General features: G+C 43.1%; 1 pseudogene; it reads right to left on the reverse strand.

Annotated features, from left to right (window-relative positions):
• Positions 1 to 7,222: 7,222 nt before the first annotated feature.
• LOC110526929 lies at positions 7,223 to 23,797 on the reverse strand (annotated as a pseudogene).
• Between the last annotated feature and the right edge of the window lie 48,292 nt (positions 23,798 to 72,089).

Below are 72,089 nucleotides of genomic sequence, written 5' to 3' on the forward strand. Positions count from 1 at the left end.
CCTCTGTCAGCCATGGTTACCTGCAAGGAAACATGTACCGTCATCATTGATTTGCACAAAAAGGGCTTCACATGCAAGGATATTGCTGGCAGTATGATTGCACCTAGATCAACCATTTATCTGATCATCAAGAACTTCAAGGAGAGTGGTTCAATTGTTGTGGGCGCCCAAGAAAGTCCAGTAAGCACCAGGACCGTCTCCTAAAGTTGATTCAGCTGCGGGATCGGGGCACCACCAGTACAGAGTTAGCTCGGGTAGGTGTATCTTAGCTCGGGTAGGTGTATCTGCACACACAGTGAGGGGAAGACTTTTGGAGGATGGTCTGGTGTCAAGAAGGGCAGAAAAGAAGCCACTTCTCTCCAGGAAAAACATCAGGGACAGACTGATATTCTGCAAAAGGAACTGGGATTGGACTGCTGAGGACTGGGGTAAAGTCATTTTCTTTGATAAATCCCCTTTCTGATTGTTTGGGCATCTGAAAAAAAAGCTTGTCAAGGTGAGCGCTACCATCAGTCCTGTGTCATGCCAACAATAAAGCACCCTGAGACCATTCATGTGTGGGGTTGCTTCTCAGCCAAGGGAGTGGGCTCACTCACAATTTTGCCTAAGAACACAGCCATGAATAAAGAATGGTACCAACACATCCTCCGAGAGCAACTTCTCTCAACCATCCAGGGACAGTTTGGTGACGAACAATGCCTTTTCCAGCATGATGGAGCACCTTGCCATAAGGAAAAATGTATGACTTAGTGGCTCGGGGAACAAAAAAAATGATATTTTGGGTCCATGGCCAGGAAACTCCCCAGATGTTAATCCCATTGAGAACTTGTGGTCAATCCTCAAGAGGCGGGTGGACAAACAAAAACCCACAAATTCTGACAAACTCCAAGCATTGATTATGCAAGAATGGGCTGCCATCAGTCAGGATGTGGCCCAGAAGTTAATTGACAGCATGCCAGGGCGGATTGCAGAGGTCTTGAAAAAGAAGGGTCAACACTGCAAATTTTGACTCTTTGCATCAACTTCATGTAATTGTCAATAAAAGCCTTTGATACTTATGAAATGCTTGTAATTATACTTCAGTATTTGATAGTAACATCTGACAAAAATATCTAAAGACACTGAAGCAGCAAACGTTGTGGAAATTAATATTTGTATCATTCTCAAAACATTTGGCCACGGCTGTATGTAAAGCATGAGGTTGTAAGTAACAAGAATTTTCACAGGACATAGAAATGTCTGATATGGGCAGAAAGTTTAAATTCTTGTTAATCTAACTGCACTCTCCAATTTACAGTAGCTATTAGAGTGAAAGAATACCATGCTATTGTTTGAGGAGAGTGCAAAGTTATGACTTGATGTATTAATAAACCAATTAGGCACATTTGGGCAGACTTGATACAACATTTTGAACAGAAATGCAATTGTTCATCGAGTCAGTCTAAAACCTTGCAGATACACTGCTGCCATCTAGTGGCAAAAAACTAAAATGTGCCTAAGCTGGAATAATACATTGTGGCCTTTCTTGCATTTCAAAATGAAAAAAATGTATACATTTTTTAAGTTAAATATTTATATTACTGTATTTTGAATTTCGCGCTCTGCAATTTCATCGGCTGTTGGCCTGGTGGGATGCTACCATCCCACCTGCCCATAAGAAGATAAACTCCTTGGCCTGAATTCCAAGCATCACATCAGGAGGAGACCTGGCACCATTCCTACGGTGAAGCACAGTGGTGGCAGCATCATGTTGTCTGGATGTTTTCAGCGGCAGGGACTGGGAAACTAGTCAGGATTGAGGGAAAGATTAACGGAGCAAAGTACAGAGAGATCCTTGATGAAAACCTGCTCCAGAGCGCTCAGGGCCTCAAACTGGGTCAAAAGTTCATCTTCCAACTTGACAATGACCCTAAGCACACTGCCAAAACTACGCAGGAGAGGGCTTTGGGACAAGTGTCTGAATCTCATTGAGTAGCCCAGCCAGCTGTATCACAATTCCAGTGGGTCAGAAGTTTACATACACTATGTTGACTGTGCCTTTAAACAGCTTGGAAAATTCCAGATAATGATGTCATGGCTTTAGAAGCTTCAGATAGGCAAATTGACATCATTTGAGACAATTGGAGGTGTGGCTGTGGATGTATGTCAAGGCCTACCTTCAAATGCATTGCCTCTTTGCTTGACATCATGGGAAAATCAAAACAAATCAGCTAAGAATTGTAGACCTCCACAAGTCTGGTTCATCCTTGGGAGCAATTTCCAAACGGCTGAAGGTACCACGTTCATCTGTACAAACAATAGTAAGCAAGTATAAACACCATGGGACAACGCAGCCGTCATACCTCTCAGGAAGGAGACACGTTCTGTCTCCTAGAGATGATCGTACTTTGGTGCGAAAAGTGCAAATCGATCTCAGAACAGCAAAGGAATATGTTGTGAATATGCTGGAGGAAACCAGTACAACAGTATCCACAGTAAACGAGTCCTATTTCGACATTAGCAAGGAAGAAGACACTGCTTCAAAGCTGCCATAAAAAAAGACAGACTACGGGGGATGAAAATGGCGCCGTAGAGAGAACACGGTGTTTCAGCGAGCTCTCGTGGCATTCGTAAATTAATATTTTTACATTAATCTCCTAGCTTGAAAAAGTGGTAGAATTGGCTAAATAAGTTACCATATAATGAGTCTTGACGGCTTTTTTGCAAAAATCTCCGACAACATGCCCAACAGAACTACTAAGAAGTCGACCAAAACCACCACCCCTGTGGATGTGCATGAGGAGCTAGCTAACGTTAGCGAGGCTAGCACCATTGCGGATACAGGCACAATGGACCTGGTGATTCAAAAGATGACTGATAACATTACTAAAGTGATCGATGCTAAGATAAGAACGGTCTTGGAAGCAATAGCAGGCCATTCAGCTGAACTACAGAGGGTTGTGGAACGTGTTGTTGAGGCGGAAGGAAGAATTGATGCAGTGGAAACTTCAACTACATCTATGGACGCTAAGATAAAAGCACTTGAGAAACAGGCACGCGAAATGGCGGAGCACATTGACGACTTGGATAATCGAGGACGCAGATGCAATATTCGTGTTGTGGGACTCCCGGAAAATTCTGAAGGGACACGTTCAGTAAAATTCTTTGAGGAATGTATCCCTGGCTACCTACAAATGGACACTAAGGCTGGCCGTGTGAAGCTGGACAGAGCCCATCGCTCTCAAGCACCGATACCCGGTCCCAATCAGCGCCCACGGCCGGTGGTTATAAAGTTCCACAACTTCACCGACAAGCAGCGCGTCATGGATGCGGCTAGAAACATCAGCTCTGATGGTAGTCAACATAAAAGTCCTAAGGTCTCATTCTTCATTGATTATTCCACTGCGGTTGTACGAAGACGCAAAGCGTTTGATGAGGCAAAGGCTCGACTCAGGAGAATGAAGATGGACTACGCACTGTTGTACCCGGCCACATTGAAGATTATGGTCAACGGATCACCTAAAAAGCTCTACACACCTGAAGAGGCTGCTGCGTTTATTGACTCTCTCGGGTAAATAACTTTTAAGCTGCACCTCAGCAGCATTGGATAACTTTGTTTATTTTTGGTTGAATCTGATCATGAAACAGTGACGTGAGTCCTCACGTACTCCGGCTCAGTAATATTCGTATCTTTATTATTTTTCTTGCTAAAGTAATAGCCACTATAGCTCAGGCTGAGATATGTGTGAATCCATATTGGTGCCCAGGCTTGGTTTTAGGTGGAAGAGCCTCAATATTCTCCTATTGATTTTCTTTTCCATACATATAAAGGATGAGGCTATGGAGCGGCGATGCAGACTTAAGAGTCTACATTGGAGAGTTGAAATCCCCTGCATGTTAGCTAGTGGGAAAACCCCCTTTTGGATCTTTACATGTTTAATTTTTGGGTTTAGTATAGTTCGAGTTCAGGGTTCATATCGTTTGTTTATGCTCGGTGAGATAGAGGAGAGTTCAACACATGGAAAAAGGTACCACCCCACTTTTACAGTGGGATCCAGCCTGGATATTGAATGGTCAAGATACAATGGCAGGTAACGGACTGCGTGTATGTACATGGAACATTAGAGGGAGCCATAACCCTATTAAGAGGAAGAAGGTACTATCTTTTTTGAAAAAAGAAAATATTGATATTGCCCTGTTGCAAGAAACTCATTTGGATGATAAGGAGCACCTGAAATTACAACAAGGGGGGTTTGGTCAAGTGTTTTTCTCATCATTTACATCCAGAAGTAGAGGGGTAGCAATTCTGGTGAAAAAGAACTTACCACTTAAGGTCTGGAATTGTGTGAAAGATAAATCTGGTCGCTTTGTTATAATTAATGGTACTTTACAAGGGCAGAACATTTCTATAATGAATATTTACTTCCCCCCTGCTCACCCCCCTGATTTCCTCACTAAGGTTTTTCTAGACTTTTCAGAATTAAACTCGGACACTGCAGTGGTTGGAGGAGATTTGAACTGCTTGTTGAACCCCCTTATTGATAGGTTCCCCAGCGGTATAGCTTCACTCTTTCCTCAAGCTAAGTCACTTAAAGCTATTTGTGATGATCTGGGGTATGTGGATGTCTGGAGAGCTTTTCATCCCTCCAACAGAGAGTTCACTTTTTTCTCTGCACCTCATGGATGTCCGACTAGAATATAATATTTTTTTGTGCCCAGGACGTCTCTGCAGTCTGTTCTATCCGCTAGGATAGGAAGCATAGTCATATCTGACCATGCTGAGGTGATCCTGGACATAAAACTCAACGGGGTGTTCAATCGGTCAAGACATTGGAGGTTGAACACAACCATTCTTAAAGACCATACATTCACATCATATTTCATTACAAAGTTTAAAGCATTTTTCTCTATTAACTCTCAATCAACAGATAACCCCTCGCTCCTTTGGGAGACCTGTAAAGCGTATGCCAGGGGTCTGATTATGTCATACACAGCTACTAAGAGACGGAAAAAGCGTGAAAACAAAAAATGTTAGAGGGTGAATTAGGAACTAAAGAGAAGGACTACATTAAAACGCCCACTCCTGCCCCATTAAAGGAAATATCAGTCATTAGATCAACGTTAGACTCTCTCCTAACACAGGACGCTGAAAAGAAAATGAGATTTGTCAGGCAAAAGCTATATGAACATGGCGATAAGCCAGGAAAGTACTTGGCATACCTAGCTAAAAAGAGAGCTGACTCTCAGTCAATTTCTACTATTACTGACTCTGATTGTAATCATTTATATGAAAATAAATTGATAAGTGACTCATTTAAGAAATTTTATACAAATCTTTATGCCTCAGAACTGCCAAATGATGCACCCAAATTAATGGAGAACTTATTTTGTAAGATTGAGCTCCCTACTATCTCTGAAGAGCAGCGGTCCCTCCTTAATGCCCCTATTACCAAGGAAGAGATAATGTTCGCAATTAAGAATCTGCAAAATGGTAAGGCCCCAGGACCAGACGGGTTTTGTAGTGAGTTCTATAAAGAGTTCCATTGCCTGATCCTTGAGCCATTGCGTGATATGTTTAATCACTCATTTTCAAATGACCAACTCCCTCAAACGCTGAGAGAAGCCAACATTTTACTTATTCTCAAAAAGGGAAAATGTCCAGAGTCTTGTTCCTCGTACAGACCAATTTCCCTTCTGAATGTGGATAGAAAATTGCTTTCTAAAATTCTAGCCACAAGATTAAAGGACTCACTGCCACTAATTGTGAAAGGAGGCCAAACTGGCTTCATTAAGGGCCGTAAGTCATGCAACAATGTCAGGCGGCTTCTTAATGTAATTCAAGCTTACCAACAAAGTTCTGTGGATGGTCTTGTGCTCTCCCTAGATGCTGAGAAAGCATTTGATCGTGTGGAGTGGTCTTACCTATTATTTGCTCTAAATAAATTTGGTCTGGGCGACAACTTTATAAAATGGGTGAAAGTTTTATATGATGATCCTCAGGCTGCTGTCCTTACTAATGGGCTAAGGTCAAATAGCTTCTCTATACACAGAGGTACCAGACAGGGCTGTCCTTTATCCCCCCTCCTCTTTGCACTCATTATGGAACCACTGGCCGAGGCCATCAGGGTAACGCCTGCTATACAGGGGCTGCTCATTGGTGATGTTCACCATAAAATAAGCTTGTATGCTGATGATGTCCTGATATTCATCTCTAGTCCCGAGACTTCAATTACAGCTCTTATTAATATTATTGAATTATTCAGCGAATTCTCAGGCTACAAGATTAACCTAACTAAGTCAGAGGCTATGCCACTTGGTAGCCTGCACTCTGTACCTAATACTTCTCCCCCCTTCCCATTTAAATGGTCTCCCTCAGGTTTCATGTATCTGGGTATATTTGTAACTCCTAAATTCCAGCAAATGTACAAAGCCAATTTTGTTCCCATGTTTGATACAATAAGACAGGATCTGGAGCGCTGGAACTCTCTCCCGATTTCTTGGTTGGGTAGAATATCCCTCTTGAAAATGAACATTTTACCTAGACTACTTTACCCAATCCAAATGATCCCAGTATTACTCTCCAATAAGTTAAGAAAGGATGTAAATGGATGGCTAAATTCCTTTTATATGGAGTAAACGCAAACCAAGACTTAAGATGGCAATATTGCAGCTGCCAAGTTCTATGGGCGGCTTGGACCTGCCCAATATCAGGTTCTATCAATGGTGTGCCCACCTTTGTTATATTTCTGACTGGATCACAAATGATGACTCCTCTATTTGGTTAGACATTGAGACTTCTCTTTCAAAATACCCCTTACAGGATCTTTTATTTTTCAGAAGTTTCAAGTCTGTAGAAGATCACTGCAATAATCCCGTTACACTTAACACACTCAAAGTATGGAGGTCAGTTCAACGCTTCCTGGGAAGGTCCAAACTAACCTCTGCTCTTACCCCAATTCTTAACAATCCAGATTTCAGTCCAGGATTGCTGGATGCCGGCTTTAACTTTTGGCTTAAGGGCATACGCAGGCTAAATGACTTATTTGTTGATAAGATTTTGTTGTCATTTGAGCAGATGGTCGAGAAATATCGACTCCCAAAGCAGGACTTTTTCCGCTTCCTACAAGTAAGACATTATATCCTGAAGAGCACCACCTTAATTGGTAACCCTGATGTGTCTGTCATTGAAAGAATGCTTTTTTTCCCACAAAGGAAAATGTCTGTAAGTCTGTTTTATGATACTTTAAGGTCCCTTTCTGCTGTCAACACACAGAGGGTGAAACAAGTGTGGGAGAAAGAATTGTCTGTTACTATTGACGAAGAGATGTGGGAGGACATTTGGAGATATGCAAAAACAATATCTATATGTAATCGTACTAGAGCAATCCAATTAAGAATAATACACAGATTGCATATATCCCCAAATCGCAGACATGCTTTTAGCCCCACTTCCTCTTCCCCTCAGTGTCTTAAATGCAAAACTGATACAGGCACCCTAACACATTGTTTATGGTCATGTACCAAAATACAAAGATACTGGTCTGGTGTTCTGAAAGAAATTGAAAAGATCCTATGGGTTGATCTAGAATTGGACCCAGTTTCTTTACTGTTAGGTCTCCCTAGTAGGCATGTTACTTCTGTGGGTAAAAGGAGGATTTACAACATCCTTACCTTCGCAGCGAGGAAAAACATCCTTTTACAGTGGATTAGTGATAAGGTTCCTTCTATTAAAGATTGGCATAAGATACTATTTGAATTGGTGCCTCTGGAATATCTGACATGTACATTGCATTCTAAAACAGACCAGTTCTACAAAGTATGGGAACCTTATCTAAATTACCTAGAACCTGAGGTATCAGCTATTATGCTGCAAGGATTCTCGTAGAATGGCGGGGATCTATGTATTTCAGAACTACACTGTACGTTCCATGTGTGGAACCTAACCTCTTGGTTTAAACTGAGCTTTTTTGTTTAATTTCTGTTTCTAAGTTTGTTTAAAATGTATGTATTAAAATAAAATAAAATATTAATAAATGTTTTTTTTTTTTAAAGACAGACTACAGTTTGCAACTGGACAAAGATTGTACATTTTGGAGAAATGTCCTCTGGTCTGATGAAACAGAAAATATAACTGTTTGCAAGCCGAAGAACACCATCCCAAACGTTCAAGCACGGGGGTGGCAGCATCATGTTGTGGGTGTGCTTTGCTACAGGAGGGACTGGTGCACTTCACAAAATAGATGGCTTCATGAGGAATAAAAATGTCTTGATGTTGCTTCAATATATTCACAACATCAGTCAGGAAGTTAAAGCTTGGTCGCAAATGGTTCTTCCAAATGGACAATGACCCCCAAGCATACTTCCAAAGTTGTGGCAAAATGGCTTAAGGACAACAAAGTCAAGGCATTGGAATGGCAATCACAAAGCCCTTACTTCAATCCTATAGAACATTTATGGGCAGATCTGAAAAAGCATGAGTGAGCATGGAGGCCTATAAACCTGATTCAGTTACACCAGCTCTGTCAGGAGGAATGGGCCTGTGGGAAGCTTGTGGAAGACTGCCCAAAACATTTGACCCAAGTTAAGCAATTTAAAGGCAATGCTACCAAATACTAATTGAGTGTATGTAAACTTCTGACCCACTGGGAATGTGATGAAAGAAATAAAAGCTGAAATAAATCATTTTCTTTACTATTATTTGGACATTTCACATTCTTAAAATAAAGTGGTGATCCTAACTGACCTAAGACAGGGATTTACTTAAATGTCAGGAATTGTGAAAAACTGAGTTGAAATGTGTTTGGCAAAGGTGTATGTAAACTTCCGACTTCAACTGTATATATGGGTCATAGAACAATCTCTGCTCTGTAGATTTCCCTGCAACGAGACAGATTCACTAGATTATGTATTCTGGTATTGCCCTATGTAGCTTGTTTCCGGTCACAGGTTCAGGAATGGTTCAAATAGCAGTGTTGAGCAATTTGAAAAGCCATAGTGAGTCAATAAATAATATATCAATCATTGGAGGAACAGTGGATACTATACGGTTAGAAAGATTCAAGTTGTATGTAAAACATTACTGCAAAACCAAATGAGGGTGGTCTATGGTGATAGGTTGATTGAGGTGAAAGGTGGTAAGAGGTCAGATTAATAGCTTATGTTTGTTAATTTATAATTGATACTGTATGCAAAATGTGTACGTAAAATACACTGCTCAAAAAAATAAAGGGAACACTTAAACAACACAATGTAACTCCAAGTCAATCACACTTCTGTGAAATCAAATTGTCCACTTAGGAAGCAACACTGATTGACAATAAATGTCACATGCTGTTGTGCAAATGGAATAGACAACAGGTGGAAATTATAGGCAATTAGCAAGACACCCTCAAAAAGGAGTGGATCTGCAGGTGGGGACCACAGACCACTTCTCAGTTCCTATGCTTCCTGGCTGATGTTTTGGTCACTTTTGAATGCTGGCGGTGCTTTCACTCTAGTGGTAAATTAAGACGGAGTCTACAACCCACACAAGTGGCTCAGGTAGTGCAGCTCATCCAGGATGGCACATCAATGCGAGCTGGGGCAAGATGGTTTGCTGTGTCTGTCAGCGTAGTGTCCAGAGCATGGAGGTGCTACCAGGAGACAGGCCAGTACATCAGGAGACGTGGAGGAGGCCGTAGGAGGGCAACAATCCAGCAGCAGGACCGCTGCCTCCGCCTTTGTGCAAGGAGGAGCACTGCCAGAGCCCTGCAAAATGACCTTCAGCAGGCCACAAATGTACATGTGTCTGCTCAAACGGTCAGAAACAGACTCCATGAGGGTGGTATGAGGGCCTGACGTCCAACGGTGGGGGTTGTGCTTACAGCCCAACACCGTGCAGGACGTTTGGCATTTGCCAGAGAACACCAAGATTAGCAAATTCGCCACTGGTGCCCTGTGCTCTTCACAGATGAAAGCAGGTTCACACTGAGCACGTGACAGGCGTGGAGAACGTTCTGCTGCCTGCAACATCCTCCAGCATGACCGGTTTGCCGGTGGGTTAGTCATGGTGTGAGGTGGCATTTCTTTGGGGTGCCGTACAGCCCTCCATGTGCTCGCCAGAGGTAGCCTGGCTGCTATTAGGTACCGAGATGAGATCCTCAGACCCCTTGTGAGACCATATGCTGGTGCGGTTGGCCCTGGGTTCCTCCTAATGCAAGACAATGCTAGACCTCATGTGGCTGGAGTGTGTCAGCAGTTCCTGCAAGAGGAAGGCATTGATGCTATGGACTGGCCCGCCCGTTCCCCAGACCTGAATCCAATTGAGCACATCTGGGACATCATGTCTCGCTCCAGCCACCAACGCCACGTTGCACCACAGACTGTCCAGGAGTTGGCGGATGCTTTAGTCCAGGTCTGTGAGGAGATCCCTCAGGAGACCATCCGCCTCCTGATCAGGAGCATGCCCAGGCATTGTAGGGAGGTCATACAGGCACGTGGAGGCCACACACACTACTGAGCCTCATTTTGACTTGTTTTAAGGACATTACATCAAAGTTGGATCAGCCTGTAGTGTGGTTTTCCACTTATTTTTGAATGTGACTCCAAATCCAGACCTCCATGGGTTGATACATTTGATTTCCATTGATAATTTTTGTGTGATTTTGTTGTCAGCACATTCAACTATGTAATGAAAAAAGTATTCAATAAGAATATTTCATTCATTCAGATATAGGATGTGTTATTTTAGTGTTCCCTTTATTTTTTTGAGCAGTGTATATCAACTCAGCAAAAAAGAAACGTCCCTTTTTCAGGACCCTGTCTATCAAAGGTAATTAGTAAAAAATCATAACTTCACAGATCTTGATTGTAAAGGCTTTAAACACTGTTTCCCATGCTTGTTCAATGAACCATAAACAATTCATGAACATGCACCTGTGGAATGGTCATTAACTTTTTAAGGCTAGGGGGCAGTATCCTGAATTCCGGATGACTGACATACCCAAAGTAAACTGCCCGTTACCCAGGCCCAGAAGCTAGGATGTGCATAAAATTGGCAGCATTTGATAGAAAATACTCTGAAAACTGTTAAAATAATGTCTGTGAGTATAACACAACTGATATGGCAGGCGAAAACCCGAGGAGGATCCATCCGGACTTCTTTTGTTGTTGAGGTCAAGGGCCATTTCAATGCAATCCTATGGGATAGAATTCCTCCCAGATTGCAGTTCCTATGGCTTCCACTAGATGTCAACAGTCGTTAGAAAGGGTTTCAGGCTTGTTTTTTGAAAAACAAACGAGTAGTTGTTGTTTTTCCATGGTGTCTCTCATTAGAAAAGTATTCTTGTTGCACCTGTGAATGAGGTGAACGCTCTTCGTTATTTATCTTCCCTATTGAACATACTATTCTCTGTCTTAACTTTTATTGTTTATTTAGATATTAGAGTACCTGAGGATTAATTAGAAACATCGTTTGACTTGTTTGGACGGACCTTACTTGTAACTTTTTGGATTCGTTTGTATGCATGTTGAACGAGTGGATTACTGAATCAAGCGCGCAGACTAGCAGACATTTATGGGATATAAAGAAGGACGTTATCGAACAAAATGACCATTTGTTGTGCAGCTGAGACCCTTGGAATTTCAATCAGAGGAAGCTCTTCAAAGGTAAGTGATTTATTTTATCGCAATTTGGGATTTTGTGACGCCCGTGCTGGTTTGGAAAATAATTTTGGTGTGGGGCGCTGTCCTCAGATAATCGCATGGTATGCTTTCGCCGTAAAGCCTTTTTGAAATCTGCCAACGCGGTTGGATTAACAAGAGGATAAGCTTTTAAACAATGTAGGACACTTGTATTTTTATGAATGTTTAATATTACGATTGTTGTATTTTGAATTTCGTGCTCTGCAATTTCTTCTGCATGTTGTCAAGGAGGTGCCCAAAGAGGTTTTAAGACATGACCAGCTTACAGACGGTAGGCAAATAAGGTCACTGTTATGAAAACTTAGCACATTAAAGAGACCTTTCTACTGACTCTGAAAAACACCAAAAGAAAAATGCCCAGGGTCCATCTGCGTGAATGTGCCTTAGGCATGCTGCAGGGAGGCATGAGGACTGCAGATGTGGCCAGGGCAATAAATTGCATTCTCTGTACTTTGAGACGCCTAAGACAGCGCTACAGGGAGACAGGATGGACAGCTGATCATCCTCGCAGTGGCAGACCAGGTGTAACAACACCTGCACAGGATCGGTACATCTGAACATCACTCCTGCGGGACAGGTACAGGATGACAACAACAACTAGCTAGTTAGTGTATTACAGCCAAGTGTGTGTGTGTGTGTGTGTGTGTGTGGTATGGGAGAGAGCGAGAAGTGGGGGATGTGTAGCCCATTAACATTTGCAGTAACTTATGAGACCTGTGCGTGCGTGCGTGTGTGTGTGTTCACGCATGCATTTTAATGAGTTCAGGTTATGTGTGAGTATTGAAAGTTTGTTAATATTACTTGAAAATGTATAGTGCATGTATATAACGAGGAACACCAGGAATGCACAATCCCTCCATCAGTGCTCAGACTATCCGCAATAGGCTGAGAGAGGCTGGACTGAGGGTTTGTAGACTTGTTGTAAGGCAGGTCCTCACCAGACATCACCGGCAACAACAGGCACAAAGTGCTCTTCACTGACTAGTCGCGTTTTTGTCGGGTAATGGTCAGATTCGCGTTTATCGTCGAAGGAATGAGCATTACACCGAGGCCTGTACTCTGGAGCTGATCGATTTTTGAGATGGAGTGTCCGTCATGATCTGGAGCGGTGTGTCACCGAGTCATCAGACTGCGGTTGTTGTCATTGCAGGCAATCTCAACTCTGTGCGTTACAAGGAAGACATCCTACTCCCTCATAGGGTACCCTTCCTGCAGGCTCATCCTGACATGAACCTCCAGCAATTCCACCTGTTACGGTGCGTGAATGAGGACCCAAAAGCGAATTAACGTAAACAGAGCTTCTTTAATAACAAAACAAAACGTAGGCTCAGATGGACCGGCAGGTTCCGACAGGACTGGACAAGGTTGCAGCAAACATGACGATAGTCTGGTTCAGGCATGAACAACACAAACAAGAATCCGACAAAGACAGGAGCAGAAACAGAGAGAGATATAGAGGACTAATCAGAGGGAAAAAGGGAACAGGTGGGAAAAGGGGTGACGAGGTAGTTAGGAGGAGACAAGGCACAGCTGGGGGAAAGAGGGGGAGAAAAGGTAACCTAACAACGACCAGCAGAGGGAGACAGGGTGAAGGGAAAGGACAGAAACAAGACACAACATGTCAGGACATGACATGACCTCCTGGCGCACTCGAGGAGGAAACCTGGCGGCAACGGAGGAAATCATCGATCAGCGCACGGTCCAGCACGTCCCGAGAGGGAACCCAACTCCTCTCCTCAGGACCGTACCCCTCCCAATCTACTAGGTACTGATGACCACGGCCCCGAGGACGCATGTCCAAAATCCTACGGACCCTGTAGATGGGTGCGCCCTCGACAAGGATGGGGGGGGGGGGGGGAAGACGAGCGGGGGCGCGAAGAACGGGCTTGACACAGGAGACATGGAAGACCGGGTGGACGCGACGAAGATATCGCGGAAGAAGAAGTCGAACTGCGACAGGATTAATGATCCGAGAAATACGGAACGGACCAATGAACCGCGGGGTCAACTTGCGAGAAGTGGTCTTAAGGGGAAGGTTCTGAGTGGAGAGCCAAACTCTCTGACCGCGACAATATCTAGGACTCTTAGTTCTACGCTTATTAGCAGCCCTCACAGTCTGCGCCCTATAACGGCAAAGTGCAGACCTGACCCTCTTCCAGGTGCGCTCGCAACGTTGGACAAAAGCCTGAGCGGAGGGGACGCTGGACTCGGCGAACTGAGATGAGAACAGCGGAGGCTGGTACCCGAGGCTACTCTGAAAAGGAGATAGCCCGGTCGCAGACGAAGGAAGCGAGTTGTGGGCGTATTCTGCCCAGGGGAGCTGTTCTGACCAAGACGCAGGGTTGCGAAAAGAAAGACTGCGTAAGATGCGACCAATAGTCTGATTGGCCCGTTCTGCTTGACCGTTAGACTGGGGGTGAAAGCCGGAAGAGAGACTGACGGAAGCCCCAATCAAACGGCAAAACTCCCTCCAAAATTGAGACGTGAATTGCGGACCTCTGTCCGAAACGACGTCTGACGGAAGGCCATGAATTCTGAAAACATTCTCGATGATGATTTGTGCCGTCTCTTTAGCAGAAGGAAGCTTAGCAAGGGGAATAAAATGAGCCGCCTTAGAGAACCTGTCGACAACCGTAAGAATAACAGTCTTCCCCGCTGACGAAGGCAGTCCGGTGACAAAATCTAAGGCGATGTGAGACCACGGTCGAGAGGGAATGGGAAGCGGCCTGAGACGGCCGGCAGGAGGAGAGTTACCGGACTTAGTCTGCGCGCAGACCGAACAAGCAGCCACGAAGCGACGCGTGTCATGCTCCCGGGTGGGCCACCAAAAGCGCTGGCGAATGGAAGCAAGCGTACCCCGAACGCCAGGGTGGCCGGCTAACTTGGCAGAGTGAGCCCACTGAAGAACGGCCAGACGAGTAGGAACGGGAACGAAAAGAAGGTTCCTGGGACAAGCGCGCGGTGACGGAGTTTGAGTGAGTGCTTGCTTTACCTGCCTCTCAATTCCCCAGACAGTCAACCCGACAACACGCCCCTCAGGGAGAATCCCCTCGGGGTCAGTGGAGGCTACTGAAGAACTGAAGAGACGAGATAAAGCATCAGGCTTGGTGTTCTTAGAGCCCGGACGATAAGAAATCACGAACTCGAAACGAGCGAAAAACAGCGCCCAGCGCGCCTGACGCGCATTAAGTCGTTTGGCAGAACGGATGTACTCAAGGTTCCTATGGTCAGTCCAAACGACAAAAGGAACGGTCGCCCCCTCCAACCACTGTCGCCATTCGCCTAGGGCTAAGCGGATGGCGAGCAGTTCGCGGTTTCCCACATCATAGTTACGTTCCGACGGCGACAGGCGATGAGAAAAATACGCGCAAGGGTGGACCTTGTCGTCAGAGAAGGAGCGCTGAGAAAGAATGGCTCCCACGCCCACCTCTGACGCGTCAACCTCGACAATGAACTGTCTAGAGACGTCAGGTGTAACAAGGATAGGTGCGGATGTAAAACGATTCTTGAGGAGATCAAAAGCTCCCTGGGCGGAAACGGACCACTTAAAGCACGTCTTGACAGAAGTAAGGGCTGTGAGAGGGGCTGCCACCTGACCGAAATTACGGATGAAACGACGATAGAAGTTCGCGAAGCCGAGAAAGCGCTGCAACTCGACGCGTGACTTAGGGACGGGCCAATCAATGACAGCTTGGACCTTAGCGGGATCCATCTTAATGCCTTCAGCGGAAATAACAGAACCGAGAAATGTGACGGAGGAGGCATGAAAAGAGCACTTCTCAGCCTTCACAAAAAGACAATTCTCTAAAAGGCGCTGGAGGACACGTCGAACGTGCTGAACATGAATCTGGAGTGACGGTGAAAAAATCAGGATATCATCAAGGTAAACGAAAACAAAGATGTTCAGCATGTCTCTCAGGACATCATTGACTAATGCCTGAAAGACAGCTGGAGCGTTAGCGAGGCCGAAAGGAAGAACCTGGTATTCAAAGTGCCCTAACGGAGTGTTAAACGCCGTCTTCCACTCGTCCCCCTCCCTGATGCGCACGAGATGGTAAGCGTTACGAAGGTCCAACTTAGTGAAAAACCTGGCTCCCTGCAGGATCTCGAAGGCTGAAGACATAAGAGGAAGCGGATAACGATTCTTCACTGTTATGTCATTCAGCCCTCGATAATCTATGCAGGGGCGCAGGGACCCGTCCTTCTTCTTAACAAAAAAAAACCCCGCTCCGGCGGGAGAGGAGGAGGGGACTATGGTACCGGCGGCAAGAGCTACAGACAAATAATCTTCGAGAGCCTTACGTTCGGGAGCCGACAGAGAGTATAGTCTACCCCGGGGGGAAGTGGTTCCCGGAAGGAGATCAATACTACAATCATACGACCGGTGTGGAGGAAGAGAGGTGGCCCTGGACCGACTGAACACCGTGCGCAGATCGTGATATTCCTCCGGCACCCCTGTCAAATCACCAGGCTCCTCCTGTGAAGAAGAGACAGAGGAAACAGGAGGGATAGCAGACATTAAACATTTCACATGACAAGAGACGTTCCAGGAGAGGATAGAATTACTAGACCAATTAATGGAAGGATTATGACAAACTAGCCAGGGATGGCCCAAAACAACAGGTGTAAAAGGTGAACGAAAAATTAAAAAAGAAATGGTTTCGCTATGATTACCAGAAACAGTGAGGGTTAAAGGTAGCGTCTCACGCTGAATCCTGGGGAGAGGACTACCATCCAGGGCGAACAAGGCCGTGGACTCCCTTAACTGTCTGAGAGGAATGTCATGTTCCCGAGCCCAGGTCTCGTCCATAAAACAGCCCTCCGCCCCAGAGTCTATTAAGGCACTGCAGGAAGCTGACGAACCGGTCCAGCGTAGATGGACCGACAAGGTAGTGCAGGATCTTGAAGGAGAGACAGGAGTAGTAGCGCTCACCAGTAGCCCTCCGCTTACTGATGAGCTCTGGCTTTTACTGGACATGAAGTGACAAAATGACCAGCAGAACCGCAATAGAGACAGAGGCGGTTGGTGATTCTCCGTTCCCTCTCCTTAGTCGAGATGCGGATACCTCCCAGCTGCCTAGGCTCAGCACCCGAGCCGGCAGAGGAAGATGGTAGTGATGCGGAGAGGGGGGCAACGGAGAACGCGAGCTCCTTTCCACGAGCTCGGTGACGAAGATCAACCCGTCGCTCAATGCGAATAGCGAGTTCAATCAAGGAATCCACGCTGGAAGGAACCTCCCGGGAGAGAATCTCATCCTTTACCTCTGCGCGGAGACCCTCCAGAAAACGAGCGAGCAAAGCCGGCTCGTTCCAGCCACTGGAGGCAGCAAGAGTGCGAAACTCAATAGAGTAGTCTGTTATGGATCGATTACCCTGACATAGGGAAGACAGGGCCCTGGAAGCCTCCTCCCCAAAAACAGATCGATCAAAAACCCGTATCATCTCCTCCTTAAAGTCCTGATACTGGTTAGTACACTCAGCCCTTGCCTCCCAGATTGCCGTGCCCCACTCACGAGCCCGTCCAGTAAGGAGAGATATGACGTAGGCGACACGAGCAGTGCTCCTGGAGTAAGTGTTGGGCTGGAGAGAAAACACAATATCACACTGGGTGAGGAACGAGCGGCATTCAGTGGGCTCCCCAGAGTAACACGGCGGGTTATTGATTCTGGGCTCCGGAGATTCGAAAGCCCTGGAAGTGGCCGGTGGATCGAGGCGGAGATGGTGAACCTGTTCTGTGAGGTTGGAGACTTGGGTGGCCAGGGTCTCAACGGCATGTCGAGCAGCAGACAATTCCTGCTTGTGTCTGCCTAGCATCGCTCCCTGGATCTCGATGGCTGAGTGGAGAGGATCCGAAGTCGCTGGGTCCATTCTTGGTCGGATTCTTCTGTTACGGTGCGTGAATGAGGACCCAAAAGCGAATTAACGTAAACAGAGCTTCTTTAATAACAAAACAAAACGTAGGCTCAGATGGACCGGCAGGTTCCGACAGGACAGGACAAGGTTGCAGCAAACATGACGATAGTCTGGTTCAGGCATGAACAACACAAACAAGAATCCGACAAAGACAGGAGCAGAAACAGAGAGAGATATAGAGGACTAATCAGAGGGAAAAAGGGAACAGGTGGGAAAAGGGGATACGAGGTAGTTAGGAGGAGACAAGGCACAGCTGGGGGAAAGAGGGGGAGAAAAGGTAACCTAACAACGACCAGCAGAGGGAGACAGGGTGAAGGGAAAGGACAGAAACAAGACACAACATGACAGTACATGACACCACCAGCCATATTGCTCGTTCTGTGCGTGATTTCCTGCAAGACAGGAATGTCAGTGTTCTGCCATGGCCAGCGAAGAGCCCAGATCTCAATCCCATTGAGCACATCTGGGACCTGTTGGATCGGAGGGTGAAGGCTAGGGCAATTCCCCCCCAGAAATGTCCAGTAAATTTCAGGTGCCTTGGTGGAAGAGTGGGGTAACATCTCACAGCAAGAATTGGCAAATCTGGTGTAGTCCACGAGGAGGAGATGCACTGCAGTACTTAATGCAGCTGGTGGCCACACCAGATACTGACTGTTACTTTGATTTTGACCCACCCTTTGTTCAGGGACACATTTTTCAATATCTGTTAGTCACATGTCTGTGGAACTTGTTCAGTGTATATCTCAGTTGTTGAATCTTGTTATTTTCATATAAATATTTACACATGTTAAGTTTGCTGAAAATAAATGCTGCTAACAGTGAAAGGACGTTTCATTTTTGCTGAATTTATATGAAGCAGAAAAGCTGTAAAAACTTTTAAAAAATAAGTGTCCTCCGAAGAGAGGGGTTAGGTTAATAAAAAAATAAACAGTGCATGGCTTTTTTCCCCTACCTTTTTAATTCCTAGTCGCACACCTCATGTAGCCTAGCCCATAGGCCTATATGATTTGCTAAGATTTGTATCCAAGTGGCCAAATAGATTGTTAAAATTAAGCACATGAACTGCTTTACAACGGGTGTAGATTATATCTGGCATACAGTTTCAATTTTGGTGAAGATCATTTTCACCAAAAAATGCACCTTTATAATAAATAATTACATGCCTAATTGCATTTGCACTTACTTTTGAGAATGGTGTTTCCCGTTAATTGATTGTATTTTGGAACATTTGTGCTTATAGCCTTCTGCCGCGTGTACTTATGTGAAGAAATAGCCTAATAGTTTATAAAACATTTAAGCTAAACAGACTGATCTGTTATGTCAGCCTCATTGCTTAAAACATATTTTTAATGCTTTGGTTGTATTCATTTGGGATTTATCGCATCCCACAACTGTCCCAGACTAGGTTTGTAATATGTACTTCTCTCACAACATAGAATAGGTAAACTTGTGTACTATGTGGGATAGTAGATTTACATATGCAGCCTATGTAAATCTTTTATCACCGATAGTACAAAGTTGATAGGCTAGTGCTTTTGCTGTTCATTTGGCTTACTTATCTTGTTGGCTGACAAAGTAAATGTGGACAGTTCTTCCAATATCTTCAATATGCACCTTGGAATTGGATAAGGACACTCGTGTCTGTCTTCACTTGTAGTCTGTGAGAAAGACCTGATCACATGACAGGTCTGGCATTGGCAAATCAGAATTGAGCGATCTCAGAGAGCCAAGTGAGTGAGAGGCGCTGCTGAGCACGCAGCTGGGAGGCGGGAATTATAATTATTATATTTAGCCCAAGGGCACAACGGACACTGGCCGCAAAAGGCATGGATTTTTTTCGGGGGCATTACAGCCACACTAGGGGCATGCCGCCGGGAAATTTGAAGCATCATCAAGTGCTTGTTAAATTGTGAACAAGAGACTGAGGAAGTGTGTACAGCCTGTGCAAAAATACCAAACGGAGCACATGCCTTTCAAGTGACTTTTTTCAAATCAACATTAGTCGCATCATGCAGCCTTAAAACGTTAAAAAAAATCGAATCATATAACCCAACGTTTGTATTGCATCCAAATTTGCATAAATAACTCTAAATTAAGCATATTTGAGGACCTGTTTATTTGTTAACCTCAACATAGAATAGCTGCATGTGCTCACTCCCTCAAATCATTTGGAGAAATATCCGTTCAATTGTATTCTTCATTCCATAAAATAATGCCATGGAATTCTAAGCAAATCTTGTCTACTAAATTAACTTGTGTAGCCCACAGCCATATGGCATAGCCAGATCAGGGCCTGATATAAGGACAATTCAGAGTATGCCATTCTGTTCTTCTGAAATAGACCACATTTTCTTCATATCATGTTTCTTCAGACCTCCTCTTTCATCTTAAAGAGGACACCAGCTCCTCTTTCATTTAAAATGAATCATGGATTTACTGTGATGGTGTAGGCTATATTTCAGGCTATATTTCAATGATTTATTAGACTTTTAAAATGTACAGTAGATATTCCAAAGGTCTGCATCAGTGGCTTCAGAAGCCAGGTTATGCTAAATGTGTTTATGTTAACATTTTCATACGTGAGTTCCTGATATCTCTAACGGTCGCCCCAGCGTGAGTTTTTTATGCACTTGATGTCAGAATGAGCAGTTGGGCAGTTAATAGGTTGTTTCAACTTTCAACATTTTTTAACAAGTTTTTGTTTTCTAACAACAGTTTGAATTGAAGTGTGTTCCGACCCCTCATTAGTTCACATAAAATTAGGCCATTTCACTTTTGCGGACAATTTATTTTTTAAGCATTACTGACCGGGACCAACTTCCCCAAGCATTGTGTCTGCAATTGTGTCTGTAAATCAAGTATGCAGAAATATGCACATCTCTAGTTAAAACAGGACCTGCACACACGTGTTCACATTTTCCATCTGGTGCCCGCATCGCATTCATTGTTGTTTTCATTACTATTTAAATTTTTTAAAATTTAAACCGGACGACACTGGGCCAATTGTGGGCCACCCTATGGGACTCCCAATCACGGCCGGATGTGATATAGCCTGTATAATAATACTACATGATAATAACTTTGGTAATGTGTGCGTTTATATCAAAGTGCCTTGTTATGTTATAATAGTTTCTGTAAGTCGCGTTGTCGTTTCTACTGTAGCTCACTGTATATATGGAGTACAATATATTTGTGTGTATTCCTTATAACCGGGGACACGTGAGGTAACGTTACTGATTTCATATAACCTTTGGGGTGTTATATTCAATCGTGCTCATATAGCTAGCTACATTTCTATTAGCTCTGTAAACCAATGCTAACTGAGTCAGAAGTATTAGCTTGTATTTTCATTTGGCCTATTTAGCATAGCTCTGTTCTGCCTGCCCTTGTGGCGCTCAACAGTTACTGTTTCTTACTGTTATAACTCATTTGTGATTTTGTCAATTCAATACATTATTTTTATGGCAGTGTTATTATGTTACTTCTTTGTAATTTTGTTTTATTGCTATATCCTGATATTGTTTTCTAATTACTAATAATTCCTCTTTACTCTTTACTTTCAGAAACCACAAAGAAGATTGAGGCCAGCTTTTGTATGCTAACATACACTCCTTAACAGTTTTACTGGATGAAAACACAGCAAGAAAACACCAGGGCCAATATGTAATAGTCGTCTATTTTATTAAAGTATGGGTGATGGTTGAACAACAACATCAAAAACTTGTTTTATTAGAGGAAAAAAATAACCCATATTTCATATTCATGCAGTGATTGAACAACAACTGCAATCCCACCCCCCACCTCTAAAGGCATGGTATCATGGCAGGTCACCTGTCAAGTCACCTATCAGGACAGTCAGTCAGTAATTGCTGCAGATGTGCTCAATAGTGCTTGAGCATATGATACTCCTCAAAACATGGTGAAACACATAGAGGTGTGTCACAAGCCAAACACATGTACTTTGTCAACTTCCTCTGCTTCCTTCTTTTGGTGCCAGACAGGCAGACTTTGCAGTGCTTCCATGTACAACTACCTTGAGTAGCAGTTTGAGGGACTTTGCAGGGGAAATGATGTGCAGTGACGCGTCGGGGATTGTCTGCAGCAGGACGGCCCAAAGTGGATGGGCGCAGAGGGGTGTGGTGCTCCTCCAGCAGCTCTCTCATGAGGTTTTCTCTGTAATTTTGGTAGGTAATTACTTTCCCTATGGGGAGAGGGAGTGAGGAGGATGAGGGAAGGGAGAGGATGATGAGGCAGTGGGTAGGTGGGTGAGATATTTCAACTATAATTGCATAATGTAACTCTATGTGAACTGTATGTCCAATTACAATAATTGTAATCAGTAATCATCTCACCTGTTAGTTGGCAGTGAACTATGTGGCCATTGAGGGCAGTAGTCAAATCAAATCACATTTATTTATATAGCCCTTCGTACATCAGCTGATATCTCAAAGTGCTGTACAGAAACCCAGCCTAAAACCCCAAATAGCAAGCAATGCAGGTGTAGAAGCACGGTGGCTAGGAAAAACTCCCTAGAAAGGCCAAAACCTAGGAAGAAACCTAGAGAGGAACCAGGCTATGTGGGGTGGCCAGTCCTCTTCTGGCTGTGCCGGGTGGAGATTATAACAGAACATGGCCAAGATGTTCAAATGTTCATAAATGACCAGCATGGTCGAATAATAATAAGGCAGAACATTTGAAACTGGAGCAGCAGCACGGTCAGGTGGACTGGGGACAGCAAGGAGTCATCATGTCAGGTATTCCTGGGGCATGGTCCTAGGGCTCAGGTCCTCCGAGAGAGAGAAAGAAAGAGAGACTTAGAGAGAGCATATGTGGGATGGCCAGTCCTCTTCTGGCTGTGCCGGGTGGAGATTATAACAGAACATGGCCAAGATGTTCAAATGTTCATAAATGACCAGCATGGTCGAATAATAATAAGGCAGAACAGTTTAAACTGGAGCAGTGTAGTAGTAGTGTAGTAGAGTAGAGTAGTGTCGATCAGATGGAAAAACATTTTCTTATACCACTTGGTAGTTTTCCGAGGGCATTCCACACAGCTGTTTATCATGTCTGCCTTATCCACTGCCCCCCATTTTGAGGTTATAGTCGAGCACACAGTCTGGTTTGATCTTTCTCTCTCTTGTCAGGTGGTCCACCTTCCCTGTGGCCGACATGGTTGCTGTGGAGAGGACATGGACATCTCGTTTGTCATGCAACTTTACTGCCAGCTGTTGACCATTCTCCTTAAACTTCACCTCCCCTCTCTGCATCTTCCTGCATCCGATTTCCAGGCATTACCTTCCTGTTCGACCTGACTGTCACACAGGCCCCTGTGCTGTTGGAGAGCAGATGCTTGAAGAGTGTTGGACTGCTGTACCAATTGTCTACATACAAAGTGTGTCCCTTGCCGAGATGAGGAGCCAGCATGGTCATCACTGTGGACCCGGACATCCCAAGCCCCTCATAATGTTGGATGTCAGTGTAAACTATAATGTCCTGGACAAATTGACGGAACGCCAGCCTACCCTTCCATAACATCAGGGACTCATCAATGCATAGGTCCTTGTATGGCACAAAGACCAGATCTAATGATATTGTCAGGCTGATGAGAACATTTCTTATTTTGTGTAATGGGTCATTTAGGTTGGCAGTAGCATTGTTGACAAAGTGCAGGCAACGCAGCAGAACTAGGAAGCAGTCTTGGGGAAAGAGGGTGGCAAAGAAGGGAGTTGCAAACATAGGATCTGTGCTCTAGTATTCTCTTAGGGAGTTCTTCTTTACTATTCCCATGAGAAGGACTGTAAGGTCTACTTTTCGCTAATTGCGGTTGTCACCCATTTTTCAAGTAACCCCCTCACTCCTGGCTCTCTCTTCTCCTGTAGCTCAAAGGCATAACAATTGGTCTCCCACCAGCTCCTCTTTCAGAAACGGCTTGAAGCACTCTGCCTCAGAGGGAAATGGCAAGAAGCTTTGCACTCCAGATTTGCTCATCAAAGCAAACAGCAAGGCCAGGAGGGGTGAAATGGCTGGTGGTCTTCCAACTACCACAGAACTCCTGTACTGTATCGACTGTTGGTCTGCCTCCATCACCACCAGCATCTTCAAAGGGAAGTGGGACTTTGTCAGTGGACAAAGGATCCTCAGATTCATGGTTCTCAATGGCTACAAGATTGGGGGGCAGCTCCTTCCTCACTGTCACTGTGATAATCTGATTCCTGACTTTCATACTCAGACTCCCTGTCAGAAGTTATAAAAATCTCCAGAATTTCCACATTTGTGAGTTGTCTCCTTTTGAAAGACATTGCTAATGCTACAGCTTAGCTCACTAGCTATATACAACAACACTGAATCGTTCAGAGTGGGAGTGAGAGGTCACGTGATTGACTGCCAGCGTGTATCAATAAATCACTATCAGAAAATGTTTTGTGTGGTAATTATTTATTTATTTACTGTTTTATTGACATGTTTTCAAGTACAGGGGCCTGTTGCACAAAAGTAGAATTAAGACATCCGGGATAAATGACTCAGCTGAGCTCAATGAAGCCAAAACATGTGCGTCCAGGCTTAATTGGTTGCACAAAGACCAAGCCAGGATGAGCAGACACGGATTCATTAAGCCAGGTGAAACCAATCCTGGATAGGTGCGCGCTCACGGCTCACTCAAATAGACCCCGCCACAGATCACAGATTAACTGATTTACCATGGCAACTAGAGCCGCGTACTTTTCCCCGTCGGAAGCACAAATCCTCATGGAGGCATACGAGGAGGTAAAAGATATAATTAAGAAGAAAGGCAACACCGCCACAGTGATAAAGCAAAGAGAAAAAGCGTGGCAAAGTATTGCAGACCGCCTGAATGCGTAAGTAGTGCACAATTACACACTCACCGCTCCGCTGAAACATCACAATTACAATTCAAATATTTAATTCACATCTCCAAAAATGCAGTTGTACTGTAATTATGAAACGGTTAATTTTTTTTATTGAAATGCACTGCAGATATGAGTGAAATTGTGTAAAGTAACTCCATCACACTGTATAAAGCTATGATAAAATTTTTGATATTTTTACTGAAAACAAGACAAAAATACCAAGTAATTTTTTGCAGTGTGACTCCATTAAGTGTGTGTGTGTGTGTGTGTGTGTGTGTGTAGATTAAACATGAACGGGCCAAAACGGACATGGCAGCAGGTCAAAATCAAATACAAGAACATTCTGCAGAATGGTATGGTCCCTGACTAATATTTAACAAAGCACAAGCATATATTGTACCCAGAAGGTGCCTGCTCACACATTGTCTGTACTGTTTTAGCAGTGAAAAAGAATACCCACAGACAAGGCACGGGTGGTGGGTCACCAAAGGCTGACCTTACCCCAGCAGAGGACATGGCCTTGGAGCTAAATAAAGGCAGGCCCGTCTTAGAGGGGATCCCTGGGGGGAAAGAGACGAGCATAGGTTCCTCCCAAGATGCCACCCGCTTCATTCAAGGTATGTCCTTCCATCTCTACATGGGATACAACCACATTCATATTGAATCAATTTGGACTGTCTGACTTTGGTTTACCTATTGCCTTGCAGTGTCTGGCAGCACTGTGTTCCTGTTAGAGCCACCAGCACAAGCACCAGACGATGCTGATCCAGTGAGTACTCCATCAAAGGCATACTGTAGGCCTGGCATGTCTTGTCTACTAGCTTCAATATGAATCCGATTAAATGTGATAGGGTGAAGGCCCCAGTGCAGCAGCAACAGCACATGATGGAGACGATGATGAGGAGGAGACCATCTCTCTGGATTCCAGAAGGCATGAGGTATCATGTTAAGACTGTGAAAGTACTATTTACTCTACAATGGTGAGGAGTCCTCATCAAAATCAAAAAATCTAATTTCTTTTACAGGACCCAGATGCTATACAGTGGGAAAACCAGCCTGGCAACATAGTGCGTATTAATAAAAGGACACCACATCCTGCCAAATTCCAGCTGCGCTAATTGTATTGTGTTCACAGAGCTCACAAGCTATCAGAAAGTTGTATGGCAACCACCTCCGGTGCCAAATAGAACTGGCAGACATAGACATTCAGTACAAGAAGAAAAAGATGGAAAATCTTGCACAAAAAGAGGACAATTAGGAAACTGGACCTTGAAATAAAAAAACTTGAGAGGGAGGTGAGATATGCCTTCAATGTACACTGTATGCTAACTGTAACACAAATGTATTAATCATTATTTTTCTTTCCTCCCCCAGCTCCAAGAAGATGACACAGCTCAAAATAAAAATTAGGTATATTCTCGTAAAGTCAAGTGAGCCATGACATATGAGCTCTTATTGTGAGCACACAGGACGGTGGCATCTTTCTAAGGTTTTTTTTATTTTCCCAGCAATCAGTACAACCAAGTCATCGTTATAAGGCATCGCCCTCTTTTGCCCACCCCCCCCAGCACCAGGTGTGGCCACTAGCCTATATGAAGGCCCAAAATTGTGTGTTCCTTTCTGCTCTGACAATGGCATGCCCATTCGTGCGAGATGTGGTGGATGAAGAAGCACTTGTGCTGAGGAGAGCCTTCAGGTGAGAAAGGGTCTTCAGGGACCGGTTGGACCCACTGGCCTTCCCTGATGACCATCTATATGAAAGATACAGGTTTTCTGCAGATGGCATCAGGTATCTATGCAGACTACTGGGTCCCAGGATTAAGCACCGCACTGCACGGAGCCATGCACTGAGTGTGGAGCAAATGGTTTGTGTGGCCTTGCGCTTTTTTGCTAGTGGAGCCTTCCTGTACTCAGTGGGGGATGCAGAACAGCTGAACAAGGCCACAATTTGCCGCACAATAAGGAGTGTGTGTCTGGCTATCAAAGCATTAGCAGATGTCTTCATCTCCTTCCCTGGCCACAGAAGACTCTGTGACATCAAAGAGGAGTTCTATAGGATTGCAGGTAAGAGGATCTACAAATTACAGGACAACTGTTAACACATAGTAGGATACTCATTACTTTGTGTGACAGGTTTCCCCAATGTCATTGGTGCAGTGGACTGCACACACATAAGGATAAAAGCCCCCTCAGGTGCCCATGAGGCCGATTTTGTGAATAGGAAATCCTTTCACAGCATTAATGTTCAGGTGAACATAACTTTTTGATATTGTCCATTGACGAACACTCTGCATTGCCAGTGATGTGCATTGATTGGTGTAATATTCCTCATCTTATGATTTCAGATGGTCTGCAATGCTGACTGTGTGATCAGCAATGTTGTGGCAAAATGGCCTGGCTCAGTCCATGACTCCAGAATCTTTCGGGCCTCTGAAATCTATCAGTGCCTATCACAAGGTAAGCCACACAACCCCTATTTATAACCATCATGGCTGTGTCAAGAATATCACTGTGTTTATGAGGTAGTAATGATGAGATTTTGTGTTGACAGGTGAATTCTCTGGTGTGTTGCTGGGAGACAGGGGGTATGGCTGCCAGCCTTTTCTCCTGACACCTTTCACAGACCCCCAGGAAGCACAGCAGGCCTACAACCATGCCCATGCCAGGACCAGGGCCAGAGTTGAAATGACCTTTGGCCTCCTGAAGGCACGCTTTCACTGCCTTCACAAATTAAGGGTCAGCCCTGTTAGGGCATGTGATATTACTGTGGCTTGTGCTGTCCTCCACAATGTGGCCTGCCTGAGGAAGGAGAGGGCCCCCAGAGTGCCACCAGCCATGGACTGGGACAATCCGGCAATCTTCCCTGATGACGACAGTGGTCGGCTGCTGAGGGACCAATATGTGTTGAATTATTTTAGTTAGTATGTGTGCTTTCAATTTTGGTTAAATATGTCCTGCGGTGGCAGAGGAATTTGGGTTTTTTTGGGTTCGTTTTTTGACGAATTTGGCCTCTTATGATGTTTGTGCGGTATACTGTGTGTAATACAAGGCTGCAGGGAGGCTACTGCATCCATTCATTTGTCTGTTCAGTTGATGTGTATGGATTTGTCCTGCATTTATTTTAGTGTGCAGACATGCAGGGTGTGTTATACACATTCAAAGGTCTGTATATGTATCATTTTGTATAATATGCTTAGATTCTGTGCTTTCCATCTTGTAGAGTCACTGTGACTTCAGTTTTGAAAGGAGCTGATGGTTTACCTGCTTTGTTTTGTCCTTATTCAATAAAGGAACATAATGTTACACATTGTGTTTTTATATTCATATGGAATGTGTATTTGTTTATATGACAGAGTACTAGGGCCACACTGAAGAAAAAGGATAAAGTCATAAATTTATGAGGCTGGTTCTTTCTGCAGAAAAGCTACATACTGTTTTTACAGTTTTGATACTTATGACAATGTGATACTTAATATTCTGGCACATCAGCATGTCTTTGTTTATGAAACCATACTGAAGTACAATTTCACGAAATGCCCCACATCTGTCATTTTAACAACTGTCCTCCTTTAAAACAACTGGTTACAATATTATGACTTGTGTTTTTTTCCCCTCTGTGGCCCTAATATTCTAGCATTTTATATATAGCCTTATAGTCTATGGGAAACTGTAAATTATCTAATGATAGCAACATCATCTAAAAATCATTTTTTATCCAAAATCATTGAAATTAATGATCACAAACGTTTAAATAACAGTGGGTCTAGTTATATGTGATAACAATGTATAGTGAGCAGTGAAATAACTATTGGTTTCCATTTGTGGTGACTGCTGACTGACATTAGGGATGAGATTAAATAGATCCTGGAATTTAGCCTGGTCTGGAGCAGGCTAGCTCCACAGAATAAATCTCCATGGTAATTTATACCATAACATATCCTCCTGCCCCCTATCCATCTTTAGTGCAACCGGATTACGGATCAATTGAGCCAGGATCACCAAGATATCCTGGCTTAATCCCTTATCCTAGTTTTGTGCAACAGGCCCCTGGTGACAAATTATGCATTCCGATTCTTGCATAGATTGTAATGGACACATGTTATATGTGTAAAATACTTTTTTAAAGGTTGTACTGATTATGATGAGCTAAGCTAATTCCAGCTATGTGTGGAGCCATGTTTGGTGACATACAATGCATTTTGAGTTATACGTAAATGTCTGTTGGACCAAAGATTTTATAACAAAATGAGGTTCACTCATTTTTAGAGTAAACTTCTGGAAGAGAATGATGTGATATAAATGATGGTAGACGACACACCGCTTTCAACATGAATACTATAGAACAAACTCATCTTGTCTCCTCTTATTAGCTTTGGTTGATGGGAAAAAACAAACATGGCGGCTCGCACAAACTACCCATCGTCGGATTACTTTAGATTCTTAGAAAGTGTTTTACTCAATATGTTTGATCAATTGTGAGCTCACCCGTGATGTGATTAATTATAAATAGTAATTGCCATTAGCGAATTCATATTGTAGTTTATGTCAGCCAAGAGTTATACAAATATGACTGCTTCTGTTAGGTCAATCGTTCCTCAGTTAGCGCTAAGACAAATGTAGCCTACATTTTCCGGTTTGGATGATTGTGTTATGCTCTATCTAATTCTGTGAATGTCTGAACATTGCATCCAAAAATAAACTGGTCACATTCTGGACATAACTTTGTAAGGACTGTGTTTATGCAACATGTTTCTCTGATAAAACAGCGTGAACAGCTCAAATGCTGATTGTTGCGTCAATCGAAACGTGACGTTCTAATCAAGCGTTTACTCTACAGGGACCACTGTAGAATGATCACACCCATTTGTTGGTACGTGTGAAAAGTTTAATTTACGGTCAATTACCGTGAGACCAGTAGTTATTTGCTTGTGTTGTGGAAATTCTAATCAAGTGAGAGGGACTTTGTTATTTTTTCAAACAATCAATCTTTGTTACACAAATTGCAATAAGGAAGCTGGTCGATCCCACACTCTTGAGTGTGTGATGGAGAACTTAAAATCATACAGAGAATACAGGGTATTTTATAGGAGACCTAAAAGAAAAGCCTAGTGGTTAGAGTGTTGGACTAGTAACTGGAAGGTTGCACGTTCAAATCCCCGAACTGACAAGGTACAAATCTGTCGTTCTGCCCTTGAACAGGCAGTTAACCCACTGTTCCTAGGTCGTAATTAAAAATAAGAATTTGTTCTTAACTGACTTGCCTAGTTAAATAAAGGTAAAATATATATAATGTTTAACATTGCTCAAGCCAGCCTCGGTTCACCTCATGTCTCCACATCTGTGTCCTTGAAAGATTAGTAAAAGAACAGGATGGACCAAAGAATTGTTGTCACTCTGAGGCTCTTTATCTTATGTGCTGTGTGACCAAGTTAGTCAGAGACCGAAGAGGATTTTGTAACAATACAGAGATTGATTTTGTTCCTCAAGTTTATCTCTATCCCAAGCAGCAAGTTATCTCTGAATCACCCATGACCTTGACGATAAGCCCAGACCAGCTTTTGGGAGCAGAGAGGGGGGAACCATCCTTTCTCAGAAGCACAGTATTGCAAGTTATGAAAATCTCTTCTCCTATTATCATGACTACACGTGAGGATAACAATGGGTCAGATCAGCTTGGCAATGGCTGATAATCACCAGACCCTCTCCCACCAGCAAAGGGGGAGGGGGGAGAATGGTGGGGGTTTTGACACCTCCACACGCCAGTCGTAAATTTATGCAGCAGAGAACTCTCTCTCTAGCTCCTTAGTATCAATCAATGGAATGTCTCAAGAATATTTTTGTCAGCCCAAAACTCTAATGTCTAAAAAGTGAACTTTTGGAACAATATTTCTAACATCCGAATGTGGGAAATGGTCAGTGTGTAGATGTAGAAAACTAACTTCAAATTGTTTGTCATTTTGCGATGTTAATAAAAACTGTAGGAACCAAATACTTTAACTTTGGAAGGATACCCCCTTTATCTGTCAAGTTTCCATCTAATACGTTGTCTATGTGATACAAAAAATTGATGAACAAAGTTGTTCAGTAGCCACGCCCAGAGTGAGGTCAGAGAGCTTGTCAGTGTGATAAACTGCCCTTTTCGACCAGAGAAATGAACATCAGACCAGGAAGACGTGTGCTCCACATGTTGAAATGGTTAGAAAATCTGACACTCTTAACACGAGGTGAAGAAAAAAAAACTTACTAGACCAGGATACCGGCAATCTGCAAGCTACGCGTTTGAGTTAAGAAATAATAATAAAGTTTCAGGAAAATTGCCGGTTTTAGTCAGCCCGCTAATTTTTAACCGCAGTCCCTGGGAGTGGTTAAAGTGTGTAAAGTGGTTTGAAACTTTTACTATTTACTGTAGGAAGAGGAGAAGAAAACTCCATTCTCAGACAATGATTAGTACGGCTAAGTAGCTGTTCTTAATAAACAGCACATTGGAGACAGGACATTGTGACCTCTGGTGGACAATCAGAGCATGTAAAGTGGCCCATAGGAAACTTTCCGAGAGGGCTTGATTCCGACCGAGATAAACAACGAACGAACAGCATTCAACAAGTAAATACATTCATAATTTATTTTTTCCAAATGGGCGGCGGTTCGTGTGCAAGGTATATGATTAATGTGAGGACAGTCCTAGAATGTATAAATGTCTATCTATACGATAAATGTCTCGCTATTTTCCCCACCCCCTTCTCCATCTTTGTGTAAGAAGCCGCCATATCTTGTCAGTCCACTAGGGACCTTTGTCTCATGTAAATGTGTATGTGTATTCTTTGTTATTATTTATTTAGCTAGTAATTAAATAATTAAACCAATTTGTGTAGTACTGAATAATGCTCAAGGTTGGGTTTCTTGCAGATCCAAGAAGAATGAAAGACTGTTTAGAATGAGAATTGATATGAGGTAATGATTAAGTGACTGTTATCAATATATATATTCTAGAGTTTATTTCGTGAGATGGTAACTCGTTAAAAAAACATATTCTGTGTGGCCCCAAATCCTAATGAGTTAATTGTTATATGATTCATTTATTTGAGTAACAATTAAAGGGGAATGGAAACACTTTAGGAAGTAAATCTAAGCAAAGAGTTGCATTCAATCCACTAAAACTAAACGTGCGCATTTAATATAAAAACGTCTCTGTATTTTGATCGCCAACAAGGTTTATTTGAGCTATGGTTAGATTAATTTTAAATTGCCATAGTAACGACTGACGCCAGTGTGTCACTGGCAGGAATCAGCTAATTGTCTGTGGTACTGAGTTTAAGGGGAGTGAGTTTAGGGGTGGACATTGAAGATGGCAACAGCAGGTAATAATTCAAACATGAACTGTATAGCGCCAGGCTGTATGAATTGGCTCCAAATAAATCCCTCTGATCCCTCTGTAAACTACCATCGGCTGCCCAAGGACCGACAATTTTTGAAGAAGTGGCTCCATGTCCTGAAGAGGAAGGATGTGCCAGCTCGAGCTAGCAGGATCTGCAGACAGCATTTCTCAGAGGCAGACTGCGATGAAGGGCACTTTGTATGTTATGGTGTAGGGGTTACCGACCGACCATCATCAACATCGCTGACTTTGGAGTCAAGCAAAAGTGACTGAACGGAGGAGGCAACGCGAGTCAATGCAATGAAGCCTGTTAACAGGTCATGATTGTTGTTGACTAGGCTAGTGTTAGACACTGGACAACTTTGCTGCAACTCTTGTTGAAGCTAACCAGCTTATTGAGTCTGAAGTGTTGTGTAACACCCCACAACAAATATCGTTGGCAAGCAACTCAATTGCAAATAAGATAACCACACAGTTTATCCGTGTACCCCTGTTATTAGGTCATGTTAGTTACTGTAGCTACAGTTGAAGTTGGAAGTTTACATACACTTCGATCAGTTATTATTAAACTTGTTTTTCAACCACTCCACAAATTTCTTGTCAACAAATTATTGTTTTGGCAAGTCAGTTGTGTCATGCACAAAGTAGATGTCCTAAGTCATTTTTCCAACAATTGTTTACAGACAGATTATTTCACTTATAATAATTCACTGTATCACAATTCCAGTGGTTAAGAAGTTTACATACACTAAGTTGACTGTGCCTTTAACCTTTTTGGGATAGGGGGCAGCATTTTCACTTTTGGATTAATAACATGCCCAGAGTGAACTGCCTCCTACTCTGTCCCAGATGCTAATATATGCATAGTATTATTAGTTTCGGATAGAAAACACTCTGAAGTTTCTAAGACTGTTTGAATGATGTCTGTGAGTATAACAGAACTCATATGGCAGGCGAAAACCTGATAAAAATCCAACCAGGAAGTGGGATATGAGGTTTGTAGTTTTTCCACAGCTTGGCCTACCGATTACACAGTGTCTATGGAGTCAAGTTGCACTTCCTACGGCTTCCACTAGATGTCAACCGTCTTTAGAAACCAGTTTTTGGGATTCTACTATAAAGGAGGGGCTCATGAGACCTGTTTGAGTCAGTGGTCTGGCAGAGTGTCTCAGGCTCGTGACGCGCGCTCCCAACAGAGTTAGCTCTTGTTCCAGTGCTTTTCTTCAGACATAGGAATTCTCCGGTTGGAAGCTTATTGATGTTTTATGTTAAAAACATCATAAAGACTAATTCCATACATCGTTTGACTTGTTTCTATGACCTGTAACAGATCTTTTGGGGTTTTGTCTGGACGAAGTGCTCGTGCCTCATGAAGATGGATTACTGGGCTGAACACGCAAACAACAAGTGGCTATTTGGACATAAATTATGGACTTTATGGAACAAATCAGTCATTTATTGTGAAATTGGGACTCCTGGGAGTGCCTTCTGATGAAGATCATCAAAGCTAAGTGAAAATTTATAGTGTTATTTCTAACTTCTGTTGACTCCAAAATGGCGGATATTTCCCTGGCTGGATTGGGCTCTGAGCGCCGTTCTCAGATTATGCTTTTTCCGTAAAGTGTTTTAAAAATCTGACACAGCAGTTGCATTAAGGAGAAATCTATCTTTAATTCTGTGAATAACAGTTGTATCTTTTATCAATGCTTATTATGAGTATTTCTGCAAAATCACCGGATGTTTTTGAATCAAAACATTACTGCACCAATGTAAAGTGAGATTTTTGGATTTAAATATGCACATTATCGAACAAAACATACATGTATTGTGTAACAATATTGTGTAACATGATGTCCTGTAAGTGTCATCTGATGAAGATCATCAAAGGTTAGTGGTTAATTGTATCTATATTTCTGCTTTTTGTGACTCCTATCTTTGTCTGGAAAAATGGCTGTGTGTTTTTTTGACTTGGCTATGACCTAACATAATCATACGTTGTGCTTTCGCTGTAAAGCATTTTTTAAATCGGACAGGATGGGTAGATTAACAAGATGTTTATCTTTCATTTTCTGTATTGGACTTGTTAATGTGTGAAAGTTACATATTTCTAAAAATTATTTTTGAATTTCACGTGCTGCCTTTTCAGCGAAATGTTATCGAGGGGTTCCGGTAGCGGAATGCCTGCGCTAGAAAGGTTAAACAGCTCGGAAAGTTCCAGAAAATGTTGTCATGGCTTTAAAAGCTTCTGATAGGCTAATTGACATATTTGATTGACATTTGAGTCAATAAGAGTTGTACCTGTGCATGTATTTCAAGGCCTACCTTCAAACGCAGTGATAATTTGTGTGAGATTGAGGGCATCTAGCTTAGATTGAAGGACTGCTGGGGTGTTAAGCATATCCCAGAGAAGGTCACCTAACAGAACGAACTCTGAAGATGGATGGGGGGGCGATCAATTCACATATTGTGTCCAGGGTACAGCTGGGAGCTGAGGGGGGTCTATAACAGGCGGCAACATTGAGAGACTTATTTCTGGAGAGATTAATTTTTTAATTTAGAAGCTCAAATTGTTTGGGCATAGACCTGGAAAGTTTGACAGAACCTTGCAAGCTATCTCTGCAGTAGATTGCAACACCTCTCCCTTTGGCAGTTATATCTTGATGGAAAATGTTGCAGTTGGGTATGGAAATCTAAGAATTTTTGGTTGCCTTCCTAAGCCAGGATTCAGACACGGCAAGGACATCAGGGTTTGCGGAGTGTGCTAAAGCAGTGCGTAAAACAAACTTAGGGAGGAGGCTTCTGATGTTAACATGCATGAAACCAAGGCTTTTCCGATTACAGAAGTCAACAAATGAGAGTGACTGGGGACACACAGGGCCTGGGTTAGCTTCCACATCACCCAAGGAACAGAGGAGGAGTAGGATGAGGGTACGGCTAAAGGCTAGCAAAACTGGTCGTCTAGTGCATTGGGGACAGAGAATAAAAGGAGCAGATTTCTGGGCGTGGTAGAATAGCTTCAGGGCATAATGTGCAGACAGGGGTATGGTGGGGTGCGCGTACAGTGGAGGTAAGCCCAGGAACTGAGTGATGATAAGAGAGTTGTATCTCTGGACACGCTGGTTATACTGGGTGAGGTCAATGCATGTGTGGGAAGTGGGACAAAGGAGGTATCTAAGGCATGTACAGTGGGACTAGGGGCTCCGCAGTAAACTAAAACAATGATAATTAATCTTAACAACAGTATACAAGGCATATTGACATTTGTGACAGACATAAAGCGAGGCATAAAGCAATCACAGGTGTTGATTGGGAGAGCTAGCTAAGACAACAATGGGTAAGACAACAACAGCTAATCAGCTAAGACAACAACAACAGGTAAAATGACGATGAATGGGCAGAGAAGGTCGGTTAACTACACACAGGGCCTGAGTTCGGGGCTAGGGCCGACAGATAAACAAAGGTCAACAAAGTGGAGTACAGTCCAGCAGGCATCAGCTATGTAGCCAAGTGATCATAGGGTCCAGTGTACAGCAATAGATGGAACAGGGAAGCCACGGGGTAGTCGTTGCTACGCTAGCACGCGGGAGACACTGCATTTAAAGTTAGCAGTCCGGGGTAAGTAGAAGCGTCTACTTCGACGTCCGCCAAAGGCCGGTTGAAGGCACAGCTGATGGAATTACGTCTGCGGACCAGTCGTGGTGATACGGCGGGGCGCCGTGTCGATGAAGGGACTGGGCCAGATGGCGAAAGAGGTAATTACGTTTGCTAGCCGGGAGATGCGCCTGGCTCAGGGCTAGCTTTGGGGCTGGGTCACTCAGTGGCAACTAGAGTGCTGTGATGATCAATGGTCCAGGGTTTATGGCAGGAATCCGACGTTGTAGTGGAGAAAAACAGTCCGAGGCTGGGAGGTATTATCCAGGCTAAAACTGCTGTTGCCTGAGCAGAGGGTAAAGGTCGCTAGCAGTGGCTAACAATGACTAAATAGCTAGTAGCTAAGTAGCTGGCTAGCCTCTGATGCAAATTTTGGCTATAAGGTCTACAAAGATTGCGGATCCGTGTCACATTGAGTGAGGCAGGTTACCGGAACGTATATTTAATTTAAAAATGGAAAAAGAGATTGAAAAATAAATTGGAATTTAAACAAAAAAGACAAAAAGTAAACGAGAGGACGACAAACCACATCTGCACTGCTACGCCATCTTGGTTCTAGATCTTCTCTTACTGACTCCCCTCTCAGCAATCCTGCCCATAGCGACGTCAGAAACTATACCTGACTTCACTGCTGTAGTCAATGCCCATCAGAGACTTCACTCCTCACACTGATTGAGTAGTTTAAATGTAATGTTGAGCCTTCTCTCTTTCATGGGTTTTTGTGCATACCCGTAAACAAGAGTTCTGTCCGTGGTACTGAATGCACAGTGAACTTTTCCCTCCGTGCAGTTCATTGCATGTTTAATAATGAAAATACCTGTCAAAAGGAGAACATGGATGTGGTTTATTTCTGTGCATGTTAAAAAAGTAAAATAAGTAGCATATCTGGATGTGATATACAGTAGATATATCCTGTCAACATAGTCATTCACAATATGTATAATCCTGTAATATGATTCTGGCCAGCGATTGCAAAAGTATATTCTAATGTTGCCCTCCATGGAAATATATTGCCCAGGGCCTGGTCTAGGGCAAAACTAAATAATGGACTCAGCTGTGGTGGTAGCTAAATCATGTCAGAGTCCGACAACAAACTGTAATGGTGTCACCGGAATGAATCTAATCCAATCTGGAGCTACAGTCAGTCCACACCTTTAAAGTATAGAATTAGCTTGACCTGAGTTACTGCACAGATGATACAGATAACACATATTACCGTTGTTGATGAAGAGTTGATGAAAAGTTGATAAACTAGTAGGTTAAATACCCAGCCAAGCAGTTACAAGTAGTAGAGTCATTTTGGTTGAGAAGTGCATTATCAAAAAGCTTTGTCCTTTCTTTATAGAAAACACCTTACCTCCAGCCACAACTCTTAAGTAGGTTTAGTCTCACCTGTTCAAACTTCAAAATAGTATACTGTATGTTTGTTTGTAAAATATCACCTATCCTAACTGCCATTGGTAATACAACAGTGACTGGGTATGTGTTCACAGATGCATCTATGGAGACAGCACTTGGAGACTTCCAAGATGCTGTGATGGAATTCTGAGGCTTGATACTGACGTCTTTGAATGGAGAGAGTCCTGGCACACAAGACATCCACCATTTGGGACTGAACTGACATTGGTAATACAACAGTGACTATGTGTTCACTGAAACATATATGGAGTCAGCACATGAAGACTTTCAAGATGATGTGATTAAGTCCAGACTGACAGACAGGCTTGATACCGATTTATCTAATTGTAGCGAGACCTGGCACTTGGCGTTATTAGGGCCTATTTCATTTCAATTGACTCAGTAAAATCTTTGAAATTGTTACATTTATATTTTGTTCAGTATATATGAATTAAGAATACATAGTGTCTACAAAGCAATGTAAAGAATGATGATCTTTAACTCATACCTTTTCCCTTCACAAACTGTATTACATGAGATACAATGTGTGTGAGCTGCAGCGAGCAAGGCACTGTGTGTGCGTGCGTGCGTGCGTGTGTGAACAGTGGTGTCTGATCTGTAGTACAAGTGAAATACAATGGAGGAGGGTGACTTACAGTGCCTCCAGAAAGTATTCATATCCTGGCCATGCTGCTGCTCCAGTGTCAACTGTTCTGCCGGCGGCTATGGAACCCTGACCTGTTCACCGGACGTGCTACCTGTCCCAGACCTGCTGTTTTCAACCCTCTAGAGACAGCGGTAGAGATACTCTGAATGACCAGCTATGAAAAGCCAACTGACATTTACTCCTGAAGTGCTGACCTGTTGCACCCTCGACAACCACTGTGTTTATTATTATTTGACCATGCTAGTCATTTATGAACATTTGAACATCTTGGCCATGTTCTGTTATAATCTCCACCCGGCACAGCCAGAAGAGGACTAGCCACCCCTCATAGCCTGGTTCCTCTCTAGGTTTCTTCCTAGGTTCTGGCCTTTCTAGGGAGTTTTTCCTAGCCACCGTGCTTCTACACCTGCATTGCTTGCTGTTTGGGGTTTTAGGCTGGGTTTCTGTACAGCACTATGATATATCAGCTGATGTAAGAAGGGCAAAATAAATGCATTTGATTTGATTTGATTCAGACCACCTTGATTTTTTCCACATTTCGTTAGGTTGCAGCCTTATTCTAAAAACGATTAAATTGTTTTTCTTCCTCATCAATTTATACAAAATATCCCACAATGACAAAGCAAAAACAGGTTTTATTAAATTTTCCATAATTTCTAAAATAAAATACTGAAATATCACATTTACATAAGTATTCAGACCCTTTACTCAGTCCTTTATTGAAGCACCTTTGGCAGTGATGACAGCCTTGAGTCATCTTGGGTATGACGCTACAAGCTTGGCACACCTGTATTTCGGTTTCTCCCATTTCTCTCTACAGATCCCCTCAAGGTATATCAGGTTGGATGGGGAACGTTTCTGCACAGCTATTTTTGATCGGGTTCAAGTCCAGACTCTGGCTGGTCCACTCAAGGACATTCAGAGACTTGTCCCGAAGACCCTCCTGTGTTTTCTTGGCTGTGTGCTTAGGGTCGTTGTCCTGTTGGATCTCTCTGTACTTTGTTCAGTTCATCTTTACCTCAATCCTGACTAGTCTCCCAGTCCCTGCCACTGAAAAACATCCCCACAGCATGATGCTGCCACCACCATGCTTCACCGTAGGGATGGTCCTAGGTTTCCGCCAGATGTGACACTTGGCATTCAGGCCAAAGAATTTAATCTTGGTTTCAACAGACCAGAGAATCTTGTTTCTCATGGTCTGAGAGTCTTTAGGTGCCTTTTGGCAAACTCCAAGTGGGCTGTCACATGCTTTTACTGAGGAGTGGCTTCTGTCTGGCTACTCTACCATAAAGTCCTGATTGGTGGAGTGCTGCAGAGATGGTTGTCCTTCTGGAAGATTCTCCCATCTCCAACGAGAAACTTTAGAGCTCTGTCAGAGTGACCATCAGGTTCTTGGTCACCTCCCTGACCAAGGCCCTTCTCCCCCGAGTTCTCAGTTTGGCAGGGCAGACAGATCTAGGAAGAGTCTTGGTGGTTCCAAACTTCTTCCATTTAAGAATGATGGAGGCAACTGTGTTCTTGGGGATCTTCAATGCTGCAGAAATTATTTGGTACCCTTCCCCAGATCTGTGCCTCAACACAATCCCTCTCGGAGCTCTACGGCAATTCCTTCGACCACATAGCTTTTGCTCTGACATGCAGTGTCCACTGTGGGCCTTATATAGACAGGGGTGTGCATTTCCAAATCATGTCCAATCAATTGAATTTACCACAGGTGCACTCCAATCAAGTTGTAGAAATGTCTAAAGGGCGATCAATGAAAACAGGATTCACCTGAGCTCAGTTTCGAGTCTCATACGAAAGGGTCTGAATACTTAGGCTATTTCTATTTATAATTTGTAATACATTTGCAAACATTTTGCTATGTCACTATTGGGTATTGTGTGTAGATTGCTGATTTTTTATTTGATCCATTTTAGAATAAGGGTTTGAATACTTACCGAAGGCACTGTAGATAATTACAATCATTACACACACATTTGCATTTATAGGAGCCTCTTCCATAACAAAAATACAATTTGTCAGAATCGGACCCATTCACAAGGATATTTTGTTTGTTCCACACCAAGCCCACCCCACCTACCTCATAATTTATCTTCCTGACCCCCCCCCCCCCCCCCCCCCAGTAGTTCTATTAAAAGATGTCTGATTGCCCTACACTCTGGGGCTATTGAACCCGAAAGCGCAACATTTCTAGCAATTTAGCATTGTTCTCCTTGTTTGTTTTAACAGTTGCAAGCATTGAAATCATTGCCAGGGAGGACACTGACAGTTATTAGCAGACATGTTGTGCCAAAAAGCCCCAAGTCCTACCATAGCTGTTTTGCGTAGTGCTGTGGATTTGTTTTAAGTGGTTGCCTTGAGTCCGGCTGAGAGAACATTGCCATTGTGGAAACTATTGGCTGGCAAGCAGCCACAAGTGTTTAGCTCTCATCCTGAGCACTTCCCTCTACTCTTTCAGCACCATGGGCAGCAGTCAGAACGTCAGCATATATATCTCTCTCTCTCGTTTTCTTTCTCTCTCCTCCCTCTCGCCTCTCATGACTCAGCTTCCACCACTTAAAAGCTCGTCCGCAGAAACAGAGAGATGTCCACAAGGACTGGGGCACTGGGGATGTGATAACCCTCTATTGCCTCTCTATATCTCTCTCTGCCTCTCTTTGTCTGGCAGTGTTGACCCTGAAATGAGCAGATCTGCTCTGATTTGAGTCTCTGTAGTTACTGGTCCTATCTGGCCATGTCTGATAGCATCCATCTGCCTTTCTCTTTCTCACTCTGTACTATTCATCTGTCGTCACTCTCTCGCCATCTTCTGAGCCCTCTGTACCTCTCGGTCTGTCTCTCTCTCCCTCTAGAGCTGAGGCAGTTATTTTCAGTGTGTTTCTATAGTTGCAGTCAAGATTTTGTGGCTGGAGGAAACAGAACTCCATCTATAGCTAGAGGACTTCTCATATCTCCTAGATGTATATTTTTTTGTCTTAAACTGTTGCTTTCTAGTAGTGTTTTTTTGCTATACTCAAAAAATGAAACCAGAAAGTTGTTTGTAATTAGATAATATTTATCTGTTGCAATTACAAAATAATCACACTTTTGACATTTTAATTAAACCAGTTGCATTATACTTAGATATAGTCGCATGTCAGGATAACTTCCATGACATTACTAGAATCAACGTAATTTTATTACTAAAATTGCGAAAGTCAAATGAAGAGTGTCAAATACACTTTCCGTACCTTTCCTGCATATGCTCAGACTAGAGCATTTTACGGTGTTAAAAAGGAAGTGGATCGCAGTCATTGCTTTTGGCTCTTTACTAATTGAATTTGATAATCCTTTGCCATCCTCCTAAATTTTGTGTAGTCGTCCGCTTATTGTGACGATCACATTATATACCAACTTTTGATAACATTAGGATTATAACTGTTCACTATTTTCCGGAATTTACGGAACTGAAATACACCTAATTGTGTTGAATATCTTTGGACATACTATCTGACGACATTCCCCTACACAAGACGTCCAACTGCATTCAGGTAAGTAAATCAGCAATATTGTGATAGATTAAGGAACCTTGTGTGTAAATAATATTTGTCGGTGCTCTTTCAACATTTTGTTGATATTGTCATAATGTTGATATTGCAAAGAATACTTTGATCATGCACCCAAAAGCAACAATGTCATTGTTCTAAGTGATTTCAGACATGTTACTGGCACTTTTAGTTTATTGAAGGCAGTACATCTGTTCAATCAAAAAGTACACAAGGTTTGTATCATTTGATTTACACAACATGCCTACCACTTTGAAGATGCAATATATTTTTTATTGTAAAACAAAAAAGAAATAAGACAAACAGCATAACACTTGAGCGTGAATAACTATTCACCCCCCAAAAGTCAACACTTTGTAGAGCCACCGTTTGCAACAATTACTGCTGCAAGTCTCTTGGGGTATGTCTCTATAAGCTTGGCACATCTAGCCACTGGGATTTTTGCCCATTCTTCAATGCAAAACTGCTCCAGCTCCTTCAAGTTGGATGGTGTTCTCGGAGTGATGTGAGGTGTTTGGGTTTGCGTCAGACATAGCATTTTCCTTAACCTTTTTCCTTACACAATTTAAAGGCAATGCTACCAAATACTAATTGAGTGTATGTAAACTTCTGACCCACTAGGAATGTGATGAAATAAATAAAAACTGTAATAAATCATTCTCTACTATTATTCTAACATTTCACATAAAGTGGTGGTCCTAACTGGTCCTAAAACAGGGATTTTTTACTAGGATTAAATGTCAGGAATTGTGAAAAAGGAGGTTAAATGTATTTGGCTAAGCTGTATGTAAACTTCCGACTTCAACTGTATATACTGAGATCATGTGACACTTAGATTGCACACAGGTGGACTTTATTTAACTAATTATGTGACTTCTGAAGGTATTTGGTTGCACCAGATCTTATTTAGGGGCTTCATAGCAAAGGGAGTGAATACATATGCAGACGCACACACCACCAACTTGGACTATTTTGTGTATGTCCATTACATGAAATCCAAGTAAAAATGTATTTAAATTACAGGTTGTAATGTAACAAAATAGGAAAAACACCAAGGGGATGAAGATTTTTGGAAGGCACTGTATTTCTTATTGCCTGCTACCTTGGAAATAACTTGAAATAAAGTCAGCTAAACAAAAGTGACTTGTGTTGGATTTATGTGACTCACTTGAGATAGTGTTTTACTGTGGAACTCAAGTTTAATTTAATCATGCTAGGTAAATTCAACATAAGTAGAGACTTTGGAAGCGAGCTAATAAAAATGTTATCTATAGCATTTACTCAATACAACCGTGTTATTTAGTAGTAATCTATATTCGATCATTAATATTTACTCAACTCAGTTTCGTGGAACTGGTTTACATAACTTGTTCAAGTGTATCCAACACTTAATTTTTTTGAGTATAGATTGGGTCATCGACTTTAAGTGCTCTTTCTCTTCCCAGTAGCCTAATTGGTGTGTGAACTGCTGATTGCTCTGCAGCTGATGTTTGACACATCAACCAGGATTAAGGGGCAGGGCAATTTGTGACTGTTGTTGTTGTTTCTGTAATCAGTCACTATATTGAAGGGGGAGTGATTTCTCCCCTCCTAGGCAATCAACAATTAATACCGGAAAGTGTGCTCTTCACCTCTGCTAGGCAATTAGCAATTTGTTTTAATACTTCAGTCTCCCCTGTTTTCTCAGCGGCGGCTGTGTAAGCGGCGGTTGTGTCAGTGGCGGTCTCGTCGCAGAAACGAAGACAATTCTGCTGAGTTGTTCGAGGTAAAATGCTCCTGATAAAATGTCTGGCCATTCACCCAAGAAGCTCAAGGTTCTCTCTTGGGTGTTGTCTGCTAACACACACACACGCTGAAACCTCCCCCTCTTGTGAGCACAAAGGGAACTAGTTATAGAATGTGATATAGAAAATATGTATTACATTATAGCAACCAATACACACAATCATATAAACAGTGTTAAACAATTAAACTATCAAAGGAGGTTCCATAAAAAAAACGTATATTAAAGTAAGCGAAATCAACAAATTAAACCGGACACTTTATTTATTCATTCTGGGTTGTGCAATCCAACTAGTAACTGATCCTGATCCTTATTCCATGAAACTTCAGACTTTAATTTCATACAGTTACACATGCTTCATTACACAGTTTAATTTATGTAAATTCTATCACCCCTTTCTACTTTGCCTCTGGCCACATACGTTTGCACATAAATCATTCCATCCAACCCATAACACATGAATTACTACTGCTAGACCACTTGCAATGGCAAGAAAAATATGTGAACCCTTTGGAATTACCTGGATTTCTGAATAAATTGGTCATAAAATTGGTTGCAAAGTCCATCTTTAATTCTATGAGCTCTATCACAACCCTGTGACTCTCAGATCAATTCAGTGTCTATCAATGAATTCTTTGAGAGTCCCTTACACATTTCAACTGAGATCCTTTATAGCAAAGACACACATAGTGAGACAGCATGGGCATAATTTATCGTTCAGCTTTGTCTCCTAAACTATGTTCTTTTCTCAAACTCAGAACCATAAACCAATCCTCACATCAACAGGCATATATCAAATCCATCCTATCTTGACAAGATCACAGAGACACACTGACTGGCACACAGACATTGTGGAGCCAAGAGATACACGCTTGACCTCTCCCCTCTCTTCGGTCCAAGCAACTTAGTCTTGACATAGAACAGATACTGCAACCCCGCCACAGTATTATACAAAAATAACATTCTGATGAGAAGTAACTTACAAACATATGATGAATATAAAACATCTTACCTATGTTACCAACTAATTCTGATTATTCCCCAACACCCCATTGTGCTTTTTTGACCCTTTTGTTTTTCCCTTGTTCTAGTTATTAGTTGCACCTGTGCCTCATTTCCCTTGAATGTATTTAAACCCTTAGTGTTCCTCAGTTCTTTGCTCTGTGTTTGTGTGTTAGCACCCAGCCCCAGCCATGCTGTTGTTTCTCTAGTTGGATTTTCTTGAGGTACTCTGGTTTTGTTCTTGTTTATTTTTGATTATTCTTTTGAGTTTTTTTTTCCTGCTGTTCTTACCACTTTGTGGATTTTCCTTGTGTCTTGGAGGATATACATTTTTTCTCTTGACATTTGTCGTGGAAATTTCCTCTATTTACCAAATCATGGGAGCAAACCACACACACACAAGTCAGAGTTAGTTATAAAAGTCCATCTTTAATTATGAGCTCTATCACAACCCTGTGACTCTCAGATCGATTCAGTGTCTAACCATGAATTCTCTGAGAGCCCCCTTACAATGCAACTGAGTTCCTTTAATAGCAAAGACACACATAGTCAGACAGCATAGACATAACTCATCGTTCAGCTTTGTCTCCTTTCCCAAACCCGTGAAACCATAAACCAAATCCTCCATATCAACAGGCATATATCAAATTGTCATTTATATACAACCCACTCTAAATACAAACTCCTGGACAAACTCACGGAGAGGAGGGTGAGGCTATAGTTTAAGATAGAAACAACACTGCAACCCTTCTTTCCCCACTAGAAAAGGTAGGGAGTAAAAGATATGTTTACACATGATGACACTTTGACCTCTCCCCTCTCAGCGACCCAGGCAACTTAGTTTTGACATAGAACAGATAACTGCAACCTCACCACAGAATTACACAAAAAATACCATTCTGATGAGAATTAACTTACACCCATTTGATAAATATAAAACATCTTACATATGTTACCAACAAATTCTGATTATCCCACGACACATTACTTTTGACATTGTGGATTTATATTTTTGCCTGAAGATCTTTTCCTTTTTTCTTTATTAAATCACCGTCTCTGGTACTGCTGTGTCTGCCTCATCTTCTGGGTTCTGCTGACTATTAGTGGCTCAGTTTACTAAGTGACTGTTTCTCACACCGGAGACCCGAGTTTGTAACCGGGTCTTGACAGACACTGGCAGAATACATTTATATACGGAAAATAAATATACGGTATTTACTACTAACATTGACATACATTATATTCATCTTATATTTCTAGCATGAACTTTTCTCATCATGGCCCCAAAATGATAGATCGGTATCTCAATGCATTTTTTGTCTAAATTACTATAAATTTCGCAGTGTGCAGACTTCCACAATCAATCTGATACCCAAAATGAACAATTTTGGACAAGCCTAAATCAATTACGGGCACGGTTGACCAACCCCTCCCTCCCAGTGCTCATTCTTCAAGCGTTTTTCATTTTCGCCTTCAGATAGCTTTACAGTTCATCCTCCCAATGGCAGACATGTAACTCATGCATGTCAGAGTGAATGGCCCTTGATAATGTTCAGATTTCAATATCTGGGGAATAATCAGATTTCCCCAGACAGACGAATCTCTCACTTGAGCCGCCACCACCATCCTTTATGGTCCATTCTGTCTTGCCCATTTTTCGACCAGTGCGATTATTTGAGGACGGCGCTAAACATCAACATATATTTCAACCAGCACAGGCTTCATAAAATCACAAATAGGAGATTAAATAAATCAGTTACTTTTGAAAATCTTCCTCAGTTTGCAATCCCAAGGGTCGCAGCTACAACATGAATGGTTGTTTTGTTAGATAAAAACCTCCTTTATATCCCAAAATGTCTGTTAAGTTGGTGCCATCAATTTCAGTAATCCACTCGTTCAACATGCAGACAAAAGAGTCCAAAAAGCTACCGCTAAACTTTGTTCAAACAAGTCAAACTATGTTTCCATTTAATCCTCAGGTATTCTTAAATGTAAATCAACTATAATATTTAATACGGAAAGAAGTATGTTCAATGGAAATGCAAATTTATCAGACGCGCCTCCTCTTTGTCACGCACCAACAGACTGATTTTCCACTGGGACTCTTTACCTGTAACAATGAACAAAGACTGTTGACATCTAGAGGAAGCCATAGGAATTGCAACCTGGGAGCTGGAATTACATAGGACCCGTAGCTTTCCATTATAAGAGCCTGGTACCTAAAAATAAAAAATGTTGGTTGGTTTTTCTTTGGATTTTCACCTGCCATATCAATTGTGTTATAGTCTCATACATTATTTTAAAGTTTTTGCAAACTTCAAAGTGTTTTCTATCCAATGCTACCAATTATATGCATATCCTGGCTTCTGTGCCTGAGTAACAGGCAGTTTACTTTGGGCACATCAGTCAGGAAGTTTGACAGAGAAGTAGCATTGTATTTGGTCAAAAAAAATTTACCAACAGTTTGCTTAGACTTTGTCTTCCCTCCAGGCCTAAGGACAAAATACTTTCACTAGGCTAATATTAAAGATTAAAGAGTCAGCTACCATCCTCAGTAGCTTTCCATCTAATGCCAGAAGGATTGATCAATAACAATAATTTTTCCACCTCTCCCACTCTAAATGTATAAAATTCAAACTTGCAATGCTTTTCTTTCATTATTAGTTTCTTTATGCATGAGTTGGCTGGACTCCCTGCCTGTGCCATCAAACCCCTGCAACTTATCCACTCCCTACCTTCAGACTTTGCTCAAACCCTACACCTCTGGTCTCTCGGCCCTGCTCCTGCTCAGCTCTGTCAAAGCCCTTCTCTGTCTTGGCACCCGAATGGTGGAAACATCTCACAAAAACATTTGAAACCTTACCTCCTCAAAGAGTATCTTAAATAATCCCCCCCCCCCCCCCCAGGCTCTGGAAGAAAACCGATCCCTTTGATGAAGGCTGTTTGAGGTCCTTTGATTTTTCTGATGGATTTCTTTAAAAGCTTGTCATGTTCCTTGCTGTTACAGGAGGGGCTGCTGAGTGTTGCTTTTGTATCTATTGAGGAAGCAGAAAGGTCAGGGCTTTAATATCACACTGTGACTTTGTGAGCGCCTGGCTGGGTCTGGGTCTGCCTCAGTGAGACTCACTCATGTCTACGGCACACATTGACAACACTGCGCCAAGTGGACAAAGACACAGAAATGTCACCAAGAGCTAACCACTGTGTGGGGAGAGAGAGAAGATGGGGGAGGCGAGGGACACGGAGAGAGGTGTCAGGAAAGAAAGAGGATATAAAGACTGCTCATGAGAGATTGAGAGAGATATGAGGAAGAAGTGAGAGAGAAAGAGGGGGGTTAAGTAGCAGAATAAATGCAGATGTAAATTTAAAGATATATTAAAGGACAGGATATAATATTTGATTTAATGACATTTCAGCTTCATGCTGTTAACAAACTGTAGAGCATTGTTTCTGTAAATGAGTTAATCTATCAGTGCAATATTCTCTACATTAATTCAGGCAATTCATTTAAGTTTGAATTGTTTATAAAAAAATATATATATTTAAAAAATAAAGAGCCGTGATAACTGGAATCTGGTTATTATGTATCTGCAGTATTTAAAGCTTTCAATGTCCTCCATTTCCCAACTCACTACTTACCTTTTGAAGCACTCAGCTGGAGTAAACACTGCAGACTGTGCTGTGTACACTATAAAGATATATGGTAATAAATGTCAATACCAGCAAAACAATTATAGTTTCATGAACTTAAAAATCTGCCTTATTATAATTTCTACTAATTTTTGTGCTGTGTTGTGAGTATTTCGTTAAATGCAACTCCCAAACATTTCCTGTGAAAGCATGTTTCACCTAAACCAGCTATTGGCAGTCTCGGGGTTGGAAGCAATTCAGCAACAACTAATGGTAAGAGGCCAACAGAGCTCTCCTGATACACATAAAGAAAGCAGTGAGTTTATTGCTGATATTTTCTTCAATGGTAAATTCAGTGGGGCAAAAAAGTATTTAGTCAGCCACCAATTGTGCAAGTTCTCCCACTTAAAAAGATGAGAGAGGCCTGTAATTTTCATCATAGGTACACTTCAACTATGACAGACAAAATGAGAAAAAAAATCCAGAAAATCACATTGTAGGATTTTTTATGAATTTGTTTGCAAATTATGGTGGAAAATAAGTATTTGGTCAATAACAAAAGTTTATCTCAATACTTTGTTATATGCCCTTTGTTGGCAATGACAGAGGTCAAACGTTTTCTGTAAGTCTTCAAAAGGTTTTCACACACTGTTGTTTGTATTTTGGCCCATTCCTCCATGCAGATCTCCTCTAGAGCAGTGATGTTTTGGGGCTGTTGCTGGGCAACATGAACTTTCAACTCCTTCCAAAGTTTTTCTATGGGGTTGAGATCTGGAGACTGGCTAGGCCACCCCAGGACCTTGAAATGCTTCTTACGAAGCCACTCCTTCGTTGCCCGGGCGGTGTGTTTGGGATCATTGTCATGCTGAAAGACCCAGCCACGTTTCATCTTCAATGCCCTTGATGATGGAAGGCGATTTTCACTCAAAATCTCATGATACATGGCCCCATTCATTCTTTCCTTTTCCCGGATCAGTCGTCCTGGTCCCTTTGCAGAAAAACAGCCCCAAAGCATGATGTTTCCACCCCCATGCTTCACATTAGGTATGGTGTTCTTTGGATGCAACTCAGCATTCTTTGTCCTCCAAACACGACAAGTTGAGTTGTTACAAAAAAAGTGATATTTTGGTTTCATCTGACCATATGACATTCTCCCAATCTTCTTCTGGATCATCCAAATACTCTCTAGCAAACTTCAGACGGGCCTGGACATGTACTGGCTTAAACAGGGGGACACGTATGGCACTGCAGGATTTGAGTCCCTGGCGGCGTAGTGTGTTACTGATGGTAGGCTTTGTTACTTTGGTCCCAGCTCTATGCAGGTCATTCACTAGGTCATCCCGTGTGGTCCTGGGATTTTTGCTCACCGTTCTTGTGATCATTTTGACCACACGGTGTGAGATCTTGTGTGGAGCCCCAGATCGAGGGAGATTATCAGTGGTCTTGTATGTCTTCCATTTCCTAATAATTGCTCCCACAGTTGATTTCTTCAAACCAAGCTTCTAACCTATTGCAGATTCAGTCTTCCCAGCCTGGTGCAGGTCTACAATTTTGTTTCTGGTGTCCTTTGACAGCTCTTTGGTATTGGCCATAGTGGAGTTTGGAGTGTTACTGTTTGAGGTTGTGGACAGGTGTCTTTTATACTGATAACGAGTTCAAACAGGTGCCATTAATAGAGGTAACGAGTGGAGGACAGAGGAGCCTCTTAAAGAAGAAGTTACAGGTCTGTGAGAGACAGAAATCTTGCTTGTTTGTAGGGGACCAAATTATTTTCCACCATAATTTGCAAATAAATTCATTAAGAATCCTACAATGTGATTTTCTGGATTTTCTTTCTCATTTTGTCTGTCATAGTTGAAGTGTACATATGATGAAAATTACAGGCCTCTCATCTTCTTAAGTGGGAGAACTTGCACAATTGGTGGCTGATTAAATGCTTTTTTGCCCCACTGTACAGTGCCTTGCGAAAGTATTCGACCCCCTTGAACTTTGCGACCTTTTGCCACATTTCAGGCTTCAAACATAAAGATATAAAACTGTATTTTTTTGTGAAGAATCAACAACAAGTGGGACACAATCATGAAGTGGAATGACATTTATTGGATATTTCAAACTTTTTTAACAAATCAAAAACTGAAAAAATTATTCAGACCCCTTAAGTTAACACTTTGTAGCGCCACCTTTTGCTGCGATTACAGCTGTAAGTCGCTTGGTGTATGTCTCTATCATTTTTGCACATCGAGAGACTGACATTTTTTCCCATTCCTCCTTGCAAAACAGGTCGAGCTCAGTGAGGTTGGATGGAGAGCATTTGTGAACAGCAGTTTTCAGTTCTTTCCACAGATTCTCGATTGGATTCAGGTCTGGACTTTGACTTGGCCATTCTAACACCTGGATATGTTTCTTTTTGAACCATTCCATTGTAGATTTTGCTTTATGTTTTGGATCATTGTCTTGTTGGAAGACAAATCTCCGTCCCAGTCTCAGGTCTTTTGCAGACTCCATCAGGTTTTCTTCCAGAATGGTCCTGTATTTGGCTCCATCCATCTTCCCATCAATTTTAACCATCTTCCCTGTCCCTGCTGAAGAAAAGCAGGCCCAAACCATGATGCTGCCACCACCATGTTTGACAGTTGGGATGGTGTGTTCAGTGTGATGAGCTGTGTTGCTTTTACGCCAAACATAACGTTTTGCATTGTTGCCAAAAAGTTCAATTTTGGTTTCATCTGACCAGAGCACCTTCTTCCACATGTTTGGTGTGTCTCCCAGGTGGCTTGTGGCAAACTTTAAACAACACTTTTTTTATGGATATCTTTAAGAAATGGCTTTCTTCTTGCCACTCTTCCATAAAGGCCAGATTTGTGCAATATACAACTGATTGTTGTCCTATGGACAGAGTCTCCCACCTCAGCTGTAGATCTCTGCAGTTCATCCAGAGTGATCATGGACCTCTTGGCTGCATCTCTGATCAGTCTTCTCCTTGTATGAGCTGAAAGTTTAGAGGGACGGCCAGGTCTTGGTAGATTTGCAGTGGTCTGATACTCCTTCCATTTCAATATTATTGCTTGCACAGTGCTCCTTGGGATGTTTAAAGCTTGGGAAATCTTTTGTATCCAAATCCGGCTTTAAACTTCTTCACAACAGTATCTCGGACCTTCCTGGTGTGTTCCTTGTTCTTCATGATGCTCTCTGCGCTTTTAACGGACCTCTGAGACTATCACAGTGCAGGTGCATTTATACGGAGACTTGATTACACACAGGTGGATTGTATTTATCATCATTAGTCATTTAGGTCAACATTGGATCATTCAGAGATCCTCACTGAACTTCTGGAGAGAGTTTGCTGGACTGAAAGTAAAGGGGCTGAATAATTTTGCACGCCCAATTTTTCAGTTTTTGATTTGTTAAAAAAGTTTGAAATATCCAATAAATGTCGTTCCACTTCATGATTGTGTCCCACTTGTTGTTGATTCTTCACAAAAAAATACAGTTTTATATCTTTATGTTTGAAGCCTGAAATGTGGCAGAAGGTCGCAAAGTTCAAGGGGGCCGAATACTTTCGCAAGGCACTGTATGTGGTAAGAAAACATAGCCCTCTCCTTGGCATCAATCTCACGCCTTTAGTTCCAAATGATAACATTCTCCATCTTTTATCATTTGCTAAAGAAACCTTGCCTTTGTGATATAGACTGCGAGGAAGGTCATGACTTTTTGTAAAGGTCTCACAGATCCCAATACAGTGGAGTTTTTAAGAGTTGGACTGAATGGAGGTGATGTAGAGTTGAAGGACAGTAGAAGAACTAGAAGAAAAGCCATAATCCAATCATGTTTATTACTCTGGGCTCTTGGACTCTTCTTTTTCAAGTATGAGTAACTGCGTACACATAATATGTCTGAAAGTGGGCGTGTTGAAAGAAGTGGGTGGATAATCAGCGATGGGTGTGACATCAGCTCTCTGTGCTTGGTTAGACGGTTTTGATTGAGCAATGTTTCTTAACACGTTTTCATTGTTCAGTTTCTCTGTGGTGATACTAATGGTTTTTTGGGACTGAGTGTTTGTTCAAGTAGCAGGTTAGGAGAATTAACATAGTAGGTTAGGAGAATTAAGGTAGCAGGTTAGGAGAATTAAAGTAGCAGGTTAGGAGAATTAACGTAGCAGGTAAGGTTTGGAGAAGGGTTAGGTTTAGACTTTGCTAAAATGTTCTTACAGTTGCAGCCACACAAAACGGTCTTGAGCGGCAACAAATCTGCCCAATTAGCTGCTCGCTTTCCATAAACCCACTTGATACGGCTATTTATGTTGACACACCAATGTTCTGGCAGCCATGTTGAGTTGCAGTTACCCATGACTCCTTTTTTACCCCCCTTTGCCTTTGAGTGCTATCAGGGAGAGTGCTTCGAGTGTTTCAATAAACAGCGGTCAGGGTAGCTGTATGGTATCTCTCTGTCGCTCATTTGGGTTTGATATAAATAAGTTATTAGAAATTGTTTTAATTTCAATGGGGGACTGCAGTGTGTTATGTAAAAAAAAACAACACTTGTTCTCAGTTGAGGCTGACGTTTATCTCAACTAGTAGCATCTCAAAATCCAATGGAAATAGAACCACCAAATCACCAAGTAATATCTGATAAAAAAACATATAAACAAAATTGACTGTCCAATCAATGATTCGAATCATGAATGCTATACTAGACAATCAGTGATAAACACAACACAGTGATGTTGAAACTGCCCTGTAGTTAGATAAAGTTGTAATAAAGGGGAAGGCTGTGATTGGACTCACATTCACCTCTTTGCATCAACAATGATCTGTTACAACACTTTAAAGATTTTTCAGATTCCGAACTCTGTGGGTTTGTTTTCAATTGAAATGTCATTGTATCAAGAAATCAAAGTCGTGTTTCTCATCCGAGTAACATACCCTTCTCAATAAAGAAACATGGAGTGAAAAGTGTGACATATCTCAGAGGCCGATTAGCGAATGGCGTGAAAGGATCATGTTTAGAGAGAATATCACTCAGGCAGGAATTTACATAATTGACAACATGTTCATCTTTGTCAGCACCACGAGCTGTACTAATTAACAATGGCTCCGACCTATCCCACAAAAAGTTTGCCTCCTCGGCCCTGCTGGCCCAAAAGACGGGAGCAAAGAAAGAGAATACTTGTGTGTTCTCTTTTCTTTTCTTTTTATTCAACCTTTATTTAACTAGGCGAGTCAGGTAAGACCAAACCCTTATATACAATGATGGTCTACCAAAAGGCAAAAGGACTACTGGCTGGGATTACATTTTTTTATTTTTAATATAGTACAAAACACACATCACGACAAGAGAGACAACACAACACTACGTATAGAGAGACCTTAGACAACAACATGGCAAGGCAGCAACACATGACAACAAAGAATGGTAGCATCACAATGTGACAACAACATGGCAGCAGCACAACATGGTAGCAGCACAAGACATCGTACAAACATTATTGGGCACAGACAAAGTTGAAGGCAAGAAGGTAAAGAAAACAATACATCACACAAAGCAGCCACAACTGTCAGTAAGAGTGATTGAGTCTTGAATGAAGAGATTGAACTGTTCAGTTTGAGTGTTTGTAGCAACTCGTTCCAGTCGCTAGCCGCAGCAAACTGAAAAGATGAGCGACCCAGGGATGTGTGTGCTTTGAGGACCTTTTAACAGAATGTGACTGGCAGAACGGGTGTTGTATGTGGAGGACAAGGGCTGCAGGAGATATGTCAGATAGGGGGGAGTGAGGCCTAAGAGGGTTTTATAAATAAGCATCAGTGGGTCTTGCGATGGGTATGCAGAGATGACCAGTTGTCAGAGCAGTATAGAGTGCAGTTTTTCTGGATCAAACGCGCCAAATAAACGGACATTTTGGATATATATCGACGGAATTAATCGAACAAAAGGACCATTTGTGATGTTTATGGGACATATTGGAGTGCCAACAAAAGAAGCCTGTCAAAGGTTATTATACACTGCTCAAAAAAATCTAGGGAAGAAACTAAAATAACACAACCTAGATCTGAATGAATTAAATATTCTTATTAAATACTTTTTTCTTTACATAGTTGAATGTGCTGACAAAAAAATCACACAAAAAGTATCAATGGAAATCAAATGTATCAACCCATAGAGGTCTGGATTTGGAGTCACACTCAAAATTAAAGTGGAAAACCACACTACAGGCTGATCCAACTTTGATGTAATGTCCTTAAAAGAAGTCAAAATGAGGCTCAGTAGTGTGTGTGGCCTCCACGTGCCTGTATGACCTCCCTACAACGCCTGGGCATGCTCCTGATGAGGTGGCGGATGGTCTCCTGAGGGATCTCCTCCCAGACCTGGACTAAAGCATCCGCCAACTCCTGGACAGTCTGTGGTGCAACGTGGCGTTGGTGGATGGAGCGAGACATGATGTCCCAGATGTGCTCAATTGGATTCAGGTCTGGGGAACGGGCGGGCCAGTCCATAGCATCAATGCCTTCCTCTTGCAGGAACTGCTGACACACTCCAGCAACATGAGGTCTAGCATTGTCTTGCATTAGGAGGAACCCAGGGCCAACCGCACCAGCATATGGTCTCACAAGGGGTCTGAGAATCTCATCTCGGTACCTAATGGCAGAAATGCCACCCCACACCATGACTGACCCACCGCCAAACCGGTCATGCTGGAGGATGTTGCAGGCAGCAGAACGTTCTCCACGGCGTCTCCAGACTCTGTCACGTCTGTCACATGTGCTCAGTGTGAACCTGCTTTCATCTGTGAAGAGCACAGGGCGCCAGTGGCGAATTTGCCAATCATGGTGTTCTCTGGCAAATGCCAAACGTCCTGCACGGTGTTGGGCTGTAAGCACAACCCCCACAAGCTACTCCTTGCTCAAAGGTGGAGGTAGCGGCCCTGCTGCTGGGTTGTTGCCCTCCTACGGCCTCCTCCGCGTCTCCTGATGTACTGGCCTGTCTCCTGGTAGCGCCTCCATGCTCTGGACACTACGCTGACAGACACAGCAAACCTTCTTGCCACAGCTCGCATTGATGTGCCATCCTGGATGAGCTGCACTACCTGAGCCACTTGTGTGGGTTGTAGACTCCGTCTCATGCTACCACTAGAATGAAAGCACCGCCAGCATTCAAAAATGACCAAAACATCAGCCAGGAAGCATAGGAACTGAGAAGTGGTCTGTGGTCACCACCTGCAGAACCACTCCTTTATTGGGGGTGTCTTGCTAATTGCCTATAATTTCCACCTGTTGTCTATTCCATTTGCACAACAGCATGTGAAATGTATTGTCAATCAGTGTTGCTTCCTAAGTGGACAGTTTGATTTCACAGAAGTGTGATTGACTTGGAGTTACATTGTGTTGTTTCAGTGTTCCCTTTATTTTTTTGAGCAGTGTATTTTTATTTCTGTGTTTTGTGTCGCGTCTGCAGGGTTGAAATATGGTATTCTCTCTTTGCTTACGGAGGTGCTATCCTCAGATAATAGCATTGTTTGCTTTTGCCGAAAAGCCTTTTTGAAATCTGACATGTAAAGTCTGTCACGCCCTGGTCTTAGTATTTTGTGTTTTCTTTATTATTTTGGTCAGGCCAGGGTGTGACATGGGTTTATTTATGTGGTGTGTTTTGTCTTGGGGTTTTCGTAGGTATTGGGATTGTGGTTTAGTGGGGTTCTCTAGCAAAGTCTATGGCTGTCTGGAGTGGTTCTCAATCAGAGGCAGGTGTTTATTGTTGTCTCTGTTTGGGAACCATATTTAGGCTGCCATATTCTTTGAGTGTTTCGTGGGTGATTGTTCCTGTCTCTGTGTTTGTTTTGCACCAGTATAGGCTGTTAGGGTTTCGTGTTACGTTTCTTGTTTTTGTATTGTTCGTTTTTTCATCATTATTAAAGATGATTCTAAATTACCACGCTGCGTTTTGGTCAGACTCTCCTTCACCTAAAGAAATCCTTAACAGAATCACCCACCACAACAGGACCAAGCGGCGTGGTGACAGGCAGCGGCAGCAGGAGCTACGAAGTCTGGAGTACACGGCTTGGGAGGAAATAGACAGGTGGGCGGTCGACCCAGGGAGAGTGCCGGAGCCTGCCTGGGATTCGCTGGAGCAGTGCGAAGAGGGGTATAGGAGAATGGAGTTGGAGAGACAAGCACGGCGGCGCGGATGGAAGCCCGAGAGTCAGCCCCAAAAATGTATTGGGGGGGGGCTCAGGGAGAGTGTGGCAGAGTCAGGAGTCAGACCTGAGCCAGCTCCCCCTGTTTATCGTGAGGAGCCAAGGAGGAGACCAGAGCCGGTGTTGGAGGTGAGCGAAGCAGAGACTGTGAAGGAGTTAATGGGGAAATTGGAGGAGAGAGTTATGAGGGAGTTGCTGTGTTGGTGCTTTAGGTACGGAATTCGCCCGACGGAGCGTGTCGGGATTTGATGTCACCTGGGTCAGCGCTCCATACTCGTCCTGAGGTGCGTGTTAGTCGGCTGGTGAAGATTGTGCCAGCCTCACGCACTAGGCCTCCTGTGCACCTCCCTAGCCTTGCACGTCCTGTGCCAGCCCTGCTCTTAAGATCTCCAGTACGCCTTCACGGTCCGGTCCATCCTGTGCCACCTCCACACACCAGCCCTCCGGTGGCAGCTCCCCGCACCAGGCTTCCTGTGCGTGTTCTCGGCCCAGTACCACCAGTGCCAGCACCACGCACCAGGCCTTCAGTGCGCCTCGCCTGTTCAGCGCTGCCAGAGCCTTTCTCCTCTCCAGCGCTGTCGGAGTCTCCCGCCTGTTTAGCACTGTTAGAGCCTTTTTCCTCTCCAGCGCTGCCGGAGTCTCCCGCCTGTTCAGCGCTGCCAGAGCCTTCCTCCTCTCCAGCGCTGCCGGAGTCTCCTGCTTGTTCAGCGCAGCCAGAGCTGCCAGTCTGCATGGAGCAGCCAGAGCTGCCAGTCTGCATGGAGCAGCCAGAGCTGCCAGTCTGCATGGAGCAGCCAGAGCTGCCAGTCTGCATGGAGCAGCCAGAGCTGCCAGTCTGCATGGAGCAGCCAGAGCTGCCAGTCTGCATGGAGCAGCCAGACCTGCCAGTCTGCATGAATCTTCCAGATCCGCAATTCAGCCAGGATCCGCCAGTCAGCCATGATCTTCCAGATCCGCCAGTCAGCCATGATCTTCCAGATCCGCCAGTCAGCCAGGACCCGCCAGTCAGCCAGGATCTTCCAGATCCGCCAGTCAGCCAGGATATGCCATTCAGCCAGGATCTGCCGGAACCGCCAGTCAGCCAGGATCTGCCAGAACCACCAGCTAGCCAGAATCTGCCAGAGCCAACTACCTGCCTGAGCTTCCTCTCAGTACTGGGCTTCCTCTCAGTACTGGTCTTCCTCTCGGTACTAGGCTTCCTCTCGGTACTGGGCTTCCTCTCAGTCCCGGGCTTCCTCTCAGTCCCGGGCTTCCTCTCAGTCCCGGGCTTCCTCTCAGTCCCGAGCTTCCTCTCAGTCCCGAGCTTCCCCTCAGCCCCGAGCTTCCCCTCAGTCCCGAGCTTCCCCTCAGTCCCGAGCTACCTCAGTCCCGAGCTACCTCAGTCCCGAGCTGCCCCTCAGTCCAGTGGGGTCCTTGGTGAGGGGTATTAGGCCAAGGTCGGCGGCGAGGGTCGCCAATCAAAGGACTAATTACAAGGGGACTAAGACTTGGTTGGAGTGGGGTCCACGTCCCGAGCCGGAGCCGCCACCGTGGACAGACGCCCACCCGGACCCTCCCCTATGGGTTTAGTTGTGCGGTCGGGAGTCCGCACCTTGGGGGGGGGGGGGGGGGGGGGGGGGGTTCTGTCACGCCCTGGTCTTAGTATTTTGTGTTTTCTTTATTATTTTGGTCAGGCCAGGGTGTGACATGGATTTATTTATGTGGTGTGTTTTGTCTTGGGATTTTCATAGGTATTGGGATTGTGGTTTAGTGGGGTTCTCTAGCAAGGTCTATGGCTGTCTGGAGTGGTTCTCAATCAGAGGCATGTGTTTATCGCTGGCTCTGATTGGGAACCATATTTAGGCAGCCATATTCTTTGAGTGTTTCGTGGGTGATTGTTCCTGTCTCTGTGTTTGTTTGCACCAGTATAGGCTGTTAGGTTTTCGTGTTACGTTTCTTGTTTTTGTATTGTTCGTTTTTTTCATCATTATTAAAGATGAATCTAAATTACCACGCTGCGTTTTGGTCCGACTCTCCTTCACCTAAAGAAAACCGTAACAAAGTGTAGCTTTAATTTGCTTTCTTGCATGTGTGATTTAATGAAAGTTCGATTTTTATAGTAATTTATTTGAATTTGGCGCTATGCATTTTACCTGGCTTTTGGCCAGGTGGGAGGCTAGTGTTCCACATATCCCAGAGAGGTTCAGTCTGATGGCCTTGTGATGGAAGCTGTTTTTCAGTCTCTTGGTCTCAGCTTTGATGGACCTGTACTGACCTAGCCTTCTGGATGAAATCGGGCTGAACAGGCAGTGGCTCGGGTGGTTGTTGTCCTGGAGCGCAGGTAGTTCGCCCCCGGTGATGCATTGTGCAGAACTCACCACCGTCTGGAGAGCATTACGGTTGTGGGCGGAGCAGTTACCTTCCCGACAGGCTGTTCTCGATTGTGCATCTGTAAAAGTTTGTCAGTGTTTTCTGTGACAAGCCAAATTTCTTCAGCCTCCTGAGGTTGAAGAGGTGATGTTGAGATGTTTGGTATGCGTCAGACATAACGTTTTCCTTAATGGCCAAAAAGCTACATTTTAGTCTCATCTGACCAGAGTACCTTCTTCCATATGTTTGGGGACTCTCCCACATGCCATTTGGCGAACACCAGATGTGTTTTCTTATTTTTTTATTTTTAAGAAGTGGCTTTTTTTCTGGCCATTCTTCCATAAAGCCCAGCTCTGTGGAGTGTACAGCTTAAAGTGGTCCTATGGACAGATACTCCAATCTCCGCTGTGGAGCTTTGCAGCTCCTTCAAGGTTATCTTTGATCTTTATCTTGCCTCTCTGATTAATGCTCTCCTTGCCTGCTCCATGAGTTTTTGGTGGGCGACCCTCTCTTGGCAGGCTTGTTGTGCTGCCATATTCTTTCCATTTTTTAATAATGGATTTAATGGTGCTCCGTAGGATGTTCAAAGTTTCGGATATTTTTTTATAACTCAACGCTGATCTGTACTTCTCTGCAACTTTGTCCCTGACCTGTTTGGAGAGCTCCTTGGTCTTTGTGGTGCCGCTTGCTTGGTGGTGTCCCTTGCATACAGAAAGGGCACTTTTTGGCATTTGCTGTATGATCTATGTACGGTCCCTTACTAGACGTCCGCGAATGTTTGTTAAATGTACAAAACATCACCAATCACGACATGGCCATTTCTCCTAAACACAAAAGACTTTGAAGACGAAACTTGGTGAGCATAGGATTGGACTAATGGGCTGTTAGCCCAGAAACAAGATGGTGTCTAGGCCTTAACGCTTTTTGAGTTAAGGCCATTTTTCTGGGATTAAAGGTCAAAAACGAAAATAGAGCGCTAATTCGACCGCTTCACATCCATGTACATGAACCTGTGGAGTCAGTAAAAAAAGAACCAGCCATTTATCTATTGTAATTTAAGAGAAATCGTACAATGTACAATTGTTGATGCTCAAAGAAATGTTTTTTTTTTCCCCAAAAAAGTTACAGATCCAGTTGCAGCATGTTCAGACGAATCCGTTAAGGTGGGTTTCGGAGATCTGTGAGGTTTCTGTGATTTTCTGAAATCACACACACTCATTCAACCCTCTGTATATCAGTCAGTTCTAATCGTAAAAACTTAAACGTCAAAATTCTGTAAGAGCCTACCCCAAAGAGGATATGTGTTCACTTTCAGCTTCCTGTGGTCATAGAGGCTGTTTCGAAGGGTTAATGAGGTCAGATCTTTCCAAAACTTCATATGTGTGAGTAGGCAACCCTCATGAACTGTAAATCAGTCATTTTTCCCAACAGATGTCAAATAAAAAAACTCTCTCACACAAACACACACACACATAAAGGATGGAGTGACACAGTGTGGGGCTTAAAGACACACAGAGCCTGCAATGGCATTACCATAATCTCCAGGCTGTGCCGAGTTCAACGAGATGCCCCGCTTGACCATAGCTTGCTCGGTCTGAGCGCAGCGATCGTGAAAATAAGTAGGCCCATAATGAAGCCTGGCCCTAACTTTCAGGTGCTTTTGAGTGACCGCGGGAGAACCGTTAGGGTTAGAAGCACAATTCGACCTCAGGAATGTTCCTGAGGTCCTCCCGATCTGTGCAAGCCTAACCTTGACCGTGTGGCATTAACCCTTAACAGTGAAAAGAAGGTGGTTACATCAAACAATTTGCAATGACTTCTCTCCCCATATGAATACATTGCTTGCACCCCTAAATTCAACCTGAAGCCTATGTGGGTTATGAATGTCTTATGAACCTGTCTTCAATGACTATGTATCAGGCCACTATGAGGTCTACCTGTGTTGATTTTAAGCTTTCTGAAGCAACCGGAAGTGGTTAAATTCACCCTAAAGGTGTTTTGATACATCCAACCTGCAGTTTGTGAAAACACTGCATTCAACCCTGTGTAAATCAGTCAATTCTTAACGTAAAGACCTTAAACTTGGGATTCTGTAAAAGCCAACCCCAATGAGGACATGTGTTTACTTTCAGCTTCCTATGCCAAACAGAAGTGCCTTAAGTTGGGGTCATAGGGGCTGTTTCGAAGGGTTAAAAAGGTCAGATATTTCCAAAACTTTAAATGTGTGATCAGGCAATCCTCATGAACTGTAAATCAGTCATTTCTCCCATAAGATTTCCAAGAAAAACTCACACACACAGCAATGATGGAGAAACACAGAGCAAGGATGGAGAAACACACAGTCTGCAATATTTACCTTTGTTCGAACTATCAAATAACAGTCCGACCTAGATCTCTGAAACTTTAGAAATCTGTTCTAAAGCTCAATTCGATAGTGCACGGGGAGTTATGTGGCTCTAGAAGGTTCTCAGACTGAGAAACAGCCTCGTACATTTGCAATAACTTCAATTATTTTTGTCCATCACGAAAATGACGACATTTAAAAAAGTCCCTGAGTCACAAGACTAGGTGCATTGAAACTGCTTTGGCCCATAAAGACGGACCCCAAAGTTTCTGTCCGATAGCTCATTCAAGGACCCCATAGCAATGCCTGGAAAAAGTGAATTTTCAGCACCAATTAAGGTCGTTGCTCAGGCACTGAATGACCTATCGGGCTAAAAGTCAGGATTCGGGGTCACCACAGCTAGGCCTACACAATGTCAGAACTGGACCCACAGCTAGAACGTAACTACGTAGTTTTATGTTTTTATTATGGTTTAAACTGAAGGCGCTGTGAATTATGGGCCTGCTCTGAAATATGTGATAGTTGGCTTCTAACTTCATATGGCTGCAGGGGCAGTATTGAGTAGCTTGGATGAAAGGTGCCCATTGTAAACGGCCAGCTCCTCAGTCTCAGTTGCTAAAATATGCATAGTATTATTAGTATTGGATAGAAAACACTCTAAAGTTTCCAAAACTGTCAAAATATTTTCCGTGAGTATAACAGAACTGATATTGCAGGCGAAACCCTGAGGAAAATCAAAACAGAAAGTGGCTTCTATTTTGAAAACTCCATAGCCTCCCTTTGTTCCATAGCCTCCCTTTGCTGGATTTAAAGGGATATGAACCAGATTCCTTTTCCTATCGCTTCCTCAAGGTGTCAACAGTCTTCAGACATAGTTTCATGCTTTTATTTTAAAAAATGAGCCAGAACGATAACATCGCGTCAAGTGGTCACATGAGTTTGGCTTGCGCAACAGAATTCGGAAAGCCATTTCCTTTCCCTCTCCTACTATGAAAGACATTTGCGGTTGATATATTATCAATTGTTGTTAGGAATATTATGAATAAATTAATAAACAATAAGTAAACTTATACTCTGATTTATTATATCTGATTAACAATATGAGTTCATAAGAAGGGATTGTGTGACACGGACAAGGAGTAATTAAAGTTAATGAACACCATTCCAACTAGGCAGAAAGGAATGGGTTGTGGATTAAGTAAGCAGATAAGGTAATTAACCTAAGGTTGAACCGACAAAACTTAGCTCTGGGGTGTTTTAGATAAGAAAGTGAGTGCATACCTAGGTTTTCTGTGAATTAGAACTGTCAGCTAAGTGGTGATCGATAATGTTGAGGGGTCAAAAGTTAATTAAGTTGTGTTGTGTGTCCTGTGTATGTGCTAGTGGGTCAGAATGAACTTTGAATGAACTTTTAAAGTTCCCTTTGTCTCAGTCGAGAAGGAGGAGATTCATTTTAGAAGCAATGAAATGACGCCATGTTATTTTATATAAACTGTTGCTCGTGGTAACGTGGCAGCGCGCTCCGAGAATAAATACTTTTATCTATTAATGATAAGACTGGTCTCCGTCTATTTTATGCAAACAAGAATCTTACAAATTCTCATAAAATAGATTAAGGGAATTCAATTAATTAAAACATATTGGAATAATGAAATTACAGTAACAATTATATATTTTAAAAACAACCTGAGGATTGATTATAAAAAAACGTTTGACATGTTTCTGTGGACATAATGGAAACTATTTGGAATTTTCATCTGCGTTGTGGTGACCGCTCTTTCCTGTGGATTTCTGAACATAACACGACAAACAAACAGAGGTATTTTGGATATAAAAATCATCTTTACGGAACAAACGGAACATTTGTTGTGTAACTGAAATCAAATCAAATGTTATTTGTCACATACAGTACACATGGTTAGCAGATGTTAATGCGAGTGTAGCGATATGCTTGTGCTTCTAGTTCCGACAATGCAGTAATAACCAGCGCGTAATCTAGCTAACAATTCCAAAACTACTACCTTATACACACAAGTGTAAAGGGATAAATAAAGATATATGAATGAGTGATGGTACAGAGCGGCATAGGCAAGATGCAGTAGATAGTATCGAGTACAGTATATACATATGAGATGAGTATGTAAACAAAGTGGCATAGTTTAAAGTGGCTAGTGATACATGTATTACATAAAGATGCAGTAGATGATAGAGTACAGTATATATGTATACATATGAGATAAATAATGTAGGGTATGTAAACATTATATTAACTTCTTGGATATAGGGGGCGCTATTTTAATTTTTGGATGAAAAACGTTCCCGTTTTAAACAAGATATTTTGTCACGAAAAGATACTCGACTATGCATATAATTGACAGCTTTGGAAAGAAAACACTGACGTTTCCAAAACTACAAAGATATTGTTTGTGAGTGCCACAGAACTGGTGTTACAGAAAAATCCAGATAAAAATCCAATCAGGAAGTGCCGCATTTTTTGAAACCGCCTCATGGCAATGACTCCTTATATGGCTGTGGAGGAGCTAGGAGTCAGCTTACGTTTTCCCCAAGGTGTCTGTAGCATTGTGACGTATTTGTAGGCATATCATTGGAAGATTGACCATAGGAGACTACATCTACCAGGTGGTCGCTTGGTGTCCTCCGTCGCAATTATTGCGTAATCCCCAGCTGCAGTATTTTCCCGTTTACTCCTGATGAGAAACCAACTGCCATGAATGATTTATCATCGAATAGATATGTGAAAAACACCTTGAGGATTGATTCTAAACAACGTTTTCCATGTTTCTGTCGATATTATAGAGCTAATTTGGAAAAAAGTTGGACGTTATAGTGACTGCATTTTCGGGTTTTTTTCTTAGCCAAACGTGATGAACAAAACGGAGCTATTTCTCCTACACAAATAATATTTTTGGGAAAAATGAACATTTGCTATCTAACTGAGAGTCTCGTCATTGAAAACATCCAAAGTTCTTCAAAGGTAAATTATTTTATTTGAATGCTTTTCTTGTTTTTGTGAAAATGTTGCCTGCTGAATGCTAGGCTTAATGCTATGCTAGGCTATCAATACTCTTACACAAATGCTTGTGTAGCTTTGGTTGAAAAGCATATTTTGAAAATCTGAGATGACAGTGTTGTTAACAAAAGGCTAAGCTTGTGTTTCAATATGTTTATTTCATTTCATTTGCGATTTTCATGAATAGGAAACGTTGCGTTATGGTAATGAGCTTGAGGCTATGATTACGCTCCCGGATACGGGATTGCTCGACGCTAGAGGTTAAGTAGCATTGTTTAAAGTGGCTAGTGATATATTTTACATCAATTCCCATTATTAAAGTGGCTGGAGTTGAGTCAGTGTGTTGGCAGCAGCCACTCAATGTTAGTGGTGGCTGTTTTACAGTCTGATGGCCTTGAGATAGAAGCTGTTTTTCAGTCTCTCGGTCCCAGCTTTGATGCACCTGTACTGACCTCGCCTTCTGGATGATAGCGGGGTGAACAGGCAGTGGCTCGGGTGGTTGTTGTCCTTGATGATCTTTATGGCCTTCCTGTGACATCGGGTGGTGTAGGTGTCCTGGAGGGCAGGTAGTTTGCCCCCGGTGATGCGTTGTGCAGACCTCACTACCCTCTGGAGAGCCTTACGGTTGTGGGCGGAGCAGTTGCCGTACCAGGCGGTGATACAGCCCGACAGGATGCTCTCGATTGTGCATCGGTAAAAGTTTGTGAGTGTTTACGGTGACAAGCCAAATTTCTTCAGTTTCCTGAGGTTGAAGAGGCGCTGTTGCGCACAAGTGTGTATAAGGTTTGATTTATCTTGGTCAGGTCGCAGTTGTAATGAGAACTTGTTCTCAGCTAGCCTACCTGGTTAAATAAGGGTGAAAGGAAAAAAAAAATGTATGATTAAAAGCAATGGTTCGTGCTTTTAGTTTTGTGCGAATGCTACCATCAATCCACAGTTTCTGGTTGGGGAAAGTTTTAATAGTCACCACGGGTACAACATCACCGATGCACTTGCTAATAAACTCAATGTTGTTGTCTGAGGCTATCCGGAACATATCCCAGTCCACATGATCGAAGCAATCTTGAAGTGAGGAATCCAATTGGTCGGACCAGCGTTGAACAGACCTTTGTACGGGCGTTTCCTGTTTTAGGTTCTGTCTATAGGCTGGGAGCAACAAAATGGAGTCGTTGTCACGACTCCCTCTGCTGTTTCCTGAAGTCCACAATCATCTCCTTAGTTTTGTTGACGTTGAGTGTGAGGTTATTTTCCTGACACCACACTCTGAGGGCCCTCACCTCCTCCCTGTAGGCCGTCTCGTCATTGTTGGTAATCAAGCCAGCCACTGTAGTGTCGTCCGCAAACTTGATGATTGAGTTGGAGGTGTGCATGGCCACGCAGTCGTGGGTGAACAGGGAGTACAGGAGAGGGCTCAGAACGCACCCTTGTGGGGCCCCAGTGTTGAGGATCAGCGGGGTGGAGATGTTGTTATGTTGTTACCTACCCTCACCACCTGGGGGCGGCCTGTCAGGAAGTCCAGTACCCAGTTGCACAGGGCGGGGTCGAGACCCAGGGTCTCGAGCTTGATGACGAGTTTGGAGGGTACTATGGTGTTAATTGCTGAGCTGTAGTCGATGAACAGCATTCTCACATAGGTATTCCTCTTGTCCAGATGGGTTAGGGCAGTGTGCAGTGTGGTTGAGATTGCATCGTCTGTGGACCTATTTGGGCGGTAAGCTAATTGGAGTGGGTCTAGGGTGTCAGGTAGGGTGGAGGTGATATGGTCTCGTGAGTGAAAACATCCGAAGATCAAAGGTAAACGATTAATTTGATTGCTTTTCTGATTTTTGTGACCGAGCTACCTGATGCTAAGTGTACTTAATGTTTTATCGTGCGATCGATATACTTACACAAACCTTTGGATTGCTTTCACTGTAAAGCATAATTTCAAAATCTGACATGACAGGTGGATTAACAAAAGACTGTTTTCCTATATTGCACTTGTGATTTCATGAAAATAAATATTTATAGTAATATTTATTGTATGTAGCGCTATGCTATTCAGCGGTTGTTGATGACACTTATCCCGATAGGGGGATTGCAGCCATAACATGCTAAACAAGTTGGAAAAAGTGGTTTTGGTGTCAGATGGTATCAGTTTGGTGTCAGAATGATATCTAATAGACTGATGGACGCTGACTTGCTGGCTGACGTTTGTACATTTGTAAGATGTACAGTGATAGACTATCATCAAATTGAAATTCTGAAATCAACACCAACGAGCGATGGAGAGGGACCAGAATCACTGCCCGGTCATCCCGAGATCATCGGGCCAGTCAATTTCGCATTCCTGCAGTTTTTTTGAGCATGTCAAATTTGTGATGGTAAATGCCCATTGAAACATATTGCAAATGGACAGCTGGGCGTAAAAAAATGACAGAGTCCCACTTCTGTCATGTCACCATCGAGCGATGTAGAGGAACCACTATCAATGCCAGGCCATCCCGAGTTCATCGGGCCAGTCAATTTTGCATTTCTGCATTTTTTTTCAGCATGTCAAATTCATGATGGTAAATGCCCATTGAAACATATTGCAAATGGACAGTACATTTGCAATAAGATTCAACAGTGAAAAAACATCACCAAATGGACATGATGAAATCAACACAATGAGCTATGGAGTGGAACCACTATCACTGAGTTCATCGGGCCAGTCAATTTTGCATTTCTGCAGTATTTTTGAGCATGTCAAATTTGTGGTGGTAAATGCCCATTGAAACATAATGCAAATGGACAGCCGTGCGGCTGGTGATTGGAATGCGTTACCAGGAGCACATTTTAAAAAAGTGTTTTCATGCCTTTAGGGAGGTGCAAGTGGTCTACGGTTGGGTAGGTAACACCCCCCACCCGTGCCCAACCAATAGGGGGCGCCCCTGGTCATTTTGGAAGTTTTTCAAATAATCCCACTTCCCACTTCTCCCTCATCGTACATGACAAAATAGACCATCTAGGTTGATTCATGGCTTAACATAGGGCTATGTATCATTTGGGCAGTATAAATGCCATTTGGACATAGTTCACTGACTTTTGAGTTTGGAGACTGGCTTCATATGATTGTACATGACAAATGGACATAACACCCTGATTTAGCACTTTCAAAACTTTCATATTGCATTTGGACATATCCTATGGCATTTGGCAATGGTTCACTGACTTTTGACTTCAACTTTTGACTTCCTATGAAATCATATTGCAAATGGACAAAACATATGCCTTATGGACAAGTAAAAAAAAAATTGGACAATAAAATATGACAAGTATGTTCATACAGTTCTTATACATATATACTGTATGTAGCAACCTGGTCAGACACATCATTTTTGAACTTTTCTAACACAATCAAAGTAGACAGACCCTCAAAAGTACTAACTTCAGAAGCTGTACACCAATGATTAAATGCAGAAGTCAAATCACGAACAAACTCAGAATAGGTTTGTGAATCTAACTTTTTCCTGTAACGAAAACGTTGACGAAATGCCTCTGGCACAAGCTCGTTGACCTTCAGAATTGCTGATTTAACTTTAGCAAAAACTTTACTGTCAGCTACACTCAGTGCTGCAAAGCCTCACGTGCTTTACCTGTAAGTACACATTGCAACAACATAGTCATGTCCAAATCTGACCAAGCTCTATAGCTTCCACAATACGCTCAAATTAAGCAAAGTATGTGTCTGGATCTGACTCATCAAATTTAGGCAACAAACGAAGATTCTGTGAAACATCAAACTGTGGTAGTCCTTCTGGTCTATTAGCATTTCTGAATCTCTAACTGCATTTCCAACAGCTCCCTCTGCTGCTTAAAAGTTAATGAGGGCTAAGCACCCTCACTACTAGCAGACTGACCCCAAAATACACCCATTTCCCTAAGACCCTGCTGTAACCTAGTTTTAACACTCTCTTTATTTTTTTATCAACAATCTCAATCTGATAATGTTCAGCAATTTAAATTAACTGCTCCTTAGTACACAACTCTAAGGCTACCTCTGAAGGAGCTTGAACAAAACTACTCAGAATGGAAGACATTTTCCTCAACCAATACAACTATTACAAATGCTCCAAAAAACACACAACTCACCTGCTGTCAGTCTGGGTTCAAGGACAGGAGCCACACCCCACTATCCTCCAATATCAACTAACTAACTGGTCCTGGTCATCGTGAAGTCACATGTGGTAGGGTTTTATGCACACAAAACCAGTGGAGTGGAAAAGACAACCAGAAACGGGCGGCCCGTCCATAACCACGGAGGTGCTCCCGAGCCGATGTAGGGGAAAAGGGAAGGGGATGCTCTACCCACGTTCACGTTCACTGCCACCTAAAACAAAAACACCACGAGCCTCCTATTGACACTCGCTGATAAGCCTGAACAGGAGAGGACTCCCACCTGAACAAAACCCAGAAAAACCCAGAGTGAATTGCTAACCAAATTTAGCTACCAAGCTAACTGAATCAAAAGAACACATGGCTCTCAATGCTCTCTTCAACCATATTGGTCCAACCAAAATATCCCCTCAAACAAAATATTTGGCAATCTGAACTAAACTAACCCAAGTTCACTACAAACCAATAATCAAATAATCCAAATTACAAATAAACAAACGTATCAATAATAAAACAAAGACAATCTAGACAAAACCTTAACCACCTATGACAAAATGTTAAAGTAAACTAAAATACTAAAATAAGACTAAAGTACAATTAACTTTAACTTACGGATGAGCCCCCACTTGTCACAGGCCGGCTCGAAGCCTGTGGCAAAAATGAGGGGACACGAACAACAGGTATAGGCCAATCAAAAAGGTTATTTATCATAAACCAAAAACTATTAACTTTAAACAAAGAAAAAGGAATGAGGTGTGAAAGTATCATAATGTAGGGTCTTTGTAAAGTGCAGGGATGCGTGAATCTGTGTGTGTGAATATGACTGAGTGAAAACCTCGTAAAACTACAAAGGAACAAACAAAACAGGATCGTACCTTGAGGAGCAGAGAGAGAGACAAGAGTGGTTAGTGAAGCAGTTTAAATACCCTCAGCCCAGGTGGCTCCAATCACTAACGACCCTCCTCTGCCTGCCGGAGGAACTGCCCTGCAATGCAGAGGAGGGTCCGTGACACTCTGGTCATCCAGGCATCGGTCGGAAGGTGCGCTGTCTGAGTGGGAAGCACTGGTGGCCCACCTTGGCTAAGGACGTGAGGGTTTATGTTTCTTCTTGCTCGGTGTGCGCACAGTGTAAGACTCCTAGGCACCTGCCCAGAGGTAAGTTACACCCCTTACCCATTCCACAATGGCCATGGTCGCACCTGTCGATCGATTTCCTGACCAATCTCCCCCATCACAGGGAAACACCACGATCCAGGTTGTTGTGGATCGTTTCTCTAAGTCCTGCTGTCTCCTACCTCTGCCCGGTCTCCCTAAAGCCCTACAGACTGCGGAGGCCTTGATTACGCATGTCTTCCGGCACTACGGGGTGCCTGAGGATATAGTGTCTGATTGCGGTCCCCAGTTCACTTCGAGGGTCTGGAGGGCGTTCATGGAACGTCTGGGGGTCTCGATCAGCCTTACCTCGGGTTTTCACCCTGAGAGTAACGGGCAGGGGGAGAGAATTAACCAGGATGTGGGTAGGTTTCTGCGGTCTTATTGCCAAGACCGGCCAGGGGAGTGGGCGGCGTTCTCTCCCTGGGCAGAGATGGCCCAGGCCCACTCCTCCACTAACCTCTCCCCCTTCCAGTGCGTACTGGGGTACCAGCCAGTTCTTGCTCCTTGGCATCAGAGTCAGACCGAAGCTCCTGCGGTGGACAACTGGGACGCTGCCCATGTTCACCTTCAGCTCGCCGTGCTGCTCCAGAAAGCCAGCGCAGACCGTCACCGCAGTGAGACGGCTCTCGACCCGAATCCTGCCCCTCCGACCTGCCCTGCCGGAAGCTGGGTGCACGGTTTGTGGGGCCGTTCATAGCCCCGAGGAGACTGAACGAGGTGTGTTGCAGGTTACAGGTCCCCCCGATTACCGTATTAACCCCTCGTTCCATGTGTCTCTCCTCAGGCCGGTGGTGGCTGGTTCGCTCGAGAAGTCTGAGGTGCGGGAGGTTCCTCCACCCACTCTTGACATCGAGGGGGCACCAGCGTATGCCGTTCACTCCATACTGGATTCAAGGCGTCGGGCGAGGGGCCTTCAGTACCTCTTGGAGTGGGAGGGGTACGGTCCGGAGGAGAGATGCTGGGTTCCGGTGGAGGACGTGTTGGACCCTTCAATGCTGCGGGAGTTCTACCATCTCCGTCCGGACCGCCCTGCACCTCGCCCTCCGGGTCGTACCCGAGGCCGGTGTCGGCGCGCCACTGGAGCCGCGCGTCAAGGGGCGGGTACTGTCACGACTTCCACCGAGGTTGGTTCCTCTCCTTGTTCGGGCGGCGTTAGGCGGTCGACGTCACCGGTTTTCTAGCCATCGCCGATCCACCTTTCATTTTTCCATTTGTCTTGTCTTGTTTTCCTACACACCTGGTTTCAATTCCCTCAGTAATATACATGTAATATAACCCTCCGTTGCCCCCCATGCCTGTGTGTGGAATTGTGTGTTGTTTCGTGTATGTGCACACTAGACTGGTTTGCGCGGGGTATGTCAACCCATATTGTGTTTAGTGTTCTTAGTGCCGTGTGTTTTGTCCGCCAAAAAAAGGCTCCTTTGGCTACCCAACTTCTGCTCTCCTGCGCCTGACTCCCTTACAGCCTAACATACCTAACACCAACACCATCACACCTCCTCCATGCTTCACAGTGGGAATTACACATGCAGAGATCATCCGTTCATCTACTCTGTTTCTCACAAAGACATGGCGGTTGGAACCAAAGATCTCAAATTTGGACTCATCAGACCAATGACAAATTTCCACAATCTAATGTCCATTGCTCATGTTTCCTTGACCAAGCAAGTCTCTTCTTATTATTGATGTCCTTTAGTAGAGATTTCTTTACAGCAATTTGACTTTAAAGGCCTGATTCACACAGTCTCCTCTGAACAGTTGATGTTGAGATGTGTCTGTTTCTTGAACTCCGTAAAGCATTTATTTGGACTGCAACTTCTGAGGTTTAACTAAGGAACTTATCCTCTGCAGCAGAGATAACTCTGGGTCTGCCTTTCCCGTAGTGGTGGTCCTCATGAGAGCCAGTTTAATCATAATAGCGCTTGATGATTTTTGTGACTGCACTTGAAGAAACTTTCGAAGTTCTTGAAATTTTGCGGATTGACTGACCTTCATGTCTTATAGTAATTATGGACTGTCATTTCTCTTTGCTTATTTGAGCTGTTCTTGCCATAATATGGACTTTTACCAAATATGGCTATCTTCTGTATACCACCTCTACCTTGTCACAACACAACTGTTTGGCTCAAACGCATTAAGAAGGAAATAAATTCCACAAATTAACAATGAACAAGGCACACCTGTTAATTGAAATGCATTCCAGGTGATTACCTCATGAAGTTGGTTGAGAGAATGCCAAGAGTGTGCGAAGCTGTCATGAAGGCAAAGGGTGGCTACTTTGAAGAAACTCAAATATAAAATATATTTGTATTTGTTTAACAGTTTTTTAGTTACTATATGATTCCATATGTGCTATTTCATAGTTTTGATGTCCTCACTATTATTCTACAATGTAGAAAATAGTTAAAAGAAATAAAAACCCTTGAATGAGTTGGTGTGTCCAAACTTTTGACTGGTTCCCCATTTCTTTACTGTACAACATCCATCTATTTAGTCAAATTATATTAGTAATATGTTGCTTATTCATGGACATTGCATTCATTGAGACTAACCCTTCTAGCTACTTAAATCTTATGCCGCCCCTTACAAAATCATTATTTCAGCTTCCAACATAAACCTTGACCCTAACACTGGTCTTACCTAACAACCCACAGTCAAAAACAGAACATTATCTGTTTGTATGCAGACACACAGGGTGGACTGCAACAACTGGGCCCATAATGTGATATACAGTATTCAATACCACGACACCTGGTACAGCTTTCCCAGAATCCACTGAGCCATCTGATAGCCAATTAGAGAGAGTACAGTTGGCTGCTCCTGTTTCATACTAACCACCTCAATAATAGACGCTTTTCATAATGTGGTTGTGTAATATGTCTGTGACTGTGTTTAATGTAATGGCTGCATGACGGTCGGTATCACACTGTCTGACAACTGGATTAGATTGGTGATCTTCATACTGTGATGTAATTAAGTGTTGTCAGGGCTGGGTCAGATGAGGTGGTGTAATGTTATAGTTTTAGACTAGACTGTAACCCATCATACCATTCTATTGTAAGACATTGTCTTATGGAAGTGTTTTCTTTCCTAGTGTGAATTTGTGAATACAATGGCGCGCTGGTAGGGTTGAATGTTTTCATGGAAATAGATTGTGTGTGTGTGTGCATGCGCATGTATGCACGTGTGTGCATGCGTGAGTTTGCTTGCCTGCTTCTCTGCTAATGTGTGTTTTTGTAGTTAGTCATGTCTGGGACACATTGCCCTTCTCTGACCTAGGAAGGGTGCAACACTGGCCACAACTCTTAAAACCTACCAATAAATCCTCATTATAATGACACACACGCACACACACTGTTTACCACTCACCCAATTCACAGCCTACTGTATA

This window comes from Oncorhynchus mykiss, chromosome 6 (genome assembly GCF_013265735.2).
Source record: "Oncorhynchus mykiss isolate Arlee chromosome 6, USDA_OmykA_1.1, whole genome shotgun sequence".
Lineage (NCBI taxonomy): Eukaryota > Metazoa > Chordata > Actinopteri > Salmoniformes > Salmonidae > Oncorhynchus > Oncorhynchus mykiss.